The sequence below is a fragment of the Cyrtonyx montezumae genome, unplaced genomic scaffold, assembly GCF_038088225.1.
Source record: "Cyrtonyx montezumae isolate F1298 unplaced genomic scaffold, pur_monq_1.0 scaffold_8, whole genome shotgun sequence".
NCBI classification, from domain to species: domain Eukaryota; kingdom Metazoa; phylum Chordata; class Aves; order Galliformes; family Odontophoridae; genus Cyrtonyx; species Cyrtonyx montezumae.
In genome coordinates this window covers 84,454,881-84,526,969 of record NW_027072089.1, presented here as the reverse complement: position 1 = coordinate 84,526,969, position 72,089 = coordinate 84,454,881, and the positions used below count along the sequence as shown (strand labels likewise).

The following is a 72,089-nucleotide window of genomic DNA, read 5'->3' as shown; positions in this document are numbered from 1 at the left end:
TCAGGCAGGCTTGGATATCATCTGAGAGGAGAAAATTTTAAGTGCTTGCAACCCTGCTAAGAAGCATAGTGAAAAATAAGGAGTAACTACTCTGCTCTTGAAAGCTGGAATTCCCGGTATGATTATCCCAGACAGAGCTGGAATCTGGGGGACTCATCCAACCATGAGGCAGAGTCAGGGCTTTGTGCCTTGCAGGGGGCAGAAAGCAAGGCAGTTCCTTTCCCCAGGAGCACATGCGTTCCCCAGCAGCACAACTGATGAGCTATGCATGTGATGGTTTTACATTGGCACCATTGCTTTCATGTAGTCAAACATGGGAACTTCAGAGCGAGCCCATTAAACCATCTTTGCCTATAGAGCTGCTATCCAAAATTGCCTCATAACTCAGCAACTGACTTACTTCCTCCTATCACTCACAGGGTCTTCTTTAACATTACCGTTTCTTGGGACTTTTCATCTCAATATGCACATACATTCCAAGTATTTCTCCCCTTGGCTGCAATGCTTCCAGAAGCAACTCTTTTTTCTTTTTTTTTAGTCTGGTTTTTTTTTTTTTTTTTTTTTCTCTGTGTGTGTGTTTTTAAACTCTCTCTCTACAGTAATTCCTTCTCATGGACATCCCTGTGATGCATTCTGACATGGATGTATTACCACATCACCTAGTCCTTACTGAAGCAACAGGTGGACTATTACCAAGGAGCAATGATCCTTTAGTAGTTTGTAACAGGAGCCAAACACAGCACATTAGAACAACATGCATAGATTTAAAAACAATAAACCCACCCCTATACACATTTAAGTTGTGATTCTCTCTCACTGGCATGAACTTCACAATTCTGCAGTAAAACAGTTTACTTCATGGAAACAAAAAAGCACATACTGTAAACCTCATTTTCTGGATCAGCACACCCCTACCAGCCATTCAAGGAACAGGCAGCCGCATACACTGCAAAGGCGTTAAACAGCTGTCTCTATTACTGGGTTTAGTCCAAGAGCAAAGAGGAAAGACAGGCCATAACTCTCATTTATGGATTGAAAGAACCAGCTTTGCTTATGTTTCCCTCTCACTGTTGCTACAGTCTTATCTACTTGGTATCTTAGATATTTATACAATACACAGACTTCTACCACCTTGTGTTGGTTTTTTTTTCCTATATTTGTAGCTGTTTATACATGATCCTGTGGGTTGTTTTATTCACAGATATTTGAGTACCTCAGGGTCTTATGGTTTTTCTGCATGTGGCAACGTACTAACAGTTCACAGAAATATTTGAAAGACAGTTTGTACAAAACTAAAAACAAGCATCAGTCAGGGTCTCCAGGATCATGAACCCTTAATATAAATAGGCCTTTGACTACAGTGAACAAGTAGGAGCTTGCAAGAGAGCCTTTAGTCATACTTTAATGCATTAAACAATTTCATTAAGAAACAGTAAATCTCTTATTAAGAACGAACTGAAAACAAACCTTCCCTCCTCCAAATCCCTCTACAAAAACAGGAGAAAAGAAAAGCTTGATAATGATGTTGAAATTACAAATGGAAATAAAAGAATCTAAAATATATTAGTTAGATGACATACTGAATATTTGTACTTTGGAACAGCCAAGTAAAATAAGCTAGGAGTGCCCAAGTATAGAACTATAGAACATATAGAACTATTGAACGTATAGAACTATGCTCTTAACTTGAAAGGTAACAGTGGAAGAAGAAAATACCTCTTAAAACAGTGGCATTTATGGAGATGGGAGATGAGGTTTCTGTTAAACACCTACCTTCCACAGTGAGCATATTTTTACATTGTTAGGTGATGACTATCACAGTTCTCTCTATCAAACAGGATTAGCTTCCTCAGACATTCACAACTCCAGTTAACCATGCTGTATGAAGCACCATGTTTATAACCTGTCAGGCATGGTCTGATACCTTGGGTAAGATAGGATCCTGTTTAAAACAAGATGAGTCAACTACTGAATAGTCAACTACTGAATAGCTCAGTGAACAATATACTGTTAAGCTTTTCTAATGCTCTGGATGCATTTTTATTGAATAGCAAAAAGAGAAATATCCAATCATAACTATTTTGAGAGCAGTAGCCATGGGTAATCTGATTTGATTATTAAAAATGAAACAAGCTACATAGGGATACATATGACAAATCGTTGCCTGGAATGTTGCTAGAAAAAAAAAAAGCTAAGTTCTAGAAAAGCTTAATTTTTCATGGACTCTTTTTTTTCAGAGGAAATAGTTAAAATATTAAGATCCCTGCAGGAATTTTTCTGTGAACTTTTGGGAATGTGAAAGTTAATGGGTATTTTCCCCCGACCTTCATAGAAATTCATTGTCCTAAAAGATTCCTGTATCCCAGTACTTCCGAATGGTACCGGAATAAAACACATGGTACAAAGTAACTGCATCAAATAAAAATGCTGGATGAAAACATAAACCCACAAACACTATCCACACTATATGTGTTTAGTTTTACCTGTGCATTATCAGTGATTAATTTTTTCGCATAAGCTGTTGCCTGTAGTTCACTTGGTCTTGGTCTGGAAAGCTCACTGTAAAGTTCAGCAGCTCAAATAGCTGGTCACTGCCCGAGCCTAGTTAGCAGCTGTGGAAATCAAAGGACCTCTGCATGTCACGAGGCATTAGAACTGTCATTTCTGGCAGCCATAATGTAAAATATTATCAAAATTGTCAGCCACTCTCTGGATCTGGTTGTGGTAGGTACTCTTTAAGAGGATCTTCTGCAGCAGCGTTTGTACTTATTTACTTTCTGCATCACTGAGAAAACTCTGTGAACTCATTAGTTCACTTCTGCCACAGGAAAATAGATCTTGGGTAATGACACATCAAGGGCAGTGATGCAAATTACTCTGGACAAAATCACAGTAAAAAGTGGCATATTGAGGAGTTTCCTGTTCATAGAGTAACATGCATTGCCAACACTACTATCTAAGAGGACTGCATTTCAGAATGACCAGAGCATGCTGTAGATGAAAACATAAACAATGAATTCTACCTTCCACACTGAGCAACTTGCTTTGCCTCCTTTCCCAGCAGCTTCAAGGTAACTGTTGCTCAGTTTATTGCTTCTGAGACTGAGTCTGGAGCCCCATACACAAGCTTGATTTGACCTAATTCAATTGCCTGCTGTAAGCCGTTATTATATTCATGTACCATGCAATTCTCTTTAAAGTTCTTAAAGAACGCGTGCAGCAGAAATACACCCTTCTTTCATCTCGTTATAGTTCTTACTAAGGCAGTGAGAAGAAACTATTCAGAAGAAGGGTTGAACCAAGCTGATATAATTCAGAGTGCAATGGAGCACCTAATGAACTTCTAAGAGTTTGACAGAGTGCATACTGGAACAGTGCAAGGAGGCACGGCATTTGAGATATTAAAACACATTAATGTGTGTAACTACAGGGATAAACATTGGCCCAAGACTGGTATTTGCCTTGATACTTCATAACCCATTTCCAGGATTTTGATACCAACTAGGCATCCTTCCAAGAAAACTGGAATTTTCTCATTCTTTGAATGGGGAGAATTCAAGGGAATGCTATACAAACCTTCCATCCATTCCATCTTCCATCCTTGATCTTTACCTAGTTACAGATTTTCTTGTTACAGACTACAGCAAGTTGTTCTGACCTAGGATTCAAGTATAAAATAAAGCAGCAACATCACTGATCTAAAAAAATGTGGTAACAAGGCTTACATAGTAATAATAATAAACCACGTTTTAAGCCAAAGGAAGCTGTCCTAACAAAAACAGCTGAGCCTCCATTCTCCAAGAGCATATACACTTGTTTATGCTTAAAACAAACCCCAATAGTCCAGGCACAGTTGACTGCAAACAAACTTTCTGTTTATGGGCTGAAGCAAAGTAATTGCTCATACAGTTTTATTCTTAAGCTAACAAAAACCAAACTAAAAAACCTATGCATTCATAGAATTGTCTTTCCAGAATTAGCATCACGATCAGTTTAAGATATTCCACTTGATTCCTGGAAACTCAGTGGGAGATGCAAAAGCAAGTTTTGCTCATGCCTTGCAACTAGCAGTTCAAAGGAACTAGTCACAGGAATTTATCTAACTGCAGATACAGAAGGAAAAAAAAAAGGCAGTTTCCCTGTGTCAGGTTTATAGATGGCAGTGAGAGAAAGAATAAAGAAAAGTCTTTTTCCGTGGAAGGGTATGATTCAAAATACCTAGAAGATAAAAGAATACTTTCACCAAAGTCAATAGGTGCTGCTCGTGACCACACAGATAGGATATCAGCACTTATGAAGATCCTACTTAAGTGGATATTCACTAGTAGAATAGGGCTTTAAGAAAACCCATAGTAAGTATGCAAAACATTTGCGTGCAGAGAAAAAAAAAATGAAGCAGCCTTCACACCTACGTTAAAAATAAGCTCCCATTTATCAACTTGTGTGTTTCTAAAAATAACTTCAATATTCTGGGAAACAAAGGATCCAGTCAACTTCACCGAGAGAGAAAGGGCTCAAAAGCATGTGATTTCACAGTAACAGCTGTTAATAATAGTAAGAGTAAACACTTGAGGTAATGCCAGTGAGAAGGACGGCTCACTAACAGATTACCCTGCAAGCAAGGGAGAAAACAAGATAGACAAGCGGCTGTATTTCATATATTCTCATAAACATCTTACAAATATAGTTTTTTGTAAGGACACAGGATCTCTATGTAAAGGGGGGAGACAGAAGGAAAAAAAAAGGGGAGACGGAAAAGGGAAAACTAAAGCTTTAGGATAACTTTAAAGTTTCCAGTGGATGAGATGATTCTCGGTATCCTTGGAAGAACCCCGTCTTTGCTCTCAGCAGAGATGAACTCCTGAAAGCAAATCAGAGGTAGAGCTCAGCTCCAGCTGCATCCTCTGTTCTACAAAGTTCAGTTAAAGAGAGATCTTACACTCTTGATTAATTTTTATCACTTATACTTCCCCCCTCCCCGCCAGGTGGGAAATAAACGGATGTTTCTTAGCCAAAGGGAAGCTCCTTCAAGTTTTCACAGCATGTGTTTTTATTGTAAAACAGCCTATTTTTCACTTGCAGCTTCTGAAAAAGCCCCACAAATTGCATTACAAATTCATAGCCAAAATCTGAAGTCAAGAGAACTGGAAAGTGTTTCTGTACATCCTGAATTGCTTCTGCTACTAAACATTACACAGCAGAGTGCAGAAAGTCCTACAGGAAAAAAAAAATCTGGGAGGAATTTAGGTCTCCTAGTTATGAATCCAGCGACACTCAACTTCTGCTTTCCAAGGTATTAAGCAGTTCCCTGACGTATTTGCTTCTCATCAGTACTGAAAGTAATTTCCTTGTGCTTTTTTGAGTTTAAATATTTCTTTGAAAGTAAATCTCTCCATTTATTTCCAAGTGCAAATTCTACCTATTAGGAATAAATGTGATACATGTATGAGATTGCTAAATTCATCTTTAAAATCAGAGGAAGCAATCAGAGAACATCTATGCCCATGCAACAGTGGCAGCCTTTTTACATCACACTTAATTATTTTCTATTTATGCAGTCTTTCTCCTCAATTACATATTAATGTTATTCTCTGTTCAGAACACTCACCAAAAACTGCTTTCTCTTACTTTACTAGTTCCAGGACAATGCTATTCTGTAATCTTTCACCTCCTCACTCTACTTGTCCCCAAAAAGAAGCATTTTTGCATAGACATCTGTTTTCAGCTGAGCACACATTACATTTTAAATTAAAGAATTAATTCAGCAATTATTATCAGATGCTTGAGCATACAGGTAAAAAAGTACTGATTACTCAGGCCTATATAAGACTCTCTACTCTGGAAAGGTAGCAATCAACACTGAGAATTCCAAACATTAAATGATACTTTCTCAAATAGAGAAGTTATCAAGACCTATAGTAAAAAAAAAAGAAGTAATAAAAAAGGGTTTTTTGTTTTTTTTTTTTAAGAAAAAAGTGAAGAACTTGAATGCATATTAACAGCTCCTCTAAATTGAATTAAAGTTAGCACGGGGAAACTACTGCAGATTAGGAATGTTCTAGTGGCTGTTGACTGTGCCAATTCTTAGTTTTCAGTACAGTCTTACAAACAATAACTTACCTTAAAGTAATTACATTCAAATTAATGCAAAAAGTTGTATTTATAATGAGAACATCACAACTCTGTGAAATATACAAAATTCTTTATTTCAAGTTAGCATCCACAGTCATACATCTTTGTCCTCATGCAGTCCGTTTGCATTTGCAACCACCCAAAAAGTTAACAGTTTTTATGATACAGACACAAGGTAGCTAAACAGCTTTACTTTCTTTAGGCAAAGCTGAAATTGTCTGCTAACAGCATTTATTACCAGTGCATAGGTGCATCTTTTCCTAAGAAGCAAGAAGACAAAATTTCCCTTAAATGAAGGAACAAGGGTGACTTGACTGCTGTTACTAAAGCTTTAGCTCCTGAATGGAAGAATGATGGATGGATGTACCTGGATACACAGGATGCTTTCATTTGTAGCTTTCAGTTGCATTCGCTTGTACACAAGGGCTTGCACAGAATGAGATTAAATATCCTTACAGAACTCCATTACTGCTTTCATCATCATAATCACTCTCCAAGTTCCACATCTGAAGTAGCAGTAGGATTTTTTAAAATTAAATAGGACAAGAAAACAGAAGACAGACAGTATTGCAATTCCCTCATGTATGGTGCTGCTTCATAACCACCTGCTAAAAAAATATCTTTCCTTTCTGGAAGCACCAGTTCCTTTCCAACAAGGAAGCAGAGCCAGAGAGACAGTTTGTATAACTGCCATATTTTACAGCATTTCGAGCTCCCAGTTACAGTGGATAAGTTAAAAGTTAGCATATGGAATGAGTATCAGAAACTTTCGTATAAAAAGGTGAGTTAGTAAAAAACCTAGATATATTACAAGCAAAATTAGCAGCAAACACTGCTACCATTACACAGTACTTATGAAAGATGACTGATTGGATGGTCATCTGAAAAAGAAGCTGATGCACTGTTATAAACATGGCAAGACACATTTTATCATAGTACCCGCACAATCATGTGTTAAAAGAAGTGTTGTGGTTTTGTGGTTTTGATGCCGGTATTCCACATCAGAGCATCACGCAGCAGTGAAGGAGTTAATGCTGGGGGAGCAGCAGAGGGGAGGGGCGGAGCTCCGCACCGGATGCAGGCGGCGCTCGGTCTGGGCGCGTTGCTCTGGGCTGCCGTGGAGGTTCAGCACGTGTGCTTCCCCTGCAGGTCCTCCTTAGCGTATAGCTTCTGGTTGGAAAATTTTTCCTCTCTCTTTCAATTGTTCAATTTTATTAGATTTAGTAAAGTTACCGTTCCTGCTCAGATCGTGCCGTTGTTTTCTTGTCGACCCATCCCTTCCCGCTGTTTCCCCCTCCCCCTCCCGGAGCGCGGCTCTGCTCGGGCGGCCGCGCAGCGCGGCCACTGACGCAGTTTCTTTTTCTCTCCCCTCTCCCTTCTCGGTTTTCCCTTGGGTCACTGTCACGGACAACACCGTGACAATTATTGGTGGAGAATGCGGGCAGTGCAGTATTGGCACTCCATTGTAAATCTGGTGCAGAGTGGACTAAGGTTTTTCATGTACCTTACAGCATGCTGGCGTCTTTTTAAGCTCCTCGCGTTCAGCACCGGAGTAATGTGGCTATACAGCTACTTTAGTGCGCTGAGGGGGTTACATGCCTCCTACCTAAACACCCTGGCTAACGTGACAGATTATGCGGCATTTGGAACGGTTTCCAGTTACTCTTTTCAGGTGTTTACCTATATTCAGGATGTCAGCCTGGCGGTTGTGGCAGCTGTGTTATCTGTTTTTCTGAATGCACTCTTGGCAATAGTAATTTACATCATGTGGAGGGAGCGTTCCTCAAAACCAGAGAGTGTTGAATGGCAGGGAAGGTGGAAAAAATTAGGAAAGAAATTAGAAGCGTGGGGACCCCCAGTGTTATGCAGTTTTGATCTTGAGCACCTGTGGGATCCTGAGAAATTCAGTGAGTGTTTAGGTAAGGAGTCATGTGACTCAGGACGGTCTGAGAAGGAATGTATTGTTTGGGGTCTGGCTTGTGCTTATCGAGCCATAATTGATATTCTGGAGAGAAATGGTTTCCAAACCAAGGTCCAAAGCAAAAATGAAAACCTCCAAGTTAGACCTGACCAATCACAGGAAGCACCGGTATCAGTGTCGGTTGCCCCTGTGGAAGGCCAGAAATGGACACGGCCGTCCTCGCGCCTAGAACGGAAAGAAGAAGCAGAGAAAAAAAAGGAAGATCCAGGTGAGGGGCCCTCCTCAGCACCACCACCACCACCACCACCACCTAAAAAGGCTACTAAGAAAAGTGAGAGACATGGAGAAGACAGCGATGATGGTGGAGTCACTGTTACCACTACTCGTCGGCCCCTAAAGATGACTGAAATCCAAGGTTCAAGAAAGGAGTTTGTACGGCGCTCGGGTGAATCTATTGTCACCTGGTTGCTGCGGTGTTGGGACAGCGGTGCCAGCAGCGTGTCCCTAGATGGCAGCGAAGCCCGCCAACTGGCAAGCATTGCCCGAGACCCAGCTATCGACAGAGGAATTGGCAGATGTCTGAATGGAGTCGCTACCCTCTGGGAGCGAGTACTAGTGGCTGTAAAGGATAGATATCCTTACAAAGATGATCTGGAGCCTAAGGTGGAAAGATGGAACACCGTGGAGAAAGGCATCCAGTTTTTGAGAGAAACAGCCGTAGTAGAGATGCTGTATGATCCCAATTTCGTCCCTAACAATCCACACCAGGACCGTGATCCTGATAGAGTAAGGTGTACACCTGATGTATATCGTAAGCTCTCAAAAACAGCACCAGAGAGGTACGCAAGTACACTGGTAGCAATGTTCCATAGATTCGAGGGTCAAGACAGAAGACTCCCAGTTTATGAATTGACTATTACGCTCCAAAACTTTGAACAACAGTTTCCACCATCACGTGCTTCCATTGCAGCTATAGTAGCAGAAGAAGTAGGTGAGATAAAGAAAACTATACTGGACGAACTGTCATTACTGATGAATAGGGATGAACCTGTGTCAGTATTGGAAACACGTGATGAAGACGAGCATGCCGCAAAGAATCTGATGAAGCAATTGATCAAACTGTTGAAAGTCTCGGCCACCAAAGGCAACCGCCCCTCTGCACGAGCAAATGACGGCAGTAACATCATGTCACGTGTGGCCATGTGGAGCTTCTTACGAGAAAACGGAGAGGACATGAGGAAGTGGCATAAAAAACCCACTCCTGTACTGCGAGCACGGGTGAGAGAACTACAGCAGAGATCAGCCACCAATGAAATTGCTCCCGTCACTGCAGGTAACCAATAGAGGGGCCCTGCCCTCAGCCAGGGGAGGGAAAGGGATAACAGAGTGTATTGGACTGTGTGGATTAGATGGCCTGGCACATTAGAGCCACAAAGATATAAGGCACTGGTGGACACTGGTGCACAGTGCACTCTGATGCCCTCGAGTTATAAAGGGACAGAATTGATTCATATTTCTGGAGTGACTGGGGGTTCTCAGGAACTGTCTGTGTTGGAGGCAGAAATAAGCCTCACCGGTAAAACCTGGCAGAAGCATCCCATAGTGACTGGACAGGGGGCTCCATGCATACTCGGTATTGACTATCTCAGAAGGGGACATTTCAAGGATCCCAAGGGGTACCGATGGGCTTTTGGAATAGCTGCTGTAGATGCAGACAACATTCAGCAGCTGTCTGTTTTACCTGGCCTGTCAGAAGATCCGTCTGTTGTGGGGGTACTGAAAGTGAAAGAGCAGCAGGTACCTATCGCTACAAAAACAGTGCGCAGACGGCAGTACCGCACCAACAGGGATTCCTTGCTCCCCATTCATAACTTGATCCGTCAGCTAGAGAGCCAGGGAGTGATCAGCAAGACTCACTCACCTTTTAACAGCCCCATATGGCCGGTGCGTAAAGCCAGTGGAGAATGGAGGCTGACGGTAGATTACCGTGGCCTGAATGAAGTCACACCCCCGCTGAGTGCTGCTGTGCCAGATATGTTGGAGCTGCAGTATGAACTGGAGTCAAAAGCAGCCAAGTGGTATGCCACTATAGACATTGCCAATGCATTCTTTTCTATTCCTTTGGCCACAGAGTGCAGACCACAGTTTGCTTTCACCTGGAGGGGCGTTCAGTACACCTGGAACCGTTTGCCCCAGGGGTGGAAACACAGCCCAACCATCTGCCATGGGCTGATTCAAACCACACTGGAACAGGGTGGGGCACCTGAGCACCTCCAGTATATTGATGACATTGTTGTGTGGGGTGATAGAGCAGAGGAAGTTTTTAAAAAAGGAGAGCAAATAATCCAGATTCTTCTGGGTGCTGGTTTTGCTATTAAACGGAACAAAGTGAAGGGACCTGCCCAAGAAATTCAATTCCTAGGAGTAAAATGGCAAGATGGACGTCGTCACATTCCAGGAGATGTGATTGACAAAATCACCAGTATGTCACCACCCACTAGCAAGAAAGAGACACAGTCTTTTCTGGGTGTAGTAGGTTTTTGGAGGATGCACATCCCAAACTACAGCCTCATAGTAAGCCCCCTCTATCAAGTGACTCGGAAAAAGAATAATTTTGCATGGGGTCCTGAACAGCAGCAGGCCTTTGAGCAAATCAAGCAGGAGATAGCCCGTGCTGTGGCCCTGGGGCCAGTTCGGTTGGGACAGGATGTGAAAAACATGCTCTACACTGCTGCTGGAGAGAAAGGTCCCACTTGGAGTCTGTGGCAAAGAGCCTCTGGGGAGACCCGAGGCCGACCCCTTGGATTTTGGAGCAGAGCGTACAGGGGTTCAGAGGAGTGCTACACTCCAACTGAGAAGGAGATTTTGGCCGCATACGAGGGGGTTCGGGCTGCCTCTGAAGTAATTGGTACTGAGACACAGCTCCTCCTGGCACCTCGACTGCCAGTGCTGAATTGGATGTTCAAAGGAAAGGTTCCCCCCACCCATCATGCTACCGATGCCACCTGGAGTAAGTGGATTGCACTGATTACACAGCGAGCTCGGATGGGGAACCTCAACCGTCCAGGAATCCTGGAGGTGATCATGGACTGGCCTGAAGGCAAGAAGTTTGGAACATCCCCATCAGAGGAGATACCACGTGCTAAAGAGGCCCCACCATATAACGAACTACTAGAGAATGAAAAGACGTATGCCCTCTTCACAGATGGATCGTGTCGTATTGTTGGGAAGCATCGCAGATGGAAGGCTGCTGTGTGGAGCCCCACACGATGAGTTGCAGAGGCCACCGAAGGAGAAGGAGAGTCAAGCCAGTTTGCGGAGGTAAAGGCCGTCCAGCTGGCCTTAGATGTGGCTGAACGGGAGAGGTGGCCCATGCTATATCTTTATACTGACTCTTGGATGGTGGCAAATGCTTTATGGGGGTGGTTGCAGCAGTGGGAACAGGACAACTGGCAACGGAAGGGTAAACCTATTTGGGCTGCTGAACTGTGGAAAGACATTGCTGCCCGAACAAAAAGGTTGGGTGTAAAGGTGCGCCATGTAGATGCTCATGTGCCCAAGAATCGAGCTACTGAAGAGCAGAAAAATAACCATCAGGTAGATCGAGCTGCCAGAATTGAGGTGTCTCAGATCGATTTGGACTGGCAGATCAAAGGAGAGCTATTTTTAGCTCGGTGGGCCCATGAGACCTCTGGCCATCAAGGAAGGGATGCGACCTATAAGTGGGCTAGAGACCGAGGGGTGGACTTAACTATGGATGCCGTTGCACAGGTTATCCATGACTGTGACACATGTGCCATAATTAAACAGGCCAAGAGGATGAAACCCCTCTGGCAGGAAGGGCGATGGGAAAAGTATAAATATGGGGAGGCGTGGCAGGTTGATTATATCACCTTGCCACGAACTCGCGATGGTAAGCGTTACGTGCTCACCATGGTGGAGGCGACCACTGGGTGGCTTGAGACATACGCAGTACCCCACGCTACCGCCCGAAACACCATCTTAGGGCTCGAGAGACAAGTCCTATGGCGACATGGCACTCCAGAGAGAATTGAGTCCGATAATGGGACTCATTTCAAAAATTCTCTTGTGGATATCTGGGCCAAAGAACACGGCATTGAATGGATCTACCATATCCCCTACCATGCACCAGCTGCTGGTAAGATCGAGCGCTACAACGGGTTGTTAAAAACCACGTTGAGAGCAATGGGTGGTGGGACATTCAAGCACTGGGAGAAGCATCTGGCAGAAGCCACCTGGCTGGTCAACACTAGGGGATCAGTCAACCGAGAGGGTCCTACACAGTCCGGCTCCCTACAGACCATAGAGGGAGATAAGGTCCCTGTGGTACATGTGAGGAGCATGTTGGGAAAAGCGGTGTGGGTCCTTCCAGCCTCTGGAAAGGGCAAACCCCTCCGTGGAACCGTTTTTGCGCAGGGACCTGGGTGCACCTGGTGGGTAATGGATAAAAATGGGGATGTCCAGTGTGTCCCACAAGGGAATTTGATGCTGGGGGAATGCAGTCTGTAATTACGTGTGTATGTATGTATATATATATATATATATATATGTTTCTATGTAACTCATGTTATTACTGTTTGGTTATGTATAGATGTGTGTTAAGCATGATGTGATGATGTGGAATAAGGGGTGGAATGTTGTGGTTTTGATGCCGGTATTCCACATCAGAGCATCACGCAGCAGTGAAGGAGTTAATGCTGGGGGAGCAGCAGAGGGGAGGGGCGGAGCTCCGCACCGGATGCAGGCGGCGCTCGGTCTGGGCGCGTTGCTCTGGGCTGCCGTGGAGGTTCAGCACGTGTGCTTCCCCTGCAGGTCCTCCTTAGCGTATAGCTTCTGGTTTGAAAATTTTTCCTCTCTCTTTCAATTGTTCAATTTTATTAGATTTAGTAAAGTTACCGTTCCTGCTCAAATCGTGCCGTTGTTTTCTTGTCGACCCATCCCTTCCCGCTGTTTCCCCCTCCCCCTCCCGGAGCGCGACTCTGCTCGGGCGGCCGCGCGGCCACTGACGCAGTTTCTTTTTCTCTCCCCTCTCCCTTCTCGGTTTTCCCTTGGGTCACTGTCACGGACAACACCGTGACAAGAAGTAAGCACGATTCAGTTAACCCTAATCCTACTTAAACAAGAGCGCCTCCAAGCCACAAAACATTTAGTTTCAGTTTTATACTAACAATCACAATTCCAGTCCAATAGATGCAACCGACTCTGGTAAGCATGTCTGAACAGACAACAGAATGCAATTCCTAGTGCATGCAGCCCCACGCAATCGGAATGAATGTCAGTCTTTGCTCTTATGTGGCACTCTGCAAAGCAAGGCAAACTGTAGTTCAGAATGAGGAAAATAGCACAAATGCTTTATTCAGAGGTAAGTGAATTCCAAATAGGCATGACATATGTACAGTTTGTTTCTAGGCACATCTTTGGTTACATTCTCAAAACAGTCTTCTTCACAAAAAAATAAATAAAACATTCAAGACTTGGTTGAAGTTCAAGCAAAGACAGTTTTTTCTGTTTTTCAGAAAACAAGACAGTAGAAGTCCCTTAAAAGTGATGCTTTATTAAGTCCATAAACGATAAAATCCCAGTGCTACTGTAAGGCATGTAAATACTGAACCTGAAAGAAAACAGAAGTGGAGAAGAGAGATATTGAATCATTAGCTCTTGGAACGTATCTTCACAAACCTAAGCACAAACCTAGCTACAATGCTAAAGATAAAATCACCACTCCTTTCTCATATAAGAAAGTAAGCTTTTTAATTTACAAAACACAATTTCAAGGCAGAGGGACACAAAAATGACAAAGGAGGAGGAAGGAAAATGAATGTGGGAATTAGACTGGAAAACTACCAAAAGGTTGGAAAAAAAAAACTTAGCTGCTTACCATTCGAAAAAAGATCAAAAAGTTACAGTTGTGAAATGAGGATTAATAGGATTACTAAAACACAGTCAAGTATTCAAGCAAATAAATGCAAACTACTTCATGAAAGCTTATGAATTTGTTTTGTATTGTATTTTTTTTTATTATTTCTAGTCATCAACTTTTAGTTTCTAGATTTAAACACAGAAGAATTTTTGCCACCATTTACAATGGAAGCCATTTAAGTAAACATATTCTGCTTATATTTTTTTACTTCCATGAGTAGTTTATGAGTATGGATGGTGGGGAAAAGCACTTCCTCTCGTTTAAATAAGTTGCCTTTTATTTTTCAGTAATGGTTCTCTGTAAAGCTTATCCCTATAGTGCAGTATTATAGACATGATTGTAACAGTGACAAAACCTACTGTGAAAGAATAATAAAGAAGTTTAAATAAGAAGAATAACTTCTGTAATCCTGTTCATTTAACAACGCTGCATACTTAGGAAAGATTAATATTTTGTCATTTTTCTACAAGAGCAATAAGCTATTTTTTTTCCTAACGCATGTGCCTGAAAACTAAGTAATTGAAGAATTTGATAATGAATGCTCTGAAAGACAGAAGCATTCCATTTTGTAGGTAGAGCTCCATCAGACAGATAAGTGCAGGCTGCTTTTATAATTTTAGTTGAGCACAGATGAAGCATTTTCTATCTTTTAGATTTCTCACACACGCTACTGCAGTACAAAGAATGAAAGAACATACAGGCGTAGTCCATGCAAAATACAGCTGTGAATTACAGAACACTTTCTCTGGTAATAATGCTGCTGATTTTGACCAAGACTACTTAAAAGTATTCATATTTTCTTTGAACCAGGCCTTTATGAATACAGTCAATGGACAGCTTGCAAAAACAGTGTCCAATTTAACAGGTTCACCACAAGATATCTTACCTGCTAAATACTTAATATTATAAAGTTTGTGCGATTCCAGCATTGTCTTCAGATCAGCAACTTCTCTGTCTATTCTTCTGTCTATTTGCGTCAGAGCTCGATCTTGTTGTGCATGCTAGAAAATAAAACAAACATAATTTGAACAGTTCCATGTTTATTTAGAAATGTAACCCATTCCTCTCAACTATACTTCCAACTCCTCCTTAAATGTACGTTAATGAAGTAATTTGCATTCAAAGCAAGTGTATGGGAACTGCTGAATCACGGCCTGAACCACTGATTGGTCACCTGAGGTGAGCACCAAGTCAGCCATGGGGGCACAGGTGAAGGTGATATACCTGTGTGGGTGGAAGGGGTGGAGCCTAGTTCCTCCTCTCTCAAACCCCATTTAAGGGCTGACCACCACCAGGGAAGGATCTCTTCTTGGAGATCCCTCCCATGTGGAGTCCTCTGCGAGCCTTGTCATCTTAAAGGTGAGCCATCTTCTCTTTTGTATTACCTGTATAACTGTTTGTATAGAACTACTTAAAATATACCATCTTCTATACTATTCCCTGGTGGAGTATCGTCATTAGGAGTTATTTACTCTACATTTGGCGAGCCAGGCAGCTCTAACTAAATCCATAATGTCGTTTATTTGGAATATGTTTAAATGGGCCAAGGGGGAGAACGTTACCCCCCTAGAACAGACAATCCCTGGTCTAATTCCAGGATTCATGGGGTCACCCTACTATGGATTGGCATCCGTTATTGAGAAATGGGGACCCATGCGGGTTCCAGGGACTGCCGCTCCTTCTCCATCTTATTTGACTGACTACTTCGTAGGATTAGATAAAGACATACTTGTTACCAAGGAGCGGCGGTTAGCTGCCTCTGCAGTAGCCTGGCCATTAGTAATGGCCATACTCAAGTTAGATGTTGCAAATGTTAATTTGGAGACTGAAAATCAGTTATTACGAGACCGTATTGAGAAACTGGAACAACAGCTGGGTACATTAACAACCAAAAAGCCTGGCCTAAATGTCCCCACAAGACAAATACGGAATATATTGGTAGAAGACACCCCAAAATCAGAGGAAGAAGACTCTGATATGACAGGGGAAAAGATCTCTAAGGCAGATCTCGAAACTCCATCTATGATGGACCCATTCGAGATTCGGCCTATTATAACTCAAAAAACAAAAAAGGTACAGGATAGACCAGCAGGGGTGCCTCCTGACCAATGGCCCCCTGCAGAAACCTGCCTCCATGTGACCGCTCGTCCGTATACAGCTAATGAGTTGATGGACCTAGTACAACGGTTCCATCAGAAACCAAGGGAAAGCATACCATCATGGCTCCTAAGGTTATGGGATGCAGGAGCTGAAAGTGTTTTAGTAAATGGAACAGAAATGTCAAAATTAGCATCTATAACGATAAACCCGGCCTTAAGACAAAGATTATATGCAGCTGTCCATTATAATGAGGAAAACCATTCTATTATAGATTGGTTGATGGCTGCATGCCGCTTAACATGGCCCAACAAAACCGATATCCCTCTTAATACTGGTTTGTGGTCCTCTATGGAGGACCTCCAGACCTATATCAGAGAACTGGGTATGAGGGAGGCTCTGTATGCGGACACTTTTGAAAGCCCCGATACGGAAAAATTTACAGCGGGCATGAGAGATCTAATACTACAGCAGGCCCCCTCCCACCTATATGGGATGTTGGTTTCCATATTAAATCCGTTGGTGGCATCAGAAGCCATCGTACAGCAGGCAGCCCAGTTAGTAGCAGACTTAGGGGAGACGGAGCGCGTAAGAACCAGGCGTAATGTTCGTATAGTGGAAGATGCTGAGGCCTTCCCTATTAGAACTAAAAAGCCTGCTCCACGGATGCCCCGATCAGGCCCCGTACGGGTATCCCGGAGGACTATGTTTAATGATCTCATACGGGCTGGGGTTGCATTTACCAAAATTGATGGGCAACCCAACCATGTTTTGTTACAGCTGTGGAAACAGCTTAGAAATGATCAGAAATTTCAGAGTGCTCCCAGAAAATCGGGAGTACGAATTATAGAAAAAACACCAACAACAACCTGGAATTTGGCTGACTTTATAATACCGAACAGAAGGAAAAAATATCCGCAGGTGTCACAGGCTACAGTGCCTGAGCCACCTGTGGCAAAAGATTTAGATCTGGCAAAATTCATGGATTAACGGAAAATTCTGGTCCCCATAGGGCCTCTAGCTGTGACCGGAGGCCCTATGTAGAACTAACAATATTCTGGTCCAGGACAAATGTGCAGAAGGTGATGGCTCTAGTGGATACTGGCGCAGAAACATCGATTATATATGGAGACCCAACGAAATTTAAGGGTAATAGAGTGATGATTGGTGGGTTTGGGGGACAGACTATTCCAGTCACCCAGACGTGGTTGAAATTGGGGGTTGGGCGTCTCCCGCCCCGGGAGTATAAGGTGTCGATTGCCCCAATTCCAGAATATATCTTGGGCATAGACATTCTATGGGGTCTGGCTCTCCAGACAACTGTGGGAGAGTTCAGACTACGGCAGAGGTACATTAGTATCCGGGCAATACGGACAATATTGAGGGGCCATGCGAAACATGAGCCCATTTGTTTGCCAAAACCACGCCGGATTACTAATGTAAGACAGTACAGACTCCCGGGTGGGCAAGAAGAAATATCAAAAACAGTGCAGGAATTAGAGAAAGTAGGTATTATAAGGCCTGCACACAGCCCATATAATTCCCCCATATGGCCAGTACGGAAGTCGGATGGAACATGGAGAATGACGGTGGATTATAGGGAACTGAATAAGGTCACGCCGCCCATCCATGCGGCCGTACCCAATATTGCCTCCTTAATGGACACTCTTAGTAGGGAAATTAAAACCTACCATTGCGTCCTGGATTTAGCGAATGCGTTTTTTAGCATACCTATTGCTAAAGAATCACAAGATCAATTTGCATTTACGTGGGGAGGCAGGCAGTGGACCTTTCAGGTCTTGCCACAGGGGTACGTGCACTCACCAACATACTGTCATAATTTGGTGGCACGTGACCTGGCTGATTGGAGGAAACCAAACAGTGTGAACCTATACCACTATATTGATGACCTCCTGTTAACATCCGACTCACTGGAAGCAGTAGGGGAGGCAGCAGATTCATTAACTGCCTACCTAAGTGAAAGAGGATGGGCTATCAATCCTCAAAAAGTGCAAGGTCCAGGACTGTCCGTAAAATTTCTAGGGGTAGTCTGGTCAGGAAAGACCAAAGTATTACCTGATGCCGTCATAGATAAGGTTCAGGCATTTCCAGTCCCTACAACACCAAAGCAGCTGCAGGAATTCCTGGGTATATTGGGATATTGGCGTTCCTTTATACCTCATTTGGCGCAGCTGCTGAGACCTTTATATAGACTTACCAAAAAGGGCCAATTATGGGACTGGGGGAGAACAGAACAGGATGCTTTTCAACAGGCGAAACAGGCAGTTAAACAAGCCCAGGCACTGGGTATATTTGATCCTACCCTTCCAGCTGAGCTAGATGTTCACGTAACTCAAGATGGCTTTGGCTGGGGCCTGTGGCAACGTCAGAGTTCTGTTCGGACCCCCATTGGATTTTGGTCTCAGGTGTGGCATGGAGCAGAGGAAAGATATAGTATGATTGAAAAACAGTTATTGGCTGCCTATTCTGCATTACAAGCGGTAGAGCCAATAACCCAAACGGCCGAAGTTATAGTCAAGACTACATTGCCAATCCAGGGGTGGGTAAGAGATCTGACCCACCTTCCTAAGACGGGGGTGGCCCAGGCGCAGACGGTGGCACGATGGGTTGCCTATCTCAGTCAGAGGAGTAGTCTATCTTCCTCACCGTTGAAAGAAGAGCTTCAGAAGATTCTTGGCCCAGTAACGTATCATAGTGATGCACCAAAACAAACTTCGGTTGCTCCACCACAGAAGAGTCCCGTCCAGGAAGGAAAATATCCTATTCCTGAAGATGCCTGGTACACGGATGGGTCCAGCAAGGGCAACCCAAGTAAGTGGAGAGCAGTAGCGTACCATCCTGCCACAGACACAATCTGGTTCGAAGAGGGGGATGGTCAAAGCAGCCAGTGGGCGGAGCTGCGGGCGGTGTGGATGGTTATAACCAAAGAACCTGGTGATGGTATCCTGAATATTTGCACAGATAGTTGGGCTGTGTATCGGGAGCTCACTCTTTGGATCGCACAGTGGGCCACCCAGGATTGGACTATCCACTCCCGACCGATCTGGGGCAAAGATATGTGGTTAGACATATGGAATACAGTCAAACACAGAACTGTGTGTGTCTACCATGTTTCTGGTCATCAACCCCTACAGTCACCAGGAAATGATGAAGCCGACACACTGGCCCGAGTTAGATGGGTTGAGAACTCGCCATCTGAGAATATCGCTTACTGGCTACATCAAAAGCTGCGGCATGCTGGGCAGAAGACCATGTGGGCAGCCGCTAAAGCGTGGGGACTGCCCGTACAACTATCGGACATCGCTCAAGCATGCCGAGACTGTGACGCCTGCTCTAAGATAAGACCGAGGTCGTTGCCTGAAACTACAGCTCATCTTGCTAGAGGACACAATCCTCTACAGAGGTGGCAGGTTGATTATATTGGGCCTCTCCCTCGGTCTGAGGGGGCGAGATATGCCCTAACCTGTGTCGACACCGCGAGTGGGCTAATGCAGGCCTATCCAGTACCAAAAGCCAACCAGGCATACACTATAAATGCACTCACAAGGTTGATGGCTGCCTACGGGACACCGCAAGTCATCGAGAGTGACCAAGGAAGTCATTTCACGGGTGCAGTGATACAACGCTGGGCAGAAGAAAATAATATTGAGTGGCGATTCCACCTGCCATATAATCCAACGGGGGCAGGCCTTATCGAACGTTACAATGGTATTCTCAAGGCTGCCCTGAAGACAGACTCTCAGTCCCTGCAGGGGTGGACAAAGAGACTCCATGAGACCCTGCGGGACCTGAATGAAAGACCTAGAGATGGCAGACCCAGTGCCTTGAAAATGTTACAAACAATATGGGCCTCCCCACTTAGGATCCAAATTACGGGCACCGATAATGAAGTGAAACCTCAGATTGGCAATGAGAACAACCTTCTGCTCCCTGCCCCTGAGGACCTAGAACCAGGTACCAATAGAATAAAATGGCCCTGGAAGGTGCAGGTAGGACCACGATGGTGCGGCCTACTTGCACCTTGGGGGAGATTATTGGAGGTGGGGGGTTCGGTAGCTCCTCCGGTTATAGGTACATGGCCTACTGAAATAATGGTTAACACTCCAGTCTTCATTGCTAAGGGGACCCCTATCATGTCTCTGTGGCAGATCAGGACACCCCCTTTGGTGCCTGATATAGTCGTACAGCCACAGACATCGGGTCAAAGGGTTTGGTACAGGCGACCAGGGCGTGCCCCTGTACAAGCTGAAGTGTTAACCCAAGACAGGAATACGGCCTGTATCTTGCCCTGGAAAGCGGATCTTCCCCTCTTGGTACCTCTAAAACACTTGTATTACTCCCCATAAGTCTATGAATCACCAGAAGGAATCAAAACAATACTGCAGTGTTCCAGAGTTGTTATAAGACCATGTGAAGCATCTGGTGATGGTCTAACCGGGACTGATGACACGTAAGATGGACCTGCACTGTATGATTACATGCTTCCAGTAGATACCACCGAGCACTGGCCCAAAGAAGAGTTCGACGGATGCGCCGATCATCACTCATATCAGATTACATCAGCATGCGTTGCGACGGGCAATTATGTAAGCGTCGCGATGTATTGGGTCTCTGTATCAAGGGGAACTCACCTTATGGTTACTTGATCAGTGGTTCATGTCGTGAAGGGGTGGAGTGTATGGGAACTGCTGAATCACGGCCTGAACCACTGATTGGTCACCTGAGGTGAGCACCAAGTCAGCCATGGGGGCACAGGTGAAGGTGATATACCTGTGTGGGTGGAAGGGGTGGAGCCTAGTTCCTCCTCTCTCAAACCCCATTTAAGGGCTGACCACCACCAGGGAAGGATCTCTTCTTGGAGATCCCTCCCATGTGGAGTCCTCTGCGAGCCTTGTCATCTTAAAGGTGAGCCATCTTCTCTTTTGTATTACCTGTATAACTGTTTGTATAGAACTACTTAAAATATACCATCTTCTATACTATTCCCTGGTGGAGTATCGTCATTAGGAGTTATTTACTCTACAGCAAATGAGTTTTTTCCTAGCTTGCCATATCTAAGGAATTGAACTCAGTACACTTTCATCGCACGTTCAGTAACATGTAATCTAGAACATGGCAGAACTGGGTGCCTTCTTATCTCAATCTAGCAGCATAATCACTCACTTTAATCTGTCACCTGGCCCACAGACATTCAAGTCACATCTCAATTATAATAGCTATTGAGAAGTCTAAGAGACTCTTGTGATAGAAACATACTGGAGAAGCATGAAAACGTATGGATCCTTAGAAATATCAGAATAGGTCTTTTGATGTAAAAACCATGTCTCCTTCTTGCAGTGAATTCTACTGCAGAAACGTCTACAGAATGACGAAGTCAGAATCTGATTATGACAGAAGACAGGACTTCATAGAAAAAAATGAGATGGAATTATTACTCAGAAAGGACTGAAAGATCAAGCTTGTAAAGTCAGAACAGCTGCTGCTCTGGTGCTGGTATTTTCAAATCATCACTACTGAAACGTTGTCATCAGTTAATGATTTATGACTAGAGGTCTTCCTGTGAATAATTCTCTACAGTAATGAAACAAAACGAAGAGGAATACTTTAGTAAAGGTTTCTGCTAAAATGAAGCCAAATCAATCAAGATAAGTGTTTCAGTTCCACTGAACACGGAAAACGTCACTGATTTAAAGAAACGAAAAGCAACCTTAAGTGTTCTGCCTACAGAAAATGCTACATACTTGAAATTTCAAAACAAACCAACAAACAAAAGCCCACTGAACAGGTTATGATGTACTAACATATATAAGCCTTCCTATTCTGTAGATGCTAGAGTTATCTGTACCACTATGGAAATACATAGAAAAATAACAAATCTCAATGACGTTTTGTACATTGAAGTGTGTCTAAGTGCATGAGCAGCTTCAAAAATAGTACCAGCTCTCTAAGACAAGTAAAAAAAGCTTTGTTATATAATAACAAGCTACCAAGTTCTTACCAATTCCACTATTTCTGTCCTCATTTCGAGTAGTTTTCTTTCATTAAGTGAATGCTGGAAGGGAAAAACAAAAAAAAAAGACAGATAAATATGATATCATCCTTAAGCCTTTTCCCAAATGCTTAAAAGCATGCTTCCTTTTCTGTTCTTTGCTTTCCAGTTTTCTACAAAACTGAATCTGAACGACCATGTTGTCCGACAACACTTGAAAGAGAGTATTGCAAGGTGACTGCTGTCACTTGGAAAGCTGAATTTAGACAGGTGTTCAACACAAGCTGGAACAACGAAATACATTAAAAAGCAGCTGGCAGAAAAGTTGGCAGACCTGCATTTTGACCTGTGATTCTGAAGAGGAAATAGGGCAGTTAACTAACTCACAGAGCATACGAATGCCAAGAAGACTGAACCATCTGCCTTCTTCAGTAAGGGGAGTGGTTTTTAAACTGTCATAGCAAACTCAGCTACCAAAGATGTTTCACCAGCATTACGGCAATTCTCTATTCAAAATTTTGAAATGGTCCGAACAACACCTGGGGAACACCACTGAAAATGCTATATTTGGTAAACATAAAACATTTGCATCTCATGTCAAGTCACTGGTTCAGAAACACTTGAAAGATAGGTACTATAAATCAGAAGTCCTGGTTTACTTAGAAACTCTGGTTATCTGGATTGAAGGAAAGGTAAACACATTCAAGAAGCATACCTTTAAGGCAGGTTTCTGATACATGAACAGGCATTATTTGACATCTGTAATGGTTCCTACCTGCTACTAAAGCAATTCAGTTACTCCTAGGACAGCTGCTAAGCCATCAGTGCAGAGTATTAAGTCATCAGGCTCCCATCTCAGAATCCTCAGTTACACAGCAATAACTTCATCTCCTGATGTTCCCATGTGAAAAGTGACTTCTTTTTCCTTCCAGTCTAGAGGTATATCTCACTTTGTCATCAAACTCAGACTAACCTACATAAACGCCTCAGCGCTGAAAAACTCTCTTTAAAGATCCAGAACACTATTTGAACTTCTAACAGATCTAAAGATCCAATTAAGAAATAGCATAAGGCTACAAACATAGAAAAAAGAGACAAATAATAATGTGTCTATAATTAATAAAACATATGTTACTAAATTCTGCAAATTGATGACAAGGACAAAAAAAAGAAATCAGTAGCATATATTGTCTCAAAGTGAAATTCCTCAACCTGTTAACATGGCAAAACATTTATAAAACAATGCAATTTTTAAAAGTCATGTATGAAGTTTAACATAACAGTGCCCCATCCCTGGAGGTGCTTGAGGCCAGGTTGACTGGGGTCCTGGGCAGCCTGATCTGGTAGGTGGCAACTCTGCCCACAGCACGATGGTCTTTAAAGTCCCTTCCAATGCAAGTCATTCTATGATTCTGCATGGACAGAACCACATATTAACAATCTGGTTATCACCACCAAAGGTAGATTTACATTTAAAATAAACAGTGTAACACATAGATTGAAATAGTTTCTGCTTAACTATGTATAGGTGCTGTTATCAAAATAGATGTTTTCTGAATAATTTATATTCTGCAAGCCACTCTGTTGATGTCTGCATTTGTTCAAGTTTGCCTTGTGGCTAGAAGCTAGGTCAGCCCCAAGGTTTTTAAACTGAGCTTCAAGAAACCAAAATGCATCCTTTTGTTATAAAACACCAAAACATGTCTGTAATAATACAAGTACATAAGAAGAAAGGCAAGGTTAACCCCACTCTGAAGTTAAACAGGGAGATTTCCCCTTAAGTCCTTTTTTTTTTTTTTGCAGTTCAGAGAAAATGCAGTTCTGTCAGATGCATCTTGATATTTCTAAACAGCAAACTTGAGCGACACAGTGATGCAAGAGCACACGAATGTAAGTGAAAGTTTGTTCCATACTTCAGGATTTTCAATTCAATCTGTATCGTTGCAGATATAAATCAGGGCATAAGCAGATGTGCATTAGGTAATGAAGACTTCCACTTCACATTTGCTGGAGAGTGAACTTATTAAAAGATAAAGCATTTAGAGTTTGAAACATAAGAAATGGCTGACATGAGTGCTGGCAAATTAAGATAATCTCTTTCAGCATTAATCTCAAGCAGGCGACAACTTCAAGGGGGCATACACAGAAAGTGACTTACACCCCAACATTTCTTACTGTTGAGATTGCAGTAAATATTACTTCTTCATTACCCACCTGTGATAAAGGGACTGAATTAAAATTTGCAGAAAAATGTCACTAAAAGATGTGTCCATTTCAATGATGAAATTCAGGTTCATAAAAGCTATTCAAAAAAGATCTAAAACCAAATTTCTACTCAGAGTGCTCCATCTAATGCAAAATTATGTATCTTCTAATTTTTCATTTCTGTTAATCTAATTAAAACGCTTGCCAATTAAATTCTACACATATTTCAAAGTCAAAAACAATCAGAATCAGTATCAGTTACAATGAAAATTAATCACAACTACTTTCACAACACATACTGCCTGACAGACTAGCCACACTGAATTCTCCCGTTACAGGGAAAGGAAATATCTTCAGTAATGGCAAGATAATGAAATGCTTATACTTAACTCAGTGTGACGATATATTACTAGCACAGCTCTAGAAAATCTCCAGGCAGCTAGTTGGAATGTTTAAATGCAAAAAACTGAAATATTTAACCGTAGTACATTAATGTCAATACTGAAACAATATCAAAAGAGACAGACATACAAAGAAACTCCCCACCACTGTACCCCATATTACAGCATTCAAGGATGACTAATTTGGATTAATAGCATCTTAAAAAGGAATAATACTACAGATTAATATTGAACAGACGTTCTTATCCAAATTCAGAGATTATTCAATTTTTAGATGTTTCTAAGAAGAAAGTGAACAGAACTTACCAATTCTTTTACTCTGCTCTTCTCTAGGTTTAGATTTAGTTTGTTGTCAGCACGAACTCTGGTAATTTCATCCTTATGGGAATACAAAGGATAAAGCAGTGAACAAGAATTTCTATTTAATTGTAAGCAAAAACAAGTTAGACAAAAATATTGTGCCTCTTTCTAATTAGAGAGGAACTGGATTCTCGAGACACCCAATGTGCTTAGATTTCCTAAGTACAAGTGTTCTTGCCCTTCCACTTGTGGTCTGTAGGATGAATTCATTCTCATTGGAACAAATAAAAAACTGACTACTTTTATACCAGAACACTGAAAACAAGAGTTGATAAAGAACACAACTTTCTACAAATTCTGGGCATGTTTCATAAACCTACAACTCACTAATTTTAGAAATCTTTGCCTAGGTACACTTTGAAATTGGACTTCCATGAAGGAATCCTGATACTCAAGATAACTAAGCTCTACTATTGTAAACTAAGCTCTACTATTGTAAACTAAGCTCTACTATTGTAAACTAAGCTCTACTATTGTAAACTAAGCTCTACTATTGTAAACTAAGCTCTACTATTGTAAACTAAGCTCTACTATTGTAAACTAAGCTCTACTATTGTAAACTAAGCTCTACTATTGTAAACTAAGCTCTACTATTGTAAACTAAGCTCTACTATTGTAAACTAAGCTCTACTATTGTAAACTAAGCTCTACTATTGTAAACTAAGCTCTACTATTGTAAACTAAGCTCTACTATTGTAAACTAAGCTCTACTATTGTAAACTAAGCTCTACTATTGTAAACTAAGCTCTACTATTGTAAACTAAGCTCTACTATTGTAAACTAAGCTCTACTATTGTAAACTAAGCTCTACTATTGTAAACTAAGCTCTACTATTGTAAACTAAGCTCTACTATTGTAAACTAAGCTCTACTATTGTAAACTAAGCTCTACTATTGTAAACTAAGCTCTACTATTGTAAACTAAGCTCTACTATTGTAAACTAAGCTCTACTATTGTAAACTAAGCTCTACTATTGTAAACTAAGCTCTACTATTGTAAACTAAGCTCTACTATTGTAAACTAAGCTCTACTATTGTAAACTAAGCTCTACTATTGTAAACTAAGCTCTACTATTGTAAACTAAGCTCTACTATTGTAAACTAAGCTCTACTATTGTAAACTAAGCTCTACTATTGTAAACTAAGCTCTACTATTGTAAACTAAGCTCTACTATTGTAAACTAAGCTCTACTATTGTAAACTAAGCTCTACTATTGTAAACTAAGCTCTACTATTGTAAACTAAGCTCTACTATTGTAAACTAAGCTCTACTATTGTAAACTAAGCTCTACTATTGTAAACTAAGCTCTACTATTGTAAACTAAGCTCTACTATTGTAAACTAAGCTCTACTATTGTAAACTAAGCTCTACTATTGTAAACTAAGCTCTACTATTGTAAACTAAGCTCTACTATTGTAAACTAAGCTCTACTATTGTAAACTAAGCTCTACTATTGTAAACTAAGCTCTACTATTGTAAACTAAGCTCTACTATTGTAAACTAAGCTCTACTATTGTAAACTAAGCTCTACTATTGTAAACTAAGCTCTACTATTGTAAACTAAGCTCTACTATTGTAAACTAAGCTCTACTATTGTAAACTAAGCTCTACTATTGTAAACTAAGCTCTACTATTGTAAACTAAGCTCTACTATTGTAAACTAAGCTCTACTATTGTAAACTAAGCTCTACTATTGTAAACTAAGCTCTACTATTGTAAACTAAGCTCTACTATTGTAAACTAAGCTCTACTATTGTAAACTAAGCTCTACTATTGTAAACTAAGCTCTACTATTGTAAACTAAGCTCTACTATTGTAAACTAAGCTCTACTATTGTAAACTAAGCTCTACTATTGTAAACTAAGCTCTACTATTGTAAACTAAGCTCTACTATTGTAAACTAAGCTCTACTATTGTAAACTAAGCTCTACTATTGTAAACTAAGCTCTACTATTGTAAACTAAGCTCTACTATTGTAAACTAAGCTCTACTATTGTAAACTAAGCTCTACTATTGTAAACTAAGCTCTACTATTGTAAACTAAGCTCTACTATTGTAAACTAAGCTCTACTATTGTAAACTAAGCTCTACTATTGTAAACTAAGCTCTACTATTGTAAACTAAGCTCTACTATTGTAAACTAAGCTCTACTATTGTAAACTAAGCTCTACTATTGTAAACTAAGCTCTACTATTGTAAACTAAGCTCTACTATTGTAAACTAAGCTCTACTATTGTAAACTAAGCTCTACTATTGTAAACTAAGCTCTACTATTGTAAACTAAGCTCTACTATTGTAAACTAAGCTCTACTATTGTAAACTAAGCTCTACTATTGTAAACTAAGCTCTACTATTGTAAACTAAGCTCTACTATTGTAAACTAAGCTCTACTATTGTAAACTAAGCTCTACTATTGTAAACTAAAACAGTTTACAAGTTTAAAATTTAAAAGGAAATGTTTCTAAAGACTGCGTCTAGGCTCTCAGAAAAAAAACAAACACTGACAACTTAGACGGAAAATGTTTATTATTTTTAAACACATAACTTTTAAAACTATCACTAAGTATTTTGTTTCATGGATAACTCTAAGCAGTTCCTACTTCATCTTCAGTGACAGCTGACATTTTAAATTAAATTCCCTGCAGGAATTCTAGCCAGATGACACTTTGTCATAAGGCAAGCTACTGATGGGATGAATGTGTGGGAGATTCAAGAGATTGATGATGTTCTGGGATATTCTGCAGTTAAAAACAAGTAAACATCTCTCAAACAGACTGATGTCAGCTAGACAAGACTTCATTAAGTAGTATGAATAATAATGACACTCAATTTCTATGCTAGGATTTTTGAACCTGTTGTAATTAGATGGCCTTACAGCAGGATGTTGCAATTTAATGAAAAGATTGTGTTATTTTGAAGCCTTTACAACACTGTGTCAATCTGTCCTTTAGAAGTATGAGCAAATGTAATCATTAAAATTATTTTATATTTACAGTAAAAAGTGAAATTTAAAGACATTTAAGTTAAAAAAAAAAACCAAAACAAAGATGACTCAGATCTTTCACGTTCTACCACTGAATATGCTAACTCATATACTTATAAGCAAGCAAAACAATGAAGTTCAAGACAAAAATCAGATGCTGAATGTATTTTAAAAACTTTATTCTGAAAGCTAGTATGCATTAAGCCCTTCCTAACATGAAACAGTTTCCAACCTTAATCATTTTTGCAAGAATTTCTGTCTGTGTAAAAGCTACATGTTCATCTAAGTAATAGGTTTTGAAGCAGTCTTGATGAGAGAAAGCTATTTCGACTGTAAGTCAGGAGAAGCAAACTATAAAGAGCAGAAACACAGCACTGATCTTTAAACCTGTACATAATTAACAAGTGAGTTTCCTCCAAAAAACACATTTTCTTGCTAAGGTCATTCACTCACAGGCAAGTGGGACCAAGCATACTGGTCCCAAACTTAGAGGCTAAGACATTTAAAAGCTATTTCAAATTCTGGACAGTTAAATTTAAATTCAGTTACTTGTACAGTTTACAATTCTCTCGCAATAAATTAAATACATGTGAAACTGACTTCATTGCAGCCCAATCTGTCCCCTCAATTTCAGTTTCATTATCCCATATATACAACAATCAAACACAACGTTTACAATAAAATCGTAACAGCAACATTTTTTAAGTGAATAAGAGACGTGATAATTCTTGATTATATTGGTACAGTATCTTACCATGACTTGCTTCTTTATCTGCTGGAGTTCAAGTTTTATTCTCTGGGAGAGCAGAAAAGAAATGTACATTTTAGTATTGTACACAGAAACCGACAGTCTATAAATATAGGCAATTTCAATGATTAGTAGCAATTACTATAATCCACACTGTGAAAGGAAGGTGTCTTAGTTTCAGCTGGAATGGATGTTTTTTTTTTCAGTGTCTGGTTCGATGCTATGTTTAGGTTCTAGGAGAAAAATAATGTTGACAACACACTGGTATTTGTAGTTGCCTGCTCAGCAGCATATACAGAGCCAAGACTACGTGCAGTGAAGGGCCCAAGGAGCTGGGAGGGAACAGAATTAAGACAGTTTACTTAAACTGGCCACAGGGCTATTCCATACCAAATGATATCAAGCAGAAGGAGTTTTGAAGGGAGTTGGAGTTCATCTCCCTCTCTCTCCCACTGCTCAGGATGCTAGCTGGGCAGCAGTTGGTATGGTGAGCAATTACTTGTGCATCACTTGTTATATCTATTATACAGACATACTATTTTCCTTTCCCCTATTTTAGCAGATAGTTTTATCTCAGCCTATGAGTTTTACTTTATTAGTTTTTAATTATCTCCCACATCCCACTGGGAAGGGGGAGGAATGAGCACATGATGGTGTGATGCTCAGCCACTTGCCAGGTTAAACCACAACAGAAGGCAGAATGAATGTGGTTTAAATCCATCTATATCCTCAGTATGTGTGTAGACAGACCCAAGTGTATGCACATACGTACTCACTCAGTAGTGCACATTTCCAAGCATCAGGACAGAAGCTAGTACTGTCCCACAGCACTACAGGTGGCCAAACGCACAGGATGGCATTAGCAAGGGTAAACACAGCCAAAGGTAAGTGATTATTCTCCCATGTTTAGCACTTGTGAGCTTGCACCAAAAAAGCTGTGTCCAGCTTTAGGCTCTCTGGTATAAGACAAATGTTGACATGCTGGAACAAGCTCAGGAGAGAGCCACCAAGATGATGGGAGACTGCAGCAAGTAGCATAGGAGTGGAGAGCAAAAAGAGTAAGCAAGACAGTAAGCAATAGGTTTGTTTAGCCTTAAAAAGAAATTGCTAAGCATCAAAATGCAGCCAGCAATTCCCTGAATGGTCTCTAGGTAAGTTCTACACTTCTAAGGTAACTTAATCTATCACTATTTCTTTCAGAAGAAATATGAAATAGGAATAGTTGTAGCATCTTCTATTAATGTATGAAAATTATTCTAACAAAAAAGAGCAACAGCTGCATCAACAATTTAGGATATACAGCTCAGTAGCTTCTTCCTCCCTCATTGTTTTCTTCTCTATTTCACACATAACCAGGAAGATTTAAGTCTTTTGTCAAACTCCACGAGACTCCCAACAGCCCATTTTTCCAGCTTCCATCAGGATGGAGAGGCATCAATAGTCTGTTGGTCAGCAACTCCTCCCAACTTTGGATCACTCACAAACTTGCTGAGGGTGCATCCTGCCCCTTCACGAGGTTATTAATAATTCGGTGTTAAACCATATCAGCACCCAAGTTTGTACCCTGGGTACAAACCACTTTTTTACATCCTTAATGAAAAACAAGTGGTACAAGTCGAAGATACTGATTTTTACCTCATTTTCTGAACGAAGAGCTGAAAGCTCACTTTTTCCCAATATAATCATATCCTTTTTCACTCCATCAATATGGGACATAACTTGTTGAAGAGCAATCTCCTTTAAAAGACAGAAGACAAGCCTCAGGACATGTAGCCATAATGTTTTTCTCATCTGCGCGTACAAATACAACAGGCTATTCAGGTACTCTGAAATTTTTAATCTGGTAATTTGAGACTGATTATTTCAGTTTCAAAGAAAGCAAGACAGACCAAGTGAAAGTGACAAAACAAGCAAGTTGTGGTAAATCATTTGTAATCAGAAATTCTAACAGATCAGAACAGTTCAACTAATAGCCTAGGATAAACTCTCTTCTAAGTCTTCAAATTCTTAACCTAGCAAAGGCTTTAGGGAGAAGGGAGAAAAGGTGCCACTGTGCTAAAAGAGGAAAGCCAGCTTCCACACCAAGACTCCCCAGTGCCACCCTACTCTTGTAACTTCCTCCTTTTCCACCTTCCCATGGAAGAGAGCTCACTCCACTTTCCTATTCAGCTGAGCAGAATCATGCACTATACTTACACTTTTAAACACTCTTCTCACTGACAGAAGTGAGCTGACAGATGGCAAACAAGCATCCTTCTTCATTTTGGAGGATGGAAAGGTCTGTAGATTCTGCTCTAGATGTTACACTATCCACATGCGAACAGGGATTCCCCTCTCATTGCTGAACTTTACCACTAATAAGCAGGTCCTTGCTTTTGATTCTGGACTAATACCATTAAAAATCTGACACTATAACTTCGTTTTTGACAAGTAAGGACAGTCTAATTTACAGCACTGTTTAGAAAAGGCTACCTGACTACAGCACTTTAAAAAGAATTAAAAAAATGCAGTGGGTCAGTGTATTGGACGTATCACAAAAGATCTGCAGGAAGACTACTGCCATGGATATCTCCTTTCTTATTCCCTGATGTGTCCAGCTTACTTTCATTCTCTCTCCTCTTCACCAAACAGTTTTCTCACATGAAGATAGCAACTCAGTTACCATAAAATTAGTTAAATCCTTTGTTTGTAAAGTGACAGCCTCACAGAGCTAAGAACTTCAGTTACTTCTTCCCACTAGCATTGCCTATTTGACTCACTTATGTGTGGGAATTCCAGCATACTAGATACTGCTAATCACATTCAAAAGATGCTTAAGTTCCACGATACAGCTAAATGTGTCTTACGCTGAATTTGGTTTTATTTCTGGAGGCTGAAGTGCCTAAAAGCATAACATAGCAATATTCAACACTTTCACGTCCACATGCTTACACAGATCTACCTGCGTACACTTTGTCTAAGGATTCCCTCCCAAAAATAAAACAGCCAATCCCCCCACAAATTCACTTCAAGTCAATGCAATTTTCTGGTAGCCAAGATGGATCTCTAGATATTCAGAATTACCAGTCTATTTCCAAGCAAGTTTTCTTCAGTTCCTCTCACCAGTTTATATATATATGCTGCATGGATTTAGAGTATACCATGAATAACATGCAGCAAAGGAAACAGAAAACTTACAAAATCAGCATCCAAAACATACTCTTCCTGAGCGTTATCAGTACATACAACTACACTAACCACACACTAAAATCATTGCAAAGAAGTTTAGCTCAATTCTAGTACAATATAAATGTCACTATGACAGAAAGATATATTTAGAAACAGGCCACATAACAGAATGGTAAATTACAGGAGGAAATCTTTTTCTTCGCTGCTGTATAACTAGAGAAAATAATGTAGGAGCTGTAAATAGTTAAATCCATGTTTAGAGTATCTCCTATGACGGAGTAAAAGCCTTTTCAGGTTAAAATAAAGCTAGGAGGAAACAAAGAAACAAACAAAGAAACAAAAAACTCATGAACATTGTACCAGATGGTAGTTCCTAAGTGTCAAGGTCCATCACAACACTTTGATAGCTGCTTGATAGATTCAAGACAAAACTCAACAGCCGGTGGATATTCAGGGATAGCTGTTCACTTTCAAGTTTTTAAACACGGTCTACCAGTAAATAATACAGCAATGTGCATTTCATTAGCAGACATACCGGATTTCAACTGACTTTAACCCTTCCACCCTCTTTGAGCTAACCTGCTGTACTTTGGTCACCATGTCCTTGTAAATCGTATCCAGGTTGGTGCTCACGATTTTCACTAATGCAGATACAATCACTTCCGACTGTTGAGTAGTGAGTCCTAAGTAAAACAAAATAGAACAACATTCAGCTGGACAGCTGATGAAGATTATCGACTTCTAATATACATTACAAAGTTTTTTAAAAAAGCAGTCAGTTATGAAAGGTAATAAAGTACATTCCTCTCCATCTAGCACTAGCAGAGCACAACCGGGCAATACAACCAAGTTCCTCCACTCCAAAATAACACCTGTGACATAGCTGTTTCTGCAGTACAGCACTATTACAATATCAGCAAGATTAATGTTGGAAGTATTACAGAATGCCATCTCTTGCGTAATTATAAGAAACCTGGCATTCAAAAGCAGATACCTACTTTCAGTATACTCTTAAGTGGTACCATGGAAAATATGCAAATCTCAGCAATTCCCAACAAAGAGCTCTGATTTTAGGCCTGCCAAGTTCTGAGTCCATCTTAAAATACACTTTGAACTCTGTGCATGGTGAACTAGCACAAAACATAGTTTCAAACATGTGGCAGGTTAATGTTAGAAAGCAAATCTGGGGTCTGAGAGTGAGTAACTTTCAACAGCAGAGCTGCTTTAATCATTTGCCGTCACCAAAAGCGCGTACCCTTACTCCTGCTGCTATGTATGTGTCCCAGTGCTCACACAGCTGCACTATGAGCTCATTCATGTCTCAGAATAACGTCAATCAAAAAGAACTGTAGTTTGAATTACAGAATGGCCTGGGTTGCAAAGAACTTCAAGGATCATCTAGTTTCAACCGCCATGCCGTCGACAGGGTTGCCAACCACCAGACCAGGCTGCCCAGAGCCACATCCAGCCTTGCCTTGAATGCCTTCATGGATGGGGTACTCACAACCTCTCAACCACTCCCCCAGGTCCTATCACTATCAACACACGTAAAGTTCCCTGAGAGTTAGGCTGGCACACACGAAGGATGAAACTATACAGGAGGAGCCAGTGATTGGGATCCCTCCTTTCCAGCGCGGTGAGCTATCACAATGCAATTCAGCCATGCGGTCCTTCTTCCTCATGCTACTGAGGTAGCAAAGGTACTTCATCATGAACCCAAAATGATCTCTTCCCTTACGTTTTAGGGTAAGAGAAGGTATATTTTATACAGCATACACACTCCACCCCAAGAGCTGCATTTTTTTTGCAGCAGCCCACGTTCAACCGCATTCCAACAGTTGCACACTGCTGCGGATTAATTAACCGAGCTCTGCAAGCTAAGAAACCCCTCACGACCCCCCCAAGGAACGTACGTAGCAAATTACCATTTTCTTCCAGGAGACACACCAGAGCGTGAGTGTCAAAAAAAAACTTCCTACTTCCCAGCAAGGAAACACTGCCCTTGCTCTCTAAAAACGAAGACGCAGAGTCGCTGACACCTGAGAAAGACAAGCAGAACACTGACGTACTGCTCGAGCCACACAGGAGCTCCCCGCTCCCCACGCCCGCCCGCTCTCACCGCTCTCCCCGCAGCGCCGGGCCCGGCCCACGCGCCGGGCCCACACCGAGCCAACGCTGACGGCGGCCCCCTCGCGCGGACAGGCGCTGAGGCCGCGCCGCGTGGGGGAGGCGGAAGCGGGCGGGAGGGCGCCGCGGGACCGCAGCACGAGCAGCGCCCGCCTCACGGCCATGCCGCCCGCACCCGGCGGCACGGCGGGCGAAGAACACAAACCGCCGGCGCTACCGGAAGTCTATGGCTGAGCACGCACCGCCCTTCCGCCGCGGACGTCAGTCCGCTTCCGCTTCCGCTTCCGGAACGGTGTTCCGCAGTGGGGCTGCGCGGATGCTGGCGGTGTTTGGAGTTGTGGCTGCTCTGCTGCTGTGAGGTGGAGCGCTGAGACCTTTCCGAATGCTTTACTAGAGCGGGTCGATGTTTTTCAGAACCGTTCAGAAACCCACGCAGTGTATTTTCCTTGATACTTCTACTTCAGTGATAGTCAACTGGGATATCCAGGCTAAGCACGCTGACACATCCATCTTCTCTAGCATGAAGAAACACTGCCTCTGCCTATGGAGACTGGAAGTGTGTTCGTTATTTTTCTCCATGTGAGGAGTCAGCTTGGCTGACTCTGACTCTTGGCTGACAAGTTTGCCCCATTTTTTACTGTAATCTTAGCTGTTTGGACCTCCTAGCCACTTTGACTTCCAATACAACCACCACTGACTGGCTTCTCCAAGCTCTGCAGGCTGCTTTGGACATCTTTCAGGGCTGCTCTGCTCAAAGGGTGCCTGGGCCAGTTTCTGTGGCACCAGGAGGCATGACCAACATCATCGTGAAATGAGCTTTGTGCTGCTCCGTGGTGCAGGCTGCTTCGTGCCTGGCTGTAATGTCTACGTGGCTTCACAGAAGGATTAGCTCCTGTTCAGGAAGGCAGGAAGGACAACCGTTGCCTGGGTTGCATCAGGCCCAGGACTACCAGCCAGCTGGAAAGTTGCCCCGCTCTACTTTCTGCTGTACATCATCATATCAACCACTGTGCAGTTTGGAGGACCACAGTATAAGAGTAGCAACTCCAATTACAGCTGGAAAGCTTTTGAAAACAATTAGTTACTTTCCCCTCTTTTTAAATACAATTCGGTTTTACTCAACAGCACAGTCTTCGTGACAGGATTCCTAGCAGGAATCATGAGAGAACAAAAACCAAAGTCGATTTTCACATGGATGTGGTTGGCTTATGGAAGGAATTTTACAACGTGCTTACCTGTAACAGAAAGGGGCTGGCTCCCATTCCCTTGTATTAATTTTCCACTGTGGAGGATTTTCACTTTCCCCATAAGCATCTGGAACTAGCCATTGTCACAGGAAGACTAATAAACTGAAAGGTGGACAGGTGCAGTCCAAAATAGAAACAAATAGTCCCGTTACTTTCTCCAAATATTTTAGCACAGTGACTGTGCAGAGTTGAGGGGCATTAGCAGCTGTCAGGGGTGATGAATGCCCCAAACAGCTCTTAATTCTAAATGGGACAAGCAAAAAATCCCAACCTGAAAAAGAGAGAGAATCACTGACATAAAAATGCTTTGCCATTTTGAATCTGTAGGGTCGTGAGGCAGAGCTGCGTGTCCCTGGGGCTCGTGGTAGCTTCGTGAAGGCTTTGTGGGAGGGAGGGACTTGGGCTCGATCGGGTGTCACGGGACCGCGGGCGGAGCAGGCGTGTATGGGTATAAAAGGCGTTGTTGCGCAGCAATAAATTGGCATTCGATGCTTGACACCGTGTGTCTGGTCCTTTTGTCCCTGGGCTAGGGATGTCCAGAACGGAGGGCTATTGAGCCTTCTGTTGCACCATCTCTGGCCAACCGGTAGCAACAGAATCAATTGGAAAAAAAAAAAAAAAGGCTGCAGTGGTATTCAAATTAATATGCAAATGATAAGGTGCATTTGGAGTAATTTCTGGGTGGTCGGGCAGTGGGACAGGCTGCTCAGAGCAGCAGTCACGGCCCCAAGCTGACGGAGTTCCAGAAGCGTTTGGATAACTGTCTCTGAAAGGTGGACCTGCTGGAGTGCATCTAGAGGCGGCCCAGAAGGTGGGCTTTTCCCTTTTCAGGTGTGTGCACAAGTGAAGTCCTTGATCGTTATTTTGCTTTTTTTTTTTTTTTTAGTGAAGATATCGGTGATGACAGTGTGATTTCTCATGTTACATTTGTTTAGATATGTGGACAGGTATATTATTTATTACAAAGAATCAGTAACTCTTCCCGACGGGAGTGATGTTAAATCGGTCTTACCCATAGATGGCAGTAACTGCTAATAGTGCTGACGGCCAGGGCACCGCAATCCAAGCTTTTAGGACCGGGCCAGTGCTAGAAACAGTTGACCTGAACTCACACGTTGCTAAATTGCCATTCTGGGGTTCTCAGGTCGGCGTCATGCTCTCAGCACCTTGCGGAAGCTCTGTGGTGTCACTTCATGGAAGTTCTGCCAATTGTCAGAAATAGCCCCACCATGATTTCTCATCTCTTGAATGAAACTGGTATAATATTTGTTCAAATACTATAGTTGGTAGCAGTAAGAAATGGCAATTACGTTAGAATATTGAATCTTGCTGTGTTCTCATCAGGTGTGCTTTTACTTGTAGGATGAGCCGATAAATGCAATGTGTGTTGAAAGCTACTGGAACCTAGTGCCTTATGTCAGAGATTAGTCAGGACCAGTATCCCTTCCTCCTAACCTACAGACGACTTCATGTACCACATATTGGTGCACTCATGTCATGGTTTCGTGGCTCTTCAACTCCCAACACACCACTGTAGGGTAAATAACTCCTAATGACAATACTCCACCAGGGAATAGTATAGAAGATGGTATATTTTAAGTAGTTCTATATAAACAGTTATACAGGTAATACAAAAGAGAAGATGGCTCACCTTTAAGATGACAAGGCTCGCAGAGGACTCCACATGGGAGGGATCTCCAAGAAGAGATCCTTCCCTGGTGGTGGTCAGCCCTTAAATGGGGTTTGAGAGAGGAGGAACTAGGCTCCACCCCTTCCACCCACACAGGTATATCACCTTCACCTGTGCCCCCATGGCTGACTTGGTGCTCACCTCAGGTGACCAATCAGTGGTTCAGGCCGTGATTCAGCAGTTCCCATACACTCCACCCCTTCACGACATGAACCACTGATCAAGTAACCATAAGGTGAGTTCCCCTTGATACAGAGACCCAATACATCGCGACGCTTACATAATTGCCCGTCGCAACGCATGCTGATGTAATCTGATATGAGTGATGATCGGCGCATCCGTCGAACTCTTCTTTGGGCCAGTGCTCGGTGGTATCTACTGGAAGCATGTAATCATACAGTGCAGGTCCATCTTACGTGTCATCAGTCCCGGTTAGACCATCACCAGATGCTTCACATGGTCTTATAACAACTCTGGAACACTGCAGTATTGTTTTGATTCCTTCTGGTGATTCATAGACTTATGGGGAGTAATACAAGTGTTTTAGAGGTACCAAGAGGGGAAGATCCGCTTTCCAGGGCAAGATACAGGCCGTATTCCTGTCTTGGGTTAACACTTCAGCTTGTACAGGGGCACGCCCTGGTCGCCTGTACCAAACCCTTTGACCCGATGTCTGTGGCTGTACGACTATATCAGGCACCAAAGGGGGTGTCCTGATCTGCCACAGAGACATGATAGGGGTCCCCTTAGCAATGAAGACTGGAGTGTTAACCATTATTTCAGTAGGCCATGTACCTATAACCGGAGGAGCTACCGAACCCCCCACCTCCAATAATCTCCCCCAAGGTGCAAGTAGGCCGCACCATCGTGGTCCTACCTGCACCTTCCAGGGCCATTTTATTCTATTGGTACCTGGTTCTAGGTCCTCAGGGGCAGGGAGCAGAAGGTTGTTCTCATTGCCAATCTGAGGTTTCACTTCATTATCGGTGCCCGTAATTTGGATCCTAAGTGGGGAGGCCCATATTGTTTGTAACATTTTCAAGGCACTGGGTCTGCCATCTCTAGGTCTTTCATTCAGGTCCCGCAGGGTCTCATGGAGTCTCTTTGTCCACCCCTGCAGGGACTGAGAGTCTGTCTTCAGGGCAGCCTTGAGAATACCATTGTAACGTTCGATAAGGCCTGCCCCCGTTGGATTATATGGCAGGTGGAATCGCCACTCAATATTATTTTCTTCTGCCCAGCGTTGTATCACTGCACCCGTGAAATGACTTCCTTGGTCACTCTCGATGACTTGCGGTGTCCCGTAGGCAGCCATCAACCTTGTGAGTGCCTTTATAGTGTATGCCTGGTTGGCTTTTGGTACTGGATAGGCCTGCATTAGCCCACTCGCGGTGTCGACACAGGTTAGGGCATATCTCGCCCCCTCAGACCGAGGGAGAGGCCCAATATAATCAACCTGCCACCTCTGTAGAGGATTGTGTCCTCTAGCAAGATGGGCTGTAGTTTCAGGCAACGACCTCGGTCTTATCTTAGAGCAGGCGTCACAGTCTCTGCATGCTTGAGCGATGTCCGATAGTTGTACGGGCAGTCCCCACGCTTTAGTGGCTGCCCACATGGTCTTCTGCCCAGCATGCCGCAGCTTTTGATGTAGCCAGTAAGCGATATTCTCAGATGGCGAGTTCTCAACCCATCTAACTCGGGCCAGTGTGTCGGCTTCATCATTTCCTGGTGACTGTAGGGGTTGATGACCAGAAACATGGTAGACACACACAGTTCTGTGTTTGACTGTATTCCATATGTCTAACCACATATCTTTGCCCCAGATCGGTCGGGAGTGGATAGTCCAATCCTGGGTGGCCCACTGTGCGATCCAAAGAGTGAGCTCCCGATACACAGCCCAACTATCTGTGCAAATATTCAGGATACCATCACCAGGTTCTTTGGTTATAACCATCCACACCGCCCGCAGCTCCGCCCACTGGCTGCTTTGACCATCCCCCTCTTCGAACCAGATTGTGTCTGTGGCAGGATGGTACGCTACTGCTCTCCACTTACTTGGGTTGCCCTTGCTGGACCCATCCGTGTACCAGGCATCTTCAGGAATAGGATATTTTCCTTCCTGGACGGGACTCTTCTGTGGTGGAGCAACCGAAGTTTGTTTTGGTGCATCACTATGATACGTTACTGGGCCAAGAATCTTCTGAAGCTCTTCTTTCAACGGTGAGGAAGATAGACTACTCCTCTGACTGAGATAGGCAACCCATCGTGCCACCGTCTGCGCCTGGGCCACCCCCGTCTTAGGAAGGTGGGTCAGATCTCTTACCCACCCCTGGATTGGCAATGTAGTCTTGACTATAACTTCGGCCGTTTGGGTTATTGGCTCTACCGCTTGTAATGCAGAATAGGCAGCCAATAACTGTTTTTCAATCATACTATATCTTTCCTCTGCTCCATGCCACACCTGAGACCAAAATCCAATGGGGGTCCGAACAGAACTCTGACGTTGCCACAGGCCCCAGCCAAAGCCATCTTGAGTTACGTGAACATCTAGCTCAGCTGGAAGGGTAGGATCAAATATACCCAGTGCCTGGGCTTGTTTAACTGCCTGTTTCGCCTGTTGAAAAGCATCCTGTTCTGTTCTCCCCCAGTCCCATAATTGGCCCTTTTTGGTAAGTCTATATAAAGGTCTCAGCAGCTGCGCCAAATGAGGTATAAAGGAACGCCAATATCCCAATATACCCAGGAATTCCTGCAGCTGCTTTGGTGTTGTAGGGACTGGAAATGCCTGAACCTTATCTATGACGGCATCAGGTAATACTTTGGTCTTTCCTGACCAGACTACCCCTAGAAATTTTACGGACAGTCCTGGACCTTGCACTTTTTGAGGATTGATAGCCCATCCTCTTTCACTTAGGTAGGCAGTTAATGAATCTGCTGCCTCCCCTACTGCTTCCAGTGAGTCGGATGTTAACAGGAGGTCATCAATATAGTGGTATAGGTTCACACTGTTTGGTTTCCTCCAATCAGCCAGGTCACGTGCCACCAAATTATGACAGTATGTTGGTGAGTGCACGTACCCCTGTGGCAAGACCTGAAAGGTCCACTGCCTGCCTCCCCACGTAAATGCAAATTGATCTTGTGATTCTTTAGCAATAGGTATGCTAAAAAACGCATTCGCTAAATCCAGGACGCAATGGTAGGTTTTAATTTCCCTACTAAGAGTGTCCATTAAGGAGGCAATATTGGGTACGGCCGCATGGATGGGCGGCGTGACCTTATTCAGTTCCCTATAATCCACCGTCATTCTCCATGTTCCATCCGACTTCCGTACTGGCCATATGGGGGAATTATATGGGCTGTGTGCAGGCCTTATAATACCTACTTTCTCTAATTCCTGCACTGTTTTTGATATTTCTTCTTGCCCACCCGGGAGTCTGTACTGTCTTACATTAGTAATCCGGCGTGGTTTTGGCAAACAAATGGGCTCATGTTTCGCATGGCCCCTCAATATTGTCCGTATTGCCCGGATACTAATGTACCTCTGCCGTAGTCTGAACTCTCCCACAGTTGTCTGGAGAGCCAGACCCCATAGAATGTCTATGCCCAAGATATATTCTGGAATTGGGGCAATCGACACCTTATACTCCCGGGGCGGGAGACGCCCAACCCCCAATTTCAACCACGTCTGGGTGACTGGAATAGTCTGTCCCCCAAACCCACCAATCATCACTCTATTACCCTTAAATTTCGTTGGGTCTCCATATATAATCGATGTTTCTGCGCCAGTATCCACTAGAGCCATCACCTTCTGCACATTTGTCCTGGACCAGAATATTGTTAGTTCTACATAGGGCCTCCGGTCACAGCTAGAGGCCCTATGGGGACCAGAATTTTCCGTTAATCCATGAATTTTGCCAGATCTAAATCTTTTGCCACAGGTGGCTCAGGCACTGTAGCCTGTGACACCTGCGGATATTTTTTCCTTCTGTTCGGTATTATAAAGTCAGCCAAATTCCAGGTTGTTGTTGGTGTTTTTTCTATAATTCGTACTCCCGATTTTCTGGGAGCACTCTGAAATTTCTGATCATTTCTAAGCTGTTTCCACAGCTGTAACAAAACATGGTTGGGTTGCCCATCAATTTTGGTAAATGCAACCCCAGCCCGTATGAGATCATTAAACATAGTCCTCCGGGATACCCGTACGGGGCCTGATCGGGGCATCCGTGGAGCAGGCTTTTTAGTTCTAATAGGGAAGGCCTCAGCATCTTCCACTATACGAACATTACGCCTGGTTCTTACGCGCTCCGTCTCCCCTAAGTCTGCTACTAACTGGGCTGCCTGCTGTACGATGGCTTCTGATGCCACCAACGGATTTAATATGGAAACCAACATCCCATATAGGTGGGAGGGGGCCTGCTGTAGTATTAGATCTCTCATGCCCGCTGTAAATTTTTCCGTATCGGGGCTTTCAAAAGTGTCCGCATACAGAGCCTCCCTCATACCCAGTTCTCTGATATAGGTCTGGAGGTCCTCCATAGAGGACCACAAACCAGTATTAAGAGGGATATCGGTTTTGTTGGGCCATGTTAAGCGGCATGCAGCCATCAACCAATCTATAATAGAATGGTTTTCCTCATTATAATGGACAGCTGCATATAATCTTTGTCTTAAGGCCGGGTTTATCGTTATAGATGCTAATTTTGACATTTCTGTTCCATTTACTAAAACACTTTCAGCTCCTGCATCCCATAACCTTAGGAGCCATGATGGTATGCTTTCCCTTGGTTTCTGATGGAACCGTTGTACTAGGTCCATCAACTCATTAGCTGTATACGGACGAGCGGTCACATGGAGGCAGGTTTCTGCAGGGGGCCATTGGTCAGGAGGCACCCCTGCTGGTCTATCCTGTACCTTTTTTGTTTTTTGAGTTATAATAGGCCGAATCTCGAATGGGTCCATCATAGATGGAGTTTCGAGATCTGCCTTAGAGATCTTTTCCCCTGTCATATCAGAGTCTTCTTCCTCTGATTTTGGGGTGTCTTCTACCAATATATTCCGTATTTGTCTTGTGGGGACATTTAGGCCAGGCTTTTTGGTTGTTAATGTACCCAGCTGTTGTTCCAGTTTCTCAATACGGTCTCGTAATAACTGATTTTCAGTCTCCAAATTAACATTTGCAACATCTAACTTGAGTATGGCCATTACTAATGGCCAGGCTACTGCAGAGGCAGCTAACCGCCGCTCCTTGGTAACAAGTATGTCTTTATCTAATCCTACGAAGTAGTCAGTCAAATAAGATGGAGAAGGAGCGGCAGTCCCTGGAACCCGCATGGGTCCCCATTTCTCAATAACGGATGCCAATCCATAGTAGGGTGACCCCATGAATCCTGGAATTAGACCAGGGATTGTCTGTTCTAGGGGGGTAACGTTCTCCCCCTTGGCCCATTTAAACATACTCCAAATAAAGGACATTATGGATTTAGTTAGAGCTGCCTGGCTCGCCAAATGTAGGGTAAATAACTCCTAATGACGATACTCCACCAGGGAATAGTATAGAAGATGGTATATTTTAAGTAGTTCTATATAAACAGTTATACAGGTAATACAAAAGAGAAGATGGCTCACCTTTAAGATGACAAGGCTCACAGAGGACTCCACATGGGAGGGATCTCCAAGAAGAGATCCTTCCCTGGTGGTGGTCAGCCCTTAAATGGGGTTTGAGAGAGGAGGAACTAGGCTCCACCCCTTCCACCCACACAGGTATATCACCTTCACCTGTGCCCCCATGGCTGACTTGGTGCTCACCTCAGGTGACCAATCAGTGGTTCAGGCCGTGATTCAGCAGTTCCCATACAACCACATGATGTAATGATGTGGAATATCAACAACACAACAAAAACCACAAAACCATGACAACTCACCACCTCTCAGTGAGTCAAGGCAGGAGCAGGTGCTCACATGGCACAGAAAGGGGCTGCATGCACAGGAAGGCAGAAGTCTGGGAGGAGGTTCTCCGTAAGAGTTGCTGATTTTCCCTTTCTCTGTACACGCAGGGAGTGACAGAAGTTGTAAATAAGAACTTCATTTCCCCACAACCCTGATCTCACTTCTTACAGGAGTTTTGCAGGAGGATGTGTCAGGCAAGACTGTCCTCATGGCTCTTCCATTGCTTCTGGGAGGTCTGGCTTCTAGTGATGGATGATTTGGAACACATATAAATTCCAAGGAACTCAAAAAGGGAGAATTGGACCAGTAAAAGGGGGACAGAAGGATGAGTGTGAAGGTTTAAAATTGGAGTGAGTGCTGGGGGAGGAAGGGGAGGGACACTGAAGGGGGCTGGAGGCATAAGAATAAGGGGTGGTGATAACAGAATCACAGAACTGTGGGCATAGAAAGGGACCTATGAGGATCACTGAGGCCAACCTTGCTGCTAAAGCAGGTCCCCTACAGCAGGTCACACAGGAAAGCATCTAGGTGAGTTTTGAATAACTCCAGAGGAGACTCCACAGCTTCTCTGGACAGTCTCTTCTGGTGCTCTGGAGTAAGACTGGGGATAGTAGCAGGGGTAAAATAATTATCAGGGCAGCTTTGGGCTATTGTAGGGAACAGAAATGGAGGTGAAAAGTGGATTACGTGCTGTTCGTTATCATGCGAGACAGTCAGACAGTGAATCAATTATAATATCAAGCAGTTGTGCAGATAATGAGTTAAGCAATGAAGCAAATAATTTCTGGTATTAAATAATGGTGAGAATCAACAGCAATATGAATCAGTTATGCAGAGAACTATTAGAAAAGTGAATCAGTTAAGTAGAGAAACAGTTACACAGCAAGTGAATGAATAAATTAATTATGGAGTGGGACTATTATGTAGAGGATTAATTATGCAGAGCCTTCCTTTGTGATAAGGGGCATGTCTGAGGCAGCTTCATGCACAGAAAAAAAAATCCTAACAAAATTATTAAAATTGAAGCCCTGTGCCAGTTCTCAGTCACTTTCTCTGTGATCTTCTTCATTTCTCTGGACTAGGCTCGCACAAATCGTGGTGATGAAACTACTGCAGAAGTAGAGGAGTTCTGCATTCCTTCAGTGTGGACACACACAGAGAAGGTGAAGGAAGTTCAGAGATGACTTTGAGGCTCTGTCAAGAGGGTTGTAGGAGGAAACCACGGTCTTTGGAGAAGTCTAACCTGTGCAGGCATACTTCAGGCTCCTCGTGGCATCAGGATTATTTAGGGAGGAACATCTTGCCATACTTTATACCTAAAAGCCTGGCAGCTTGATTTTCCTCTGCTTAGTATGTTCATAGGTTCATTAGGTTTGAAAGGACCTACAAGATCATCTAGTCCAACCATCCTCCTATCACTATCCCTACCCAACTACTAAATCAAATCCCTTAGCACCTCATCTAAACGCTTCTTTCCATCTCTACAAAATAAGTGTCTGACATCAGCAAAGAAATGTGTGCTTTGTCACCTCTCTCTACTGCTATAGTTGGAGAAAAAACAACCAGCCTTTTGGACATGACACTTTTTGGTAGTGTCAAATTTGAGCACTGACTCAAGAGCCAGCTGCCCTAATTTAAACAGATAGAATTGCAATACAGACCACATGGTGGCGAAGAACAGGTTTCCAAGTCTTCACTCCTGCAGTAACAAAATATACTTTTCTATATAGTGGACACAATAACTTGTACAATTTTTTTGTTTGTTTTGGTGTTTTTCATGCTAAAAACCAAAACAACAACAGAACAAGAGGGAAAAGAATCTGTAACATCCTTGAAATAACAACCAATTTAGCCAGCTAATTTCTCAAACCATGTGCCAAGAAAACACTTCCATCTTGTTCTGATATACAATGGTTTGACTACAGGATTCAATCCAGAATCAATGCTGAGCTAGATGTCTTTTAAGTGTTATCTGTTACTAGTCTGGACACTTGTTGGATTTTTGAGATGGCTTGCAAAATCTCCTTCTTACTGCTCTTATTCCCTCACACCCCCAGCAAATATGTAGCCTCCCCCATGGCTAATGCTTCAGTGCAAGAACAGAATATGCAAGTCTAAAACATTTGTTTCACACAAATGAGTGGAGCTGTAAATTCAAAAGTAGAAGTTGTTGTCTTATCCAACTAGATTTTCATGTTCTTATTTATTAGTGGAAGAGAATAACATTAATACAGTACAATATGTTCTGAATAATTAGAGTGTTTGGGCTACTGGAATTGTTTTTGGTCAGTAATGAAGTGCAAAGTTAAGATGCAGCAGCAACTTAAACATGGTAATAACTATTCATATGTTTTTTGCAAAAGTATTTGTGGAATTAGGAACAGCAATTTCTTAAAACATTATACAATGTTGATAAAATGCTTAGATCAGAAATATGAAATAGAAAAATGTGACATAAAAAACAAGTTTAAGGGCAGAGGGGATCTTCTGAAGCAGGAGCAGGTTAATGTGGTTGGATGCCATTCCAGTTTATTTCTGCTCAGCATCGGAGAATTTATTTCCAGTTCTTGACTTTCACTTGTATGTATGGCTTTCTATCATCATTACAGTGCAGCATGTCAGAGTCAAACCTCGTACATGCAATCAGTATTAACTGCACCCAGTTGATCCATGTTATCACATAGATAAGAAGGGATCTAACAAGGTCCTTGCATTGAAATCAGGGCTGCCGAGATTAGCATTGCCTTTATGAGGACCTATGCTCATTATGCAGATGAATGATGGAATAATGAAGATAAAAATTATATATGTGTGTAAACATTTCTATATGATAAATTTCCAGAGATAAAAGTAGGAGGTGCAACTGCAATTGCATTAGTCTACAGTTTAAACTTTTTTTATCATTTTGGAGAGCTATGTTGGGGCAAACTGCCAATCGTCACTAAACATTTCTGCTTTTTAGTACCCCAAAAATGTGAGATTGAAAACAATATTATCTAGATGTTCACAGAAGCATTTCACACATGCTGAAAATTGCACCTGCATATGTGATTTCCAATATGTTTATCAGGCCACTAGGTTTTCTTAAAAGTTCCCACATCCATTTCAGTCCTGTGTCTTTCTTTCTTTTTTTTTTTTTTTTTTTAATCAAGTTGCCTTCCTGCTAAGGAGGAAGCAGCTGAGCTGGACAAGACAGGCTTTGAGAAGAGAGCTTGGTTTCCCCGTGGCACATGAGTGCCTCAGCCTGCCTCAGATGGCCATGCTGAGTACCTGCATGGCTCAGTCCCGCAGAGGATATGGGCTGGAACTGCCAGGTCTTCTGACCTCCATCCCTGCAGGTCTCCAGCTTCTGTTTGAACTCAGAGTATGAATAAGGATCACAGATGCTCCTTTTTTTATATCCTAATAACTGACAAAGCTCTAGGCTTTGACACCTGTGTTTTCTTTGTGAGACAGGAAGAAAGATTTTTCGGTGTGTGCTGATTTCATTGTTCTGCACAACATTTACATCTCAATCTCAGTCAGAAACTCAGCTTTGGGGAGCAGGGCATAAATGTGGCATGCATACAGTAATGAAAATGTTACTGGCATCATTTATTTGCCTCCTAGCATGGATTTCTTGTGAAAACAACCCTGGCTCTGTTTACTGTCAGAATGGGCTTCCAATGCCTTCAATGTGTTCTTCTATCAGAACTTTGCAGTCTGTCTGGTTGGATTTGTTCTCATGTTGTTGGTTTAACAGTCTTAATGTGAACTCCTGTTTGTTTCTTATCCACACACCCCCAAGACTGAAGAAGCTGCAGACTGAAAATAATATGTATACTTCAAGACAAAGATGCAGAAGCCCCAGATGGCTGCCAACAGAATCTGCATTGTAGAGAAATCTGACAGTGTGGATAACACAGTTTTTCTCTGGCAATGATAATCAGTGTTTATGGATTTGTAAGGCTGTGGTGAGAGGAGGGAACTCCAACACGAATCAGAAGAAAAACTCAAGTACAATCTTGTTTACAAAAGTGGACATGAAAGAACGTAATCATATTTCCTTTCTTTGTCCTCCTGGCAACAACCAATCTATTTGATAGTAGTTACCGTTTAGGAAATTGCTTACCTTAACATAGCTCTGACCTGCCTACTTGCATCCTCTACCAGCTGTAGATGCTTTAGGACATCTAGACTAGAGGCTGGCTCTGGACTAAGGCTCTGTGTTTGCTGGTTATTGGATTCTTTCAGGATATTATTAAATGTAACCTCTTGTCTTGACTAAACAATCAGTTTTCTTTCTGTGGAATAGTGCAAACTCTGCAATCTGAAGGTTAAGGTTTTCTCTTTTGTGTAATAACCCATGGGTACTGTAAGTTGGCTAAGCTACTTCTGGAGATATTTTCAGCACAATTGCGTTGTTTCAATTCAGAAATCTTTAGCTTATAAGTAGCTGCTATTGACTAATATTGAAGAACCATAAAGGTACAACCAGTCCAACTTCTTCCCAGTGCAGTGACGGAGCAGTGGCACAGCTGCACAGAGAGGTGGTGAAGTCTCCTTCTCTGGAGACGTTCCAGACCCGCCTGGACGCCTACCTGTGCAACCTGGGCTGGGGAGCTGCTTTGGCAGGGGGTTGGACTCCATGATCTCTGGAAGTCCCTTCCAAGCCCTACAATGCTGTGATTCTGTGAAAAGACCTGGCAGATAGCACCTGTAAATTGTAATAGATAACTTAGATACCTGCTTCACTATTTAGAAAGAAAGTGAGAATTACCAACTAAGAGCTTTTCTTTAAATTTCACTAGACAACAGTTCATTTAAAAAAAAAAAAAAAGCATCTTCCATTGAACACAGCTTCTCCCCTCCAGCACCCAGATTATTAATGAATACTGTAGTGGAAGAAGAAATCAGTGACATAAGAGATCAGTGACATAAGAGACACAGGCACAAGCTTAGAAGTCAGCAGGTACATCTGCCTGTATGTCAAGTGACCCAAATCCTCCTTTTCATTATACAGACTTTCAGGAGCATAGGAAAGGACCGATGATGCTAATTACACTAATGAGAGCGATTTTGGTAGAATAATATAGAACTCCCTCTCCCTTCCTTTAACTCTCTCCTTTTAGTTAATTTTTCCCTTCTATCTTGTTTGCTACCAGTTTTGATGTGCATTCTTTGAGTTTCAAAAACTGGAAAGAAAAGTCTCTGAAGACTTCTACCCTATCTCTTTTGGCATGCTTTCCTCCTATAGCAACACCATATCTGCAGTGCAGTGTGAGGCCCTATAAACTAATTGTGAGAGACATTAAGACTCGCACCACCTTTCCTCCTCTCACCCTGAATGGTTCTTTAAGTTTTTCACATTTCCTCTGTCCTTTAGATCTTCCAATAACGTTCCTCTAAAGTGCACTTTGTTCTTAATATGCACATTTATTAATCTTCTTGGCTCATCTTTCTTCAAAACTATTACGCCAACTAACATGCAGGTACTTCCAAGCCTCGGTTCTACTCTGTTTTGCATGTCTGATGTTCTGGGTAGCTACTTCTTTGTGCTACAGAAATCACTCTTGTGACTTCTGATTCCTGGAATGATGTTGTTTCTATTTATATCTTCCCTGCTCTCCATCTCTTACTGTTGCCATCTCTCTTCCAAATTCATCTCTCCTCTCAATGCTCTCTCCTTGTCTTTCACAACTACATCCTCACTTCTGCCTTTTGACAGCTGAAGCTTCTTTTTCCATTCTCATTCACCATGGAAATCTAACTAGCCTTTCACTCTTTCTGTCTTTTCCTGTGGATCAATACCCCGTTATGCTGGCAGCTTTCTCCATCAATGATGTGTACATTAATCTTAGCCACTTCATTCGTCCAGTCTTACATTTTAGCCAGTGTCTTTGTGGAGAGTTTTTATGCATTCATCTTTCCCATGGCTCCTAAAGAACTTCACATTTTCCTCCTGAAGTGCTATTCCAGTCCCAGTACTCTGTAAGCATTGTCTTTTCTTTTGTGTTGGCTTGTTGCCTGTGCTGGTCAAAGCTTAGTCCTATCAATGCATCTGGACCATGTGCAAATTTTGCAGCCTTCTCTTTCGAAGTCTCAGCCCTTTTGCTCATTCCTTCCCTTTTCATTTCCCTTACATCCATCTTTTCCCCTTCCCACTCTAACACAAATTAAAAGTCAACATATTTACCATTTTCTTACCTGTTCAAATCCTCCCTCTCACTCCTTTTCTTACCACGATTTCAAATTTTAATTTTCTTCCTTCTTCATAGCCACACCCTCTCCTTTTACTTCTTATTGTGCTACTTGTTTCCTTCTGCTTTATCAGTGATGCAGACATTAGTCCTTGTGAAGTCTGTTTGACACTCCTTTCCATTCTGCCCAAAAAGCTTACTGCAAATAATGAAATGTGGGCACTCTTATCTTTCCCCTCTGCCCTGCTCCTTTTAGGTAAACTTGATGAAACTAGCGGGGAAACTGGAGTTAATTCCTAATTCAGCAGTCTGAAAAGACAGAAAAATAGCCCACCACCAATTACAAAATAATTTGATAAAATTAAAAAAAAAAAAGTTTTATTTCCCACTATGAGAATAAGAAGTGCAATGAAGAAATAAACAGAAGCAGATGAAAGCCAACAAATCACAAATATAGGAAGGAGTACATCAACTGCCTGGAGTGCACTGGAACAAATATTAAAATATTTTTAAGGTCAGTGTGTGGGAAAGAAATTGTGGTTGCACAGTACTCAGAAAAGAAAAAAGTGGATGAGATGAATTGACTGAGCTAACAGCTTTTTTTGCTCAGTCCAGCAATTCCATAGTCCATCTGAATTTCTGCCTAGCACTTTCTAATATAGGACTTCATCCTCTGAACCGTGGTGTTGTGTGTCACTCTGTTAATGCCAATCTAAACAAAGAAATGTTGCATATTCTGAGCCCCAGAGCTTGGCATTCTTTTGCTGTAGCTCTGCCATCTCAACTATAATCCATGAGTGCTTATATCCAGGATAAATAACCACCAAAACTCTAGTGACACTTCTGCCTACTGCTCAAAGCTATTGTATGGCTGAATACAACTTTGGATACAAAAATCTCTCACAGGTAGGGGATCTTTGTCATCTTGCTTTTACACGGACAGCAACGTATTTGCTTTAGCTGCATCAATGCAGTTAAAAAGTCACAAATTGCCTATTAGGAAGGCTGATAAATCAGTATGAACGGAACTTAGAGCAGCCTGTTTCCACTGTATGTAATATCAGAATGACAGGATATATATTCACATTTTTACAGATAGGCAATACTGTATTTATTTCTATCAGCTGCTTCCTCAGGCTGGCCCCTAAGTAAAAAGTGATGCTTCCAAGCAGCTCTGGAGAAAACAAAAAATCTGGGGGAATGTCTGGGTGCTACTTGGGTGTGAAGGAGGTCTGAAGAGGCTTGCTGGGTGGCAAGGGGAAAGATGAAGCGAAAAGTTCCTGTAACTTCTGCATCAAGCTGATGGGGGGGTGGGGGTGGGGGGGCACGGGGGGAAGGCAGGGAACCACAGCTCGCTGCTGGTTGTACAGCTATTTTAGGCATTAAAAATAAATCCAAGCCACCTCCTCCCCATGACTTGAAGCCAAGACAAAGTGACTCAGTCTCTCCCTACAGGAGCAGATCTCAAAGCAAAACATAATCTCATTAGCACAATAACCTAGGTTACTCATCCACAGCTCCAGCAGCCTCCTGCCAGACCTCTTTCTCCCTCTGCTGTGCTCATTTGCTTCATCCAAGAGTGTTTTATCCTAAATTAGGGCTGCTGTCATAGCTATTTGAGAGGCTTTGTCTCCCGGAGTTTGCATTTCCGGGTTAAAAGTCGCTCCAAGCTGGCCTTCCTGTCCTCATGAGCAAGGGGAAAGGTTTCAGCAGGGTCCACTTGGAGACTCTCATTGCAGAAGCACTTCCAGGCCGCTTGCTGGGTGCGTGCCAGGGCAGAGAAGTGCAGTCACTCGAGCTGCATGGGGCAGGCGTGCAAGGACCCCAGTGCACGGTGCTATGCTCAGTCATATGTTCTAGCAGTTGAAATGAACCAAAGCAAGTGATTTCCAGCATCGTGAGCTCCAGACAAAGCCTCTGAAGTGCATCACTTTTTCCAACTTGATGCTTTCAAAAAAGCAATGGTAGCACACCTTTGAGCACTGGAGAGTATAAGGAAAGAAAAGAAAAAAAAGTTTGCTTACAAACAGTGAGGCAGGAAGCAACGTAAACCAGTTTGACAAGGTGCGACTGAACAAACACTGACAGACTACAGCAAGTTACTGCAGAAATGGCACTGAGTCAAAACCCCATCCATCCCCTCTGCCCCACGGGGAGAAGTGGTTCCTGCAGGACCTTTGTGGCTCAGCCTGGGGCTCTCACAGCCGATCACGTGTATTTTAGCCCTCTGATGACACATTTGAAGTGCTTGTTTTGAAAAGCAGGTCTGAACTGCTAGGCTGTAAGCATGACAGTGTGTGTGGTTTGGCCCTATCAGTTGAGCTGAAGGCTGCAGCTAATTCATTAGTCACTGCGCACGTGCAACACAAGCTTTACTATAGTCTCAAAACACGTAAAAACAAGGTGAACTATGTCAGAAAGCCTTAAAATTAGGCTCTGTTCCTCTCTTCCTCCACCAAACACACACTATGTACCATGAACAAGAGGTTATTTTTCATTACTCTTTTTTTTTTTTTTTTTTCCCTCCAAGACACCTTGGAATACTAACACATTCTGTTGACAAAGAGCCTGAAAAACTTTGTTCTGAAGTTACAAGAATGGAAGGAATTAGGTCAGCTTCAAAAGAGGAGGTTGGATGTCCTCGAGTCACAGCAGCCCTGGGACAGGAAAGATGTGAGGTTTTTTGGGGTGTTTCCTCAACTCATGCACTAGCTGCTATGGGAGGAGCTCAAGGCAAATAACACCAAGATGGGATTTGGCCAAAAGTTGGAAAACTGATAGTTAATTGCATTTGATGAAACTGCACTTAGGGTAATTGCTCTGTATTCCTTGTCACAAATCTGCTGTCTAGAAGGGGCCAGGCAGTAATGTTTCCTAGCCCTGCCAAGCACAGAGCTACTGGTTGGGCTTTCTGTGCCTTTCATTGCATGAAGCATCAAGTGGTTGCCCATGAAAGGCACAGTGCTAATGGCTGGACGTGGGGTAGCCTAGTGGCAGGAAATAATAAAGCAGTGGGCAGATTTCCATAGAAGTTCAGTTTTGGAAAGGCTGGCTGGCATCCTCAGCACAGATGGAGCACGAGCAGAATGCTGCACCCTGCGCTGTATCAGTGACTGTGTACTAAGGCTGTCCTGCAAGTTTGGTTTCAGCTTCCTTTGTTGTTTTTTCTTCATTATGCAGCTGCCTAAAAAGCTTCTTGTCTGCACCTGAAGCAGCATTCGAAAAAATCTGTTTTAATTATCAGCATGTGCATTTCTGTGACACATGTCCTGGTGGAATCTGGATACTGCTATGTTAAGTGATATCATTGTAATGAGCATAATATAGACCATAAGACCAAAAACAGAACACTGCTCCTATTCTCTCTCCCTGGGGATTAAAACCTCCCTCAGATAGCATTGCTTTGAACAGCAACTGTACAAGTTTTCTTTTGTTTGTTTGTTTCTTTCCATGCTTATTATTTCAAGAAGTGTATATAAAATATGTTTAGTTTAGGAGAAAACAAAAAGATCTTGTTCTTCCTGCCAGTGCTGTAGCTCATCCTCTGCTTCAGAAATCCATCAGATTCCTTCCCTCTCAGATCACCGGTTGCAAGGGTTCTGTAGGACAGATGTATGCCTTGTTTACATTGCACAACGGCACTGTCTTCAGGTTCTGCTCTCAGTGCGCATACACAACGTGGAATCACATCCAGCTCACTTGCTTTCCCTCCATTATGCTGCCTCTGAAGAGCCAAGAGGATTAAAAAAGGCAGCAAACATTCACTATTGTTACTAAGCCCAGTTCATCTGACTTTAAATAAACAAAGAAATAAATCCATTAGGAAATAAGATGCGACCTCTCCAAGTTCGCCTCCAGGAGAGAGCCATGCCTTCAGGAAGAAAGAAACAGAAAAGTTTTATGCCAGAGGCATTTCTGAGCAAGGTAAAAAGAAAATAGGAATCTAATCTGTTTCTGATGCATGTGCTGGGGCAGAAAACAGTTCTTAGACAAACATGTTTTTCCTGAGCAGCAGAACTAAGGAAGCCTGGTTTCCTATGGATTCACATCCTTTGTCCCACATCTCCCTCCCCTCCGCCACAGGAATTCCAGCTCCCCTCGTGCCTCCTGTGGCACTGTCACCACCACCAGACGTTAGACTGGGACAGTCTGGAGCTACAAAAACATTTGCTTGTTGTCAGCACGTGGGTGCTGGCCGGGCAGCTGGGATCCGCTTGCCTTTTCCTTGTCCAGGCAGGAACTCAGCTCTCTTTCCCTTGTCCTGCTGCCAAGTTTTATGAAAAGTTGGAAGAAAAAACAATTATGTCTAACACTATCTCTCCTTTAACTTTGGTCAAAAACTGTTCTGCCAGACAGAGAGTTACAAAAATTATTAGGTGTGGAACAAACACTGATTGTGTAAGCTTCTTTTCCACAGGATATTCCAAGTTCAACTACTTTTCACGTCTTAAAAAAACAAAGAAACGCAACGGGATAAATTAGGAAATTTTCCCACAGTCATTTTCAGCTGCAATACAGCTTGTGTGAGGAACAGTAACTGATTTGCTATCTCACACTGAAGGCTATCATCTGATTTATTTCTTTTAACCAAGAAATCTCTGAAAGCTTCTGCTGCTGCTCTGGATGAGACCCGCCACATAGCTGAGTATTTCCAGCTCACCGCATGCTTGTTGTTGCCCCAGACACGCTGCCTGTTCTGTGCTCTGCTCTTTGTGTGCCTCCCTACTCCCAGCTCCAGGAGAGCCCTATTTTGCTGAATTTACGTGTTGCTTGGACTATAAACCATGTTGAGCAATAGGCATCATCTGCTTGGAGAGCTCCCTCTGTCATATTTGCTTGACCTTATGTTTTGTTTTGGTTGTTTATCATGGTTCCCTCAATACATGCTCTCTCTGCCTCCTGACCAAGCTGCGAGTTCTTTTTCACCCCAGAAAACCCCCACAAATCCGCAAATAACCGAGGATGGGTGAGGTGAAGGCACATATCTCCCAAACCACTCGTCTCCCTTTCATCACCAAACCAGAACGTGTCAGCTGCTGCAGCTGCCTTGTGGGCTGGGCAGAGCAGGACATGGCCCTCAGGAACAGCAGGCACTGCCATTGAACCGCACACAAAACAGGGTTCTGCGTGGCACTGTGGAAGGAACCGTGATAAGCCATGGGCTGGCAAGGCAGCACTGTCAGACCCCAAAGTGGGTGGATGAAAGGAGCAGAGGACACTTGTGCCACCACAGCACCAGGAAGGGCTTCCATTTTGTCCATTCCTCCTCAAGATGGCGACTGCTGCCTGTTTCTCTCAATGAAGTTGAGGCCCACAGTGAGGGACTTGCAGGACCAGGATGGTGAGGAGCAGGTTGAGGTACCAGGAGAGCACCTGAGGCAAGGGGGAGCAAGGTGGTACTATGATGGTAGTACAATCCAAGTCTTGTACCTCGAGGCAGAGTAGGGAAGGTGTGGAAATGGAAGACCATCAAAGAATTGAATGACATCAGTGCTAGGAGTTGGGCACAGTGAACATGTCCCTCCTTGCCTCACCACTTATGTGCATGTATATATGCAATCACACACTTTTTCACCTCAGGACTTCTGGTAGCAGATCAGAAGATCAGTCGCAGTGCAGTGAGGTAAAAAGCAGCTAGGGTAAAGATGTTTCCTCAGATTGTTCATCTGCTGAGGACCTAGCAGGAAGGGAAGATAACTGAAGTTCAAATTATCTATAATTAGATGCAGACATACACTAAAAAAAACAGAAACTTAAGAGATGATTTCAGTGTGAACATGAGGCTTAGTGCACTTTAGAATGTAGACATTCTTTCATCCCTTTCATATTTGTGCTGTATTGAGGGTAGTAACCCATTAGTGCTGTCTTGACTTTTACAGTAAATTATCTCAGATTGGCAGAAGATCAGAACATTGAAAAAAACAAAAACAAACAAAAACAAACTTTAAAATCACATTTTTCAGACGCACTGAACACTAGGGCATGACACATGTTTTTGGTCTACAGAAATTTCTGTTAAAAAAAAAAATCACTGACATAGTCCTGACACAACGTTGTATGTACAACTCTGGTAAAATATTCCAGATAGCTAAAACAAATAAAGAAACAAATGAAACCAACAACCAAATAAATAAAACAGCAAAAAAAAATTCTCTCCAGTTTTTATGTAAACCTGGAATGGAGATAGGTTATCTATAGAGTCTTATCTTTACTTTGCTATCTAACGTAGATATGACGCAATATAACATGATCGCATCTGCTGGTGCAGGTCTTCCAAACAGATTTCTTCCTGATGCTTTTACTGGAGAGCTCCAGTGGTCAGGAAATTCTTTATAATTTCCATCCTAAACATAATAATGGGAAGTCTATGTCTTTCACCTTATGCAATTATTTCCATTTTTTGTGTGTTTGCTTCTAACATAGTACCCTTGAGAGCACTTAAGGGCCAATTTAGCATCAGTGTTTATTTGTTAGGCTAAACAAATCAAGTTTCTGAAGACCCTAATAGTCTTTATCTGAACGCATCCAGTTTGAATTGGTCTTTTCTGAATCCCTATGAACAGAACTATTTTCTTTCCCATTTAAGAAAAAATGTGAATGTTTGGAAATTAATGATGATGATGGTAGGGTTGAGAGCTAACGGTCTGGAATCAAGGGGAAGGCCAATAAGACAGATATTATTATGGGAACCAGCTACAGGCCACCCAACCAGGATGAAGAAGTGGATAAGATACTTTATAGACAGATGGGTTAGGTCTCAGGGTCTCTACCCCATGCTCTTGTGGTGGACTTTAAATTCCCAGATGTCTGCTGGAAATATAATACACCAGGAAGGGAGCAGTCCCAGAAGTTCCTAGAGTGGGTGAGAGATAACTTCTGACATAGACGGTGAGGGAGCCAACAAGGGGAAGCATGCTCCTGGACCTGCTGCTTGTTAACAGGGAAAGTCTTGGGGATGTAAAGGTTGGAGGCTGTCTAGGGCAAAGTGACCACAAAGTGATAGATTTTTTTCAATCCTTGTTGAAGGAAGGAGGGGAGTCAGCAGAACCGCCACCCAGGACTTCCGGAGGGCAGACTTCGGTGTCTTTTGGACGATGGTTGAGAGAGTCCCTTAAGAGGTAGTTCTGGAGGGCATGGGAGCCCAGGAAGGATAGGAAAACTTCAAGGAAGTAATTTTAAAGCTGCAGGAGCTGACTATCCGCAAGTCACAGAAGACAAGCTAACGGGGAAGAAGACCAGTCTGGCTCAACAGAGATCTTTGGCTGGAACTCAGGAATAAAAGGAAAGTTTATGGTCTTTGGTAGAGGGAGCAAGCAACTTATGAGGATTACAGACACGTAGTGAAGCTGTGCAAGGAGAAAATTGGAAAGGTCAAAGCCCAGCTAGAACTGAACTTGGCCACTGAGGTGACGGACAATTAATATTTCTATAAATCCATTAGCAGTAGGAAGAGGACTAGGGAGAATCTCCATCCCTTGTTGGACACAGAGGGGAACACAGTGACCAAGGATCAGGATAAGGCATTAAGTACCGCAGTCTTCTTTGCCTCTTCAATACTAAGACTAGTAGTTCCCTGGGCACGCTGCCCCTTGTGCTATAAGATAGGGATGGGGAGTAGAATAGGCCCTGCATACACCATGATGAGATGGTTTTGAATCTGCTTCAAAAGCTGGATACTCACAACTTCATGGGGCCAGATGGATTGCACCCTAGAGTGCTGAGGGAATTGGCAGATGTGGTTGTCAAGCCACTGTCCATCATCCTTCAACAGTCCTGGCTAACCGGGGATGTCCTAGTGGACGGGAGACTGGCAAATGCGATGCCTATCTTCAAAAAGGGATGGAAAGATGATCCCGGTATCTACAGACTTAGCAGTCTCACATCAGTGCCAGGGAAGGTTATGGAACAGATAATCCATCACAGATCAATTAAAGGTCAACCAGGGGATCAGGCCCAGTCAGCATAGGCTCATGAACAGTAGATCGTGCTTGACAAACCTGGTTTTGTTTCTATGACAAAGTGACCCACTTAGTGGATGAAGGTAAGGCTGTCGATGTGGTCTACCTGGACTTCAGTAAAGCCTTTGACACTGTCCCCCACAACATCCTCATGGAGAAGCTGGCTGCCTATGCCTTGGGTGGGCATACACTCTGCTATGTGAAACACTGGCTGCATGGCCAGGCCCAAAGAGTTGTGGTCAGTGGAGTTAAATCCAGTTGGCAGCCAGTCATGAGCGATGTTCCCCAGGACTCTGTACTGGGGCCACTCCTATTCAACACCTTTATCAATGCTGTTGATGAGGGGATTGAATGCACCTTCAGTAAGTTCATAGATGATACCAAGTTGGGAGGGAGCATTCATCTGATGGAAGGTAGAAAGGCACTACAGTGGGACCTGGTTAGACTGGATTGATGGGCCAAGGCAAACTGTATGAGTTTCAATAGGGCCAAGTGTCAGGACCTGCATTTTGATCACAACAACCCCAGGCAATCCTACAGGCTTGGGGAGGAGTGGCTGGAAAGTTGCCTGCTGGAAAGGGACCTTGATGTGCTGATGGACAGTCAGCTGAATATGAGCCAGCAGTGTGCCCAGGTGGCCAAGAATGCCAATGGCATCCTGGCTTCTATCAGAAATTGGATGATGAACAGGACTAGGGAAGCAATCCTGCCCATGTACTCAGCACTGGTGAGGCCTCACCTCAAATTTTTCAGTTCAGTTTTGGGCACCTCAGTACAGAAAGGATGCTGGGGTACTGAAGGCGGTGCAAAGAAGGGCAACAAGGCTTGTGAAGGGCCTGGAGAATGTGCCCTATGAGGAGCAACTGAAGGAACTGGGGCTGTTTAGTCTGGGGAAGAGGAGGCTGAGGGGAGACCTTATTGCTTTCTTCAAACACCTGAAAGGTGATTGCAGTGAGAGGGGGGTTGATCTCTTATCAATGGTAACAAGACAAGGAGAAATGCCCTCCGGTTGCTGCAGGGGAGGTTTAAGTTGGTTATGGGGAAAAACTTTACAGAAAGGGTTGTTAAGCACTGGAATAGGCTCCCAAGGGAGGTAGGTTGAGTCACCATCCTTGAATGAGTTTAAAAACCATCTGGATGTGCTGCTCAGGGACGTGATTTAGTGATAGGTTGTTAGAGTTAGGGTGGTATGGTTTGGTTTAATTGGATTTTATGATCTCGAGGGTCTTTTCCAACCTGAGCAATTCTATGATTCTATGATCATGAGATTGCTTCTTAATAGCATTATTTTTGTATTTTCAAGTTAGGTTATGTGGAACCTGAAGTCACAGTTCATTACATCTATTGCATTTCTTTTGCCTACGAAGTTTGTTAACACAGTTATTACCAAATAAAAGTGGCAAATTAGTCTGGCACAACGTACTCTTGGTAAAAAATTTCCTCCATCCAGTCTTCCTCTCTCATCTCCAAACGTTCTTTCCTTTCTATTATTTGAAATATCTCCCATTCTGTTGGAGGTAGCAATACATGGATGGATGAGTGAGGAAGAGGGCTCAGATGATCATATGGGTCAGAACATAACTACTTATGTCCATATCAATAGTGTACCAAAACCAATAAAATTGAACTTCTGACAGTCCTGGAGACAGGACAAGGGGGAGCGGACAGAAACTGCAGAAACTGCAGCACAGGAGGTTCCACACGAATGTGCACAAGAACTTCTTTACGGTGAGGGTGACGGAGCACTGGCACAGACTGCACAGGGGGGTTGTGGAGTCTCCTTCTCTGGAGATATTCAAGACCCGCCTGGACGCCTACCTGTGTGACCTGGTGTAGGGAACCTGCTTTGGCAGGGGGGTTGGACTCGATGATCTCTTGAGGTCCCTTCCAACCCCTATGATTCTATGACATTAGCCTACAGCTAATGTCCACAGCATCAGCACTAAAAACAGTCTGTGTAATACCTAGCTGTACGTAGCCATAAGTTATCAGTCTCTGCCACAAACACTAGTAACGTATCTGTTGAGCAGTTTCACTGATATGAGCTCTATGGTATCAAAAGCAACCCACAGATGGGTCCCCTGGGACAAGGTTTAGATTGGCTGTATCTATTATGCTGGTTAGCTAGGGACTCGTTACTGAGTTTAGTGCTGTTTGTGTTTGGAAAGACCAAAATCCATCTAGGGAGAAAAGCCCTTCAACTCTCAGGATCCCAGGCAAAAGATTATTATTATTTTTTTTAATCATTCATCAGTCCTATTTCATCCACACTTCAGGAAAGATTATGTGAGGGCTTGTTGTTTCCTAACCTCAGGCAGGCTTGGATATCATCTGAGAGGAGAAAATTTTAAGTGCTTGCAACCCTGCTAAGAAGCATAGTGAAAAATAAGGAGTAACTACTCTGCTCTTGAAAGCTGGAATTCCCGGTATGATTATCCCAGACAGAGCTGGAATCTGGGGGACTCATCCAACCATGAGGCAGAGTCAGGGCTTTGTGCCTTGCAGGGGGCAGAAAGCAAGGCAGTTCCTTTCCCCAGGAGCACACGCGTTCCCCAGCAGCACAACTGATGAGCTATGCATGTGATGGTTTTACATTGGCACCATTGCTTTCATGTAGTCAAACATGGGAACTTCAGAGCGAGCCCATTAAACCATCTTTGCCTATAGAGCTGCTATCCAAAATTGCCTCATAACTCAGCAACTGACTTACTTCCTCCTATCACTCACAGGGTCTTCTTTAACATTACCGTTTCTTGGGACTTTTCATCTCAATATGCACATACATTCCAAGTATTTCTCCCCTTGGCTGCAATGCTTCCAGAAGCAACTCTTTTTTCTTTTTTTTTAGTCTGGTTTTTTTTTTTTTTTTTTTTCTCTGTGTGTGTGTTTTTAAACTCTCTCTCTACAGTAATTCCTTCTCATGGACATCCCTGTGATGCATTCTGACATGGATGTATTACCACATCACCTAGTCCTTACTGAAGCAACAGGTGGACTATTACCAAGGAGCAATGATCCTTTAGTAGTTTGTAACAGGAGCCAAACACAGCACATTAGAACAACATGCATAGATTTAAAAACAATAAACCCACCCCTATACACATTTAAGTTGTGATTCTCTCTCACTGGCATGAACTTCACAATTCTGCAGTAAAACAGTTTACTTCATGGAAACAAAAAAGCACATACTGTAAACCTCATTTTCTGGATCAGCACACCCCTACCAGCCATTCAAGGAACAGGCAGCCGCATACACTGCAAAGGCGTTAAACAGCTGTCTCTATTACTGGGTTTAGTCCAAGAGCAAAGAGGAAAGACAGGCCATAACTCTCATTTATGGATTGAAAGAACCAGCTTTGCTTATGTTTCCCTCTCACTGTTGCTACAGTCTTATCTACTTGGTATCTTAGATATTTATACAATACACAGACTTCTACCACCTTGTGTTGGTTTTTTTTTCCTATATTTGTAGCTGTTTATACATGATCCTGTGGGTTGTTTTATTCACAGATATTTGAGTACCTCAGGGTCTTATGGTTTTTCTGCATGTGGCAACGTACTAACAGTTCACAGAAATATTTGAAAGACAGTTTGTACAAAACTAAAAACAAGCATCAGTCAGGGTCTCCAGGATCATGAACCCTTAATATAAATAGGCCTTTGACTACAGTGAACAAGTAGGAGCTTGCAAGAGAGCCTTTAGTCATACTTTAATGCATTAAACAATTTCATTAAGAAACAGTAAATCTCTTATTAAGAACGAACTGAAAACAAACCTTCCCTCCTCCAAATCCCTCTACAAAAACAGGAGAAAAGAAAAGCTTGATAATGATGTTGAAATTACAAATGGAAATAAAAGAATCTAAAATATATTAGTTAGATGACATACTGAATATTTGTACTTTGGGACAGCCAAGTAAAATAAGCTAGGAGTGCCCAAGTATAGAACTATAGAACATATAGAACTATTGAACGTATAGAACTATGCTCTTAACTTGAAAGGTAACAGTGGAAGAAGAAAATACCTCTTAAAACAGTGGCATTTATGGAGATGGGAGATGAGGTTTCTGTTAAACACTTACCTTCCACAGTGAGCATATTTTTACATTGTTAGGTGATGACTATCACAGTTCTCTCTATCAAACAGGATTAGCTTCCTCAGACATTCACAACTCCAGTTAACCATGCTGTATGAAGCACCATGTTTATAACCTGTCAGGCATGGTCTGATACCTTGGGTAAGATAGGATCCTGTTTAAAACAAGATGAGTCAACTACTGAATAGTCAACTACTGAGTAGCTCAGTGAACAATATACTGTTAAGCTTTTCTAATGCTCTGGATGCATTTTTATTGAATAGCAAAAAGAGAAATATCCAATCATAACTATTTTGAGAGCAGTAGCCATGGGTAATCTGATTTGATTATTAAAAATGAAACAAGCTACATAGGGATACATATGACAAATCGTTGCCTGGAATGTTGCTAGAAAAAAAAAAAAGCTAAGTTCTAGAAAAGCTTAATTTTTCATGGACTCTTTTTTTTCAGAGGAAATAGTTAAAATATTAAGATCCCTGCAGGAATTTTTCTGTGAACTTTTGGGAATGTGAAAGTTAATGGGTATTTTCCCCCGACCTTCATAGAAATTCATTGTCCTAAAAGATTCCTGTATCCCAGTACTTCCGAATGGTACTGGAATAAAACACATGGTACAAAGTAACTGCATCAAATAAAAATGCTGGATGAAAACATAAACCCACAAACACTATCCACACTATATGTGTTTAGTTTTACCTGTGCATTATCAGTGATTAATTTTTTCGCATAAGCTGTGTCCTGTAGTTTACTTGGTCTTGGTCTGGAAAGCTCACTGTAAAGTTCAGCAGCTCAAATAGCTGGTCACTGCCCGAGCCTAGTTAGCAGCTGTGGAAATCAAAGGACCTCTGCATGTCACGAGGCATTAGAACTGTCATTTCTGGCAGCCATAATGTAAAATATTATCAAAATTGTCAGCCACTCTCTGGATCTGGTTGTGGTAGGTACTCTTTAAGAGGATCTTCTGCAGCAGCGTTTGTACTTATTTACTTTCTGCATCACTGAGAAAACTCTGTGAACTCATTAGTTCACTTCTGCCACAGGAAAATAGATCTTGGGTAATGACACATCAAGGGCAGTGATGCAAATTACTCTGGACAAAATCACAGTAAAAAGTGGCATATTGAGGAGTTTCCTGTTCATAGAGTAACATGCATTGCCAACACTACTATCTAAGAGGACTGCATTTCAGAATGACCAGAGCATGCTGTAGATGAAAACATAAACAATGAATTCTACCTTCCGCACTGAGCAACTTGCTTTGCCTCCTTTCCCAGCAGCTTCAAGGTAACTGTTGCTCAGTTTATTGCTTCTGAGACTGAGTCTGGAGCCCCATACACAAGCTTGATTTGACCTAATTCAATTGCCTGTTGTAAGCCGTTATTATATTCATGTACCATGCAATTCTCTTTAAAGTTCTTAAAGAACGCGTGCAGCAGAAATACACCCTTCTTTCATCTCGTTATAGTTCTTACTAAGGCAGTGAGAAGAAACTATTCAGAAGAAGGCTTGAACCAAGCTGATATAATTCAGAGTGCAATGGAGCACCTAATGAACTTCTAAGAGTTTGACAGAGTGCATACTGGAACAGTGCAAGGAGGCACGGCATTTGAGATATTAAAACACATTAATGTGTGTAACTACAGGGATAAACATTGGCCCAAGACTGGTATTTGCCTTGATACTTCATAACCCATTTCCAGGATTTTGATACCAACTAGGCATCCTTCCAAGAAAACTGGAATTTTCTCATTCTTTGAATGGGGAGAATTCAAGGGAATGCTATACAAACCTTCCATCCATTCCATCTTCCATCCTTGATCTTTACCTAGTTACAGATTTTCTTGTTACAGACTACAGCAAGTTGTTCTGACCTAGGATTCAAGTATAAAATAAAGCAGCAACATCACTGATCTAAAAAAATGTGGTAACAAGGCTTACATAGTAATAATAATAAACCACGTTTTAAGCCAAAGGAAGCTGTCCTAACAAAAACAGCTGAGCCTCCATTCTCCAAGAGCATATACACTTGTTTATGCTTAAAACAAACCCCAATAGTCCAGGCACAGTTGACTGCAAACAAACTTTCTGTTTATGGGCTGAAGCAAAGTAATTGCTCATACAGTTTTATTCTTAAGCTAACAAAAACCAAACTAAAAAACCTATGCATTCATAGAATTGTCTTTCCAGAATTAGCATCACGATCAGTTTAAGATATTCCACTTGATTCCTGGAAACTCAGTGGGAGATGCAAAAGCAAGTTTTGCTCATGCCTTGCAACTAGCAGTTCAAAGGAACTAGTCACAGGAATTTATCTAACTGCAGATACAGAAGGAAAAAAAAAAGGCAGTTTCCCTGTGTCAGGTTTATAGATGGCAGTGAGAGAAAGAATAAAGAAAAGTCTTTTTCCGTGGAAGGGTATGATTCAAAATACCTAGAAGATAAAAGAATACTTTCACCAAAGTCAATAGGTGCTGCTCGTGACCACACAGATAGGATATCAGCACTTATGAAGATCCTACTTAAGTGGATATTCACTAGTAGAATAGGGCTTTAAGAAAACCCATAGTAAGTATGCAAAACATTTGCGTGCAGAGAAAAAAAAAATGAAGCAGCCTTCACACCTACGTTAAAAATAAGCTCCCATTTATCAACTTGTGTGTTTCTAAAAATAACTTCAATATTCTGGGAAACAAAGGATCCAGTCAACTTCACCGAGAGAGAAAGGGCTCAAAAGCATGTGATTTCACAGTAACAGCTGTTAATAATAGTAAGAGTAAACACTTGAGGTAATGCCAGTGAGAAGGACGGCTCACTAACAGATTACCCTGCAAGCAAGGGAGAAAACAAGATAGACAAGCGGCTGTATTTCATATATTCTCATAAACATCTTACAAATATAGTTTTTTGTAAGGACACAGGATCTCTATTTAAAGGGGGGAGACAGAAGGAAAAAAAAAGGGGAGATGGAAAAGGGAAAACTAAAGCTTTAGGATAACTTTAAAGTTTCCAGTGGATGAGATGATTCTCGGTATCCTTGGAAGAACCCCGTCTTTGCTCTCAGCAGAGATGAACTCCTGAAAGCAAATCAGAGGTAGAGCTCAGCTCCAGCTGCATCCTCTGTTCTACAAAGTTCAGTTAAAGAGAGATCTTACACTCTTGATTAATTTTTATCACTTATACTTCCCCCCTCCCCGCCAGGTGGGAAATAAACGGATGTTTCTTAGCCAAAGGGAAGCTCCTTCAAGTTTTCACAGCATGTGTTTTTATTGTAAAACAGCCTATTTTTCACTTGCAGCTTCTGAAAAAGCCCCACAAATTGCATTACAAATTCATAGCCAAAATCTGAAGTCAAGAGAACTGGAAAGTGTTTCTGTACATCCTGAATTGCTTCTGCTACTAAACATTACACAGCAGAGTGCAGAAAGTCCTACAGGAAAAAAAAAAATCTGGGAGGAATTTAGGTCTCCTAGTTATGAATCCAGCGACACTCAACTTCTGCTTTCCAAGGTATTAAGCAGTTCCCTGACGTATTTGCTTCTCATCAGTACTGAAAGTAATTTCCTTGTGCTTTTTTGAGTTTAAATATTTCTTTGAAAGTAAATCTCTCCATTTATTTCCAAGTGCAAATTCTACCTATTAGGAATAAATGTGATACATGTATGAGATTGCTAAATTCATCTTTAAAATCAGAGGAATCAATCAGAGAACATCTATGCCCATGCAACAGTGGCAGCCTTTTTACGTCACACTTAATTATTTTCTATTTATGCAGTCTTTCTCCTCAATTACATATTAATGTTATTCTCTGTTCAGAACACTCACCAAAAACTGCTTTCTCTTACTTTACTAGTTCCAGGACAATGCTATTCTGTAATCTTTCACCTCCTCACTCTACTTGTCCCCAAAAAGAAGCATTTTTGCATAGACATCTGTTTTCAGCTGAACACACATTACATTTTAAATTAAAGAATTAATTCAGCAATTATTATCAGATGCTTGAGCATACAGGTAAAAAAGTACTGATTACTCAGGCCTATATAAGACTCTCTACTCTGGAAAGGTAGCAATCAACACTGAGAATTCCAAACATTAAATGATACTTTCTCAAATAGAGAAGTTATCAAGACCTATAGTAAAAAAAAAAGAAGTAATAAAAAAGGGTTTTTTGTTTTTTTTTTTAAGAAAAAAGTGAAGAACTTGAATACATATTAACAGCTCCTCTAAATTGAATTAAAGTTAGCACAGGGAAACTACTGCAGATTAGGAATGTTCTAGTGGCTGTTGACTGTGCCAATTCTTAGTTTTCAGTACAGTCTTACAAACAATAACTTACCTTAAAGTAATTACATTCAAATTAATGCAAAAAGTTGTATTTATAATGAGAACATCACAACTCTGTGAAATATACAAAATTCTTTATTTCAAGTTAGCATCCACAGTCATACATCTTTGTCCTCATGCAGTCCGTTTGCATTTGCAACCACCCAAAAAGTTAACAGTTTTTATGATACAGACACAAGGTAGCTAAACAGCTTTACTTTCTTTAGGCAAAGCTGAAATTGTCTGCTAACAGCATTTATTACCAGTGCATAGGTGCATCTTTTCCTAAGAAGCAAGAAGACAAAATTTCCCTTAAATGAAGGAACAAGGGTGACTTGACTGCTGTTACTAAAGCTTTAGCTCCTGAATGGAAGAATGATGGATGGATGTACCTGGATACACAGGATGCTTTCATTTGTAGCTTTCAGTTGCATTCGCTTGTACACAAGGGCTTGCACAGAATGAGATTAAATATCCTTACAGAACTCCATTACTGCTTTCATCATCATAATCACTCTCCAAGTTCCACATCTGAAGTAGCAGTAGGATTTTTTAAAATTAAATAGGACAAGAAAACAGAAGACAGACAGTATTGCAATTCCCTCATGTATGGTGCTGCTTCATAACCACCTGCTAAAAAAATATCTTTCCTTTCTGGAAGCACCAGTTCCTTTCCAACAAGGAAGCAGAGCCAGAGAGACAGTTTGTATAACTGCCATATTTTACAGCATTTCGAGCTCCCAGTTACAGTGGTTAAGTTAAAAGTTAGCATATGGAATGAGTATCAGAAACTTTCGTATAAAAAGGTGAGTTAGTAAAAAACCTAGATATATTACAAGCAAAATTAGCAGCAAACACTGCTACCATTACACAGTACTTATGAAAGATGACTGATTGGATGGTCATCTGAAAAAGAAGCTGATGCACTGTTATAAACATGGCAAGACACATTTTATCATAGTACCCGCACAATCATGTGTTAAAAGAAGTAAGCACGATTCAGTTAACCCTAATCCTACTTAAACAAGAGCGCCTCCAAGCCACAAAACATTTAGTTTCAGTTTTATACTAACAATCACAATTCCAGTCCAATAGATGCAACCGACTCTGGTAAGCATGTCTGAACAGACAACAGAATGCAATTCCTAGTGCATGCAGCCCCACACAATCGGAATGAATGTCAGTCTTTGCTCTTATGTGGCACTCTGCAAAGCAAGGCAAACTGTAGTTCAGAATGAAGGAAAATAGCACAAATGCTTTTACTGTGCTTTGATCAGAGGTAAGTTTCCAAATAGGCATGACATATGTGCAGTTTGTTTCTAGGCACATCTTTGGCACAACATTCAGCAGCTGTCTGTTTTACCTGGCCTGTCAGAAGATCCGTCTGTTGTGGGGGTACTGAAAGTGAAAGAGCAGCAGGTACCTATCGCTACAAAAACAGTGCACAGACGGCAGTACCGCACCAACAGGGATTCCTTGCTCCCCATTCATAACTTGATCCGTCAGCTAGAGAGCCAGGGAGTGATCAGCAAGACTCACTCACCTTTTAACAGCCCCATATGGCCGGTGCGTAAAGCCAGTGGAGAATGGAGGCTGACGGTAGATTACCGTGGCCTGAATGAAGTCACACCCCCGCTGAGTGCTGCTGTGCCAGATATGTTGGAGCTGCAGTATGAACTGGAGTCAAAAGCAGCCAAGTGGTATGCCACTATAGACATTGCCAATGCATTCTTTTCTATTCCCTTGGCCACAGAGTGCAGACCACAGTTTGCTTTCACCTGGAGGGGCGTTCAGTACACCTGGAACCGTTTGCCCCAGGGGTGGAAACACAGCCCAACCATCTGCCATGGGCTGATTCAAACCACACTGGAACAGGGTGGGGCACCTGAGCACCTCCAGTATATTGATGACATTGTTGTGTGGGGTGATAGAGCAGAGGAAGTTTTTAAAAAAGGAGAGCAAATAATCCAGATTCTTCTGGGTGCTGGTTTTGCTATTAAACGGAACAAAGTGAAGGGACCTGCCCAAGAAATTCAATTCCTAGGAGTAAAATGGCAAGATGGACGTCGTCACATTCCAGGAGATGTGATTGACAAAATCACCAGTATGTCACCACCCACTAGCAAGAAAGAGACACAGTCTTTTCTGGGTGTAGTAGGTTTTTGGAGGATGCACATCCCAAACTACAGCCTCATAGTAAGCCCCCTCTATCAAGTGACTCGGAAAAAGAATAATTTTGCATGGGGTCCTGAACAGCAGCAGGCCTTTGAGCAAATCAAGCAGGAGATAGCCCGTGCTGTGGCCCTGGGGCCAGTTCGGTTGGGACAGGATGTGAAAAACATGCTCTACACTGCTGCTGGAGAGAAAGGTCCCACTTGGAGTCTGTGGCAAAGAGCCTCTGGGGAGACCCGAGGCCGACCCCTTGGATTTTGGAGCAGAGCGTACAGGGGTTCAGAGGAGTGCTACACTCCAACTGAGAAGGAGATTTTGGCCGCATACGAGGGGGTTCGGGCTGCCTCTGAAGTAATTGGTACTGAGACACAGCTCCTCCTGGCACCTCGACTGCCAGTGCTGAATTGGATGTTCAAAGGAAAGGTTCCCCCCACCCATCATGCTACCGATGCCACCTGGAGTAAGTGGATTGCACTGATTACACAGCGAGCTCGGATGGGGAACCTCAACCGTCCAGGAATCCTGGAGGTGATCATGGACTGGCCTGAAGGCAAGAAGTTTGGAACATCCCCATCAGAGGAGATACCACGTGCTAAAGAGGCCCCACCATATAACGAACTACTAGAGAATGAAAAGACGTATGCCCTCTTCACTGATGGATGGTGTCGTATTGTTGGGAAGCATCGCAGATGGAAGGCTGCTGTGTGGAGCCCCACACGACGAGTTGCAGAGGCCACCGAAGGAGAAGGAGAGTCAAGCCAGTTTGCGGAGGTAAAGGCCGTCCAGCTGGCCTTAGATGTGGCTGAACGGGAGAGGTGGCCCATGCTATATCTTTATACTGACTCTTGGATGGTGGCAAATGCTTTATGGGGGTGGTTGCAGCAGTGGGAACAGGACAACTGGCAACGGAAGGGTAAACCTATTTGGGCTGCTGAACTGTGGAAAGACATTGCTGCCCGAACAAAAAGGTTGGGTGTAAAGGTGCGCCACGTAGATGCTCATGTGCCCAAGAATCGAGCTACTGAAGAGCAGAAAAATAACCATCAGGTAGATCGAGCTGCCAGAATTGAGGTGTCTCAGATCGATTTGGACTGGCAGAACAAAGGAGAGCTATTTTTAGCTCGGTGGGCCCATGAGACCTCTGGCCATCAAGGAAGGGATGCGACCTGTAAGTGGGCTAGAGACCGAGGGGTGGACTTAACTATGGATGCCGTTGCACAGGTTATCCATGACTGTGACACATGTGCCATAATTAAACAGGCCAAGAGGATGAAACCCCTCTGGCAGGAAGGGCGATGGGAAAAGTATAAATATGGGGAGGCGTGGCAGGTTGATTATATCACCTTGCCACGAACTCGCGATGGTAAGCGTTACGTGCTCACCATGGTGGAGGCGACCACTGGGTGGCTTGAGACATACGCAGTACCCCACGCTACCGCCCGAAACACCATCTTAGGGCTCGAGAGACAAGTCCTATGGAGACATGGCACTCCAGAGAGAATTGAGTCCGATAATGGGACTCATTTCAAAAATTCTCTTGTGGATATCTGGGCCAAAGAACACGGCATTGAATGGATCTACCATATCCCCTACCATGCACCAGCTGCTGGTAAGATCGAGCGCTACAACGGGTTGTTAAAAACCACGTTGAGAGCAATGGGTGGTGGGACATTCAAGCACTGGGAGAAGCATGTGGCAGAAGCCACCTGGCTGGTCAACACTAGGGGATCAGTCAACCGAGAGGGTCCTACACAGTCCGGCTCCCTACAGACCATAGAGGGAGATAAGGTCCCTGTGGTACATGTGAGGAGCATGTTGGGAAAAGCGGTGTGGGTCCTTCCAGCCTCTGGAAAGGGCAAACCCCTCCGTGGAACCGTTTTTGCGCAGGGACCTGGGTGCACCTGGTGGGTAATGGATAAAAATGGGGATGTCCAGTGTGTCCCACAAGGGAATTTGATGCTGGGGGAATGCAGTCTGTAATTACGTGTGTATGTATGTATATATATATATATATATATATGTTTCTATGTAACTCATGTTATTACTGTTTGGTTATGTATAGATGTGTGTTAAGCATGATGTGATGATGTGGAATAAGGGGTGGAATGTTGTGGTTTTGATGCCGGTATTCCACATCAGAGCATCACGCAGCAGTGAAGGAGTTAATGCTGGGGGAGCAGCAGAGGGGAGGGGCGGAGCTCCGCACCGGATGCAGGCGGCGCTCGGTCTGGGCGCGTTGCTCTGGGCTGCCGTGGAGGTTCAGCACGTGTGCTTCCCCTGCAGGTCCTCCTTAGCGTAAGCTCATAGCTTCTGGTTTGAAAATTTTTCCTCTCTCTTTCAATTGTTCAATTTTATTAGATTTAGTAAAGTTACCGTTCCTGCTCAAATCGTGCCGTTGTTTTCTTGTCGACCCATCCCTTCCCGCTGTTTCCCCCTCCCCCTCCCGGAGCGCGACTCTGCTCGGGCGGCCGCGCAGCGCGGCCACTGACGCAGTTTCTTTTTCTCTCCCCTCTCCCTTCTCGGTTTTCCCTTGGGTCACTGTCACGGACAACACCGTGACAAGAAGTAAGCACGATTCAGTTAACCCTAATCCTACTTAAACAAGAGCGCCTCCAAGCCACAAAACATTTAGTTTCAGTTTTATACTAACAATCACAATTCCAGTCCAATAGATGCAACCGACTCTGGTAAGCATGTCTGAACAGACAACAGAATGCAATTCCTAGTGCATGCAGCCCCACGCAATCGGAATGAATGTCAGTCTTTGCTCTTATGTGGCACTCTGCAAAGCAAGGCAAACTGTAGTTCAGAATGAGGAAAATAGCACAAATGCTTTATTCAGAGGTAAGTGAATTCCAAATAGGCATGACATATGTACAGTTTGTTTCTAGGCACATCTTTGGTTACATTCTCAAAACAGTCTTCTTCACAAAAAAATAAATAAAACATTCAAGACTTGGTTGAAGTTCAAGCAAAGACAGTTTTTTCTGTTTTTCAGAAAACAAGACAGTAGAAGTCCCTTAAAAGTGATGCTTTATTAAGTCCATAAACGATAAAATCCCAGTGTTACGGTAAGGCATGTAAATACTGAACCTGAAAGAAAAGAGAAGTGGAGAAGAGAGATATTGAATCATTAGCTCTTGGAACGTATCTTCACAAACCTAAGCACAAACCTAGCTACAATGCTAAAGATAAAATCACCACTCCTTTCTCATATAAGAAAGTAAGCTTTTTAATTTACAGAACACAATTTCAAGGCAGAGGGACACAAAAATGACAGAGGAGGAGGAAGGAAAATGAATGTGGGAATTAGACTGGAAAACTACCAAAAGGTTGGAAAAAAAAAAACTTAGCTGCTTACCATTCGAAAAAAGATCAAAAAGTTACAGTTGTGAAATGAGGATTAATAGGATTACTAAAACACAGTCAAGTATTCAAGCAAATAAATGCAAACTACTTCATTAAAGCTTATGAATTTGTTTTGTATTGTATTTTTTTTATTATTTCTAGTCATCAACTTTTAGTTTCTAGATTTAAACACAGAAGAATTTTTGCCACCATTTACAATGGAAGCCATTTAAGTAAACATATTCTGCTTATATTTTTTTACTTCCATGAGTAGTTTATGAGTATGGATGGTGGGGAAAAGCACTTCCTCTCGTTTAAATAAGTTGCCTTTTATTTTTCAGTAATGGTTCTCTGTAAAGCTTATCCCTATAGTACAGTATTATAGACATGATTGTAACAGTGACAAAACCTACTGTGAAAGAATAATAAAGAAGTTTAAATAAGAAGAATAACTTCTGTAATCCTGTTCATTTAACAACGCTGCATACTTAGGAAAGATTAATATTTTGTCATTTTTCTACAAGAGCAATAAGCTATTTTTTTTCCTAACGCATGTGCCTGAAAACTAAGTAATTGAAGAATTTGATAATGAATGCTCTGAAAGACAGAAGCATTCCATTTTGTAGGTAGAGCTCCATCAGACAGATAAGTGCAGGCTGCTTTTATAATTTTAGTTGAGCACAGATGAAGCATTTTCTATCTTTTAGATTTCTCACACACGCTACTGCAGTACAAAGAATGAAAGAACATACAGGCGTAGTCCATGCAAAATACAGCTGTGAATTACAGAACACTTTCTCTGGTAATAATGCTGCTGATTTTGACCAAGACTACTTAAAAGTATTCATATTTTCTTTGAACCAGGCCTTTATGAATACAGTCAATGGACAGCTTGCAAAAACAGTGTCCAATTTAACAGGTTCACCACAAGATATCTTACCTGCTAAATACTTAATATTATAAAGTTTGAGCGATTCCAGCATTATCTTCAGATCAGCAACTTCTCTGTCTATTCTTCTGTCTGTTTGCGTCAGAGCTC

At 42.5% G+C, this 72,089-nt stretch overlaps 2 protein-coding genes across 2 annotated transcripts in view; both read right to left on the bottom strand.

Moving 5' to 3' along the window:
- Positions 1-13,629: 13,629 nt before the first annotated feature.
- LOC136058890 (mitochondrial calcium uniporter regulator 1-like) lies at positions 13,630-34,257 on the bottom strand. Its single transcript, XM_065752673.1, has 9 exons — positions 34,086-34,257; positions 33,892-34,005; positions 32,546-32,649; positions 30,434-30,535; positions 28,805-28,846; positions 25,014-25,085; positions 22,111-22,164; positions 14,881-14,995; positions 13,630-13,685 (listed from the first exon to the last, which is right to left on the bottom strand). Exons 1-9 carry the CDS (start codon positions 34,255-34,257, stop codon positions 13,630-13,632), a joined length of 831 nt encoding a protein of 276 aa, XP_065608745.1.
- A 36,381-nt stretch (positions 34,258-70,638) lies between these two features.
- Positions 70,639-72,089, bottom strand: part of LOC136059008 (mitochondrial calcium uniporter regulator 1-like) — a 12,997-nt gene continuing 11,546 nt past the window's right edge. The window contains exons 8-9 of the mRNA XM_065752863.1: positions 71,991-72,089; positions 70,639-70,795 (exon numbers count right to left, since the gene is read on the bottom strand). The exon at positions 71,991-72,089 is cut by the window's right edge and continues 16 nt beyond it. Coding sequence (XP_065608935.1) covers positions 70,740-70,795; positions 71,991-72,089 — 155 coding nt within the window. The 3' untranslated portion in view covers positions 70,639-70,739. The remainder of the gene's footprint in view (positions 70,796-71,990) is intronic.

Excerpts from the sequence above, each read along its gene's own strand:
- LOC136058890 (XM_065752673.1), bottom strand. The coding sequence starts at position 34,257 with ATGGCCGTGAGGCGGGCGCTGCTCGTGCTGCGGTCCCGCGGCGCCCTC. Across the intron at positions 34,006-34,085 it reads CCGGCGCTGCGGGGAGAGCG|GTGTCAGCGACTCTGCGTCT; the intron begins GTGAGAGCGGGC and ends TGTCTTTCTCAG. Across the intron at positions 13,686-14,880 it reads TAATATTAAGTATTTAGCAG|GTTCAGTATTTACATGCCTT; the intron begins GTAAGATATCTT and ends GTTTTCTTTCAG.